The sequence below is a fragment of the Zingiber officinale genome, chromosome 6A (assembly GCF_018446385.1).
Source record: "Zingiber officinale cultivar Zhangliang chromosome 6A, Zo_v1.1, whole genome shotgun sequence".
NCBI classification, from domain to species: domain Eukaryota; kingdom Viridiplantae; phylum Streptophyta; class Magnoliopsida; order Zingiberales; family Zingiberaceae; genus Zingiber; species Zingiber officinale.
Genome location: NC_055997.1, coordinates 126,969,992 through 127,042,080, shown reverse-complemented (window position 1 = coordinate 127,042,080; position 72,089 = coordinate 126,969,992). Strand labels below are relative to the sequence as shown.

The 72,089-nt window shown below is 39.3% G+C and overlaps 2 pseudogenes; one reads left to right on the top strand and one right to left on the bottom strand.

Annotated features, from left to right (window-relative positions):
- LOC121997984 overlaps positions 1-2,616 on the bottom strand; it is a 3,816-nt pseudogene extending 1,200 nt beyond the window's left edge.
- A 36,893-nt stretch (positions 2,617-39,509) lies between these two features.
- LOC121997983 lies at positions 39,510-51,165 on the top strand (annotated as a pseudogene).
- The last annotated feature ends 20,924 nt before the right edge of the window (positions 51,166-72,089 follow it).

Sequence of the window (72,089 nt, the reverse complement as noted above, 5' to 3'; positions counted from 1 at the left end):
AGTTCAGGTGGTTCAACAAAAAAAGTAATAACCAGTAGGGTATTTAGTGGCACTCAGATGCATATTATATTGATGCTTCACGGTTCATGTTATTGTTAGCCTAGCTGATGCTCAACCTTTTGAATCAGACAATAATCCAACTTACCTAATTCCTTCACAATAGTAGCTAAAAAAAGAAACACAACCTACCATATGCAAATTGCAAATGCATCAACGTTGGTAAATGCTTCCTCATGCACTTAGCCTTGGTATTTAGAGTATTCTATCCCAAGTCAAAAGCAAGAGGGGTTCCAAGATGAACTATATAAAGTGTGGGGAAATAGTGATACTACTGTAATCTACGACATCAGTTAAGAGGGAAATAAATTAAACTCACACTGCGAGTGTTGCTTTGAACAATGTCAACAGCCTCTTGATTGCTGAAATGCTCCCAAAGCCCATCAGATGCAAATATAAGGAACTGATCTTGAGGTTGCAGTGGTTCCACAGTAATTGTTGGTTCTGCACTCAATATAGGTTTCTTAAATGGCTCCCGGAGTCTGAATTTTGTATGCAATGGTTCCCGATTGAATTCAGACTTTTTTAGGTACACATCACCAATTGACCTGGAAACCTGGAACAAAATAAAGTAAATTTCTTTAAGGGAAATCAAGCTCCAAATATATTATTCACTAATAATAAAAAAGCATACATTAGTGGTATCAGGAATGGGAAAGAGTATTGTCAAGTATGTCACTGTTAGATTTGTACCAGCTTAGGTCACATCCTAATTAGACCTACTCCAATTTTATCAGGATTCCAATCTGGAACTTACATCTCTCCTATGACCTAAATTGGTTCAAGTGATCTGGACCTTGCTTTCTTGAAATGACAAAGGTCTGAGCCAAGACTCCAAATAAAGTTCTTAGCAATAATTGGCAGGCTAATAAGGGGAAAGGTCTAACTCACTTCTTCATAAATAAAATTTGTGTTGAATGATTAATGAAATAAAACTTAATCTGATAGAGTGCATATGATCACAGTATGTAGCAGATATGACAGAAACCCATCAGACACATGGGCCACTCTTCCAACCAATAGAAGCCGTTGACCATCAAATCAAGCATGTATTTTTTTTAAGCATAATAATGTACCTAAGAAAACAAACATCAATCTACCTGGATTAGGCCCTTGACACGCCACACATTATGCTTCAAAACAACAATATGTTTATCATCAGGATGCATTGACTGCAGCTCCCGCCTCACAGATTCAATTGCTACATTGTGTTCTGCTAATAATTGCACGGCCAAAACTTCTCCAGTTGCTTTCACACCTCTTCCTAGAACAACACGAGAGTCACCAAGATTAGCTATATAGAGTGTACCACCGCAGATTACCCCAACTAGACAGCATGAGCCAACAGCTGCAATCTGAGGCTTCACAGACCATTGTTTGGTCACCAAGGAAATAAACCCCTCTTCTGTTGCTTGGTATGCCTTCCTTATTACATCAATGGACATGGATTCCTGCTCTGTCACAAATCCTTTCAAAACAATTTCTATGAGAATAGGCGATGAATATCACTATATTATGAAAGAAGTATCCTTTTGAATACATCATGCAGCACATCCTGTCTGATCCTGATTAAGAATTGAGATTCGTCTACAAAGTAGCAAACAGGAACTAGCCAAACAAATACAACGCCCAATGAAAAATAATCAGAAATGAATTAGTCACAAATAGCCTAATTAGTCGAAGATTTCAAGAGCAAAGCTGTGTCGACCTTCTCAGAGTTTCTTATCTCAATTAAAATAGCCACAAATAAGCTAACTACCAACAAACCAAATCATATGATAGTTCATAAGAATCCAAATACAAGATACCTTTCGGCACAACAACACGATCTACTCACAGATCCTTGTCGTCAATTATGTACCTGCATCAGATCCTCCATGTCCGTCAAAAACCTGCAAACACTAAGCAAGAATCCCCTCCGTGGTGGCAATCCTAATGCAGCCAAGGCGAACGTGGAACTGGAGATGGAGGCGGTGATGGATGAAGGAGAAGAGGAGGAGATGGATGAAGGAGGAATCGAGATCGAGATAGCGATCTGTCTACGGAATCGAGATGAAGACGAGACTAGAAAAAGAGAAGTGATCAAGCAACTCGGGCAAAAATCAAAAATCAATAAAAGTTTTGATTCAAAAAATCCAAAATCATACACGTCTTTACGAAAGAAAAGAAAAAGATTCCGTCTTCTTCACAGTCTTTACAGTCAACTTTCTTTCAATCCTCATTCTCAGAAAACCTGGTGTGCGTACCAGTGGATTCAGGTAGCCGAGAACCCACCGGACGGTCGTCGGTGGGATCGGAGGAGGGTCTGGCGGTGGAGGATCCGCCGGCGGAGGACACGGTGGACACCGCTTCACAGATAATTTTTGCCGCGGCATCCGAGGCTGCTGCCGCCGCAGCAGCAACTGAAGCTGCCACGACGGCAGCCTCAGCGGCGATTGTCAGCATCCTTCGGTGGGCGGCGAGTGATTTATCTCGCCGGCGGCGTCGGGCGGCGGAGGGGGGAGCCATAGGAGGAAGGTCGGTTGAGGGGAGGAGGGTCGGTTGAGGGAACGATGTGGGTGGGGCGTTATATAGGGTTTAGCTTTCTTTCTTGATTTTAAAAGCGAGTTTTTTTTTTGTTTCAGCGATATTAAAAGAATCATATTTAATATTCAAGAAAAAGAAAAAAAATTAATATTAAGAAAAAAATCATTTATGTTTTTTTAATATATATATATATATATATATATATATATATATATATATATATATATATATATAGTTATTTATTTATTTATTTAAAATATATATATATATTTATTTATTAAAGGATTAAGAAAAAATTACATTTTCAGTCCTATAACTTGCATCTTTTTCAATTTTAGTCCTGTTATGAGTTAATTTATATTCTTAGTCCTGTAACTTATAATATTTTTCAATTTCAGTCAATTTTCCTCCAAAATTGAAATTTTTCAACGAAAAATGTCTAGTTTATGGTTGGAATATAAAAAACACATGGGTCATAAAAAATCAAAATTCCCAAATTTAATTTACAACTCATCATTTTCCATTGAAAAATTTCAATTTTAGAGGAAAAATGACTGAAATTGAAAAATATTACAAGTTACAGGACTAAAAATATAAATTGACTCATAACAGGATTAAAATTGAAAAAAAAATAAATTACAGGATTAAAAATATAATTTTCTCAAGGATTAATTCCCAATTTAGTCCCTCATTATTTGACAATTGACCAAATTTAGTCCTTCAATTTTTGAACGTTTTCTCAAATCGATCTTTCTGTCTAAATCTCTATTAAAATACACAGTAAGACTTGTTTAATCGGTGGAAGTGACCTATGTGTTGCTTTTATTGTTGCGTTATTTCCTTAATTCTTGAGATGACATAGAAATTGCAAGAGTCACGCCTTGTTTAGCAATGTAAGGAGAGGTAGCATATTCTTGTCGCTGTTACCATTCTTTCTCCTCGTTATTTCCATTTCACCCAGCAACAGGTATCCCCTCCCCTCTCATCATTTTCTCTTTATTATTTTGATTTTAGCTTATCATTCATCTGTCATCGAGTTTCGTCAACGATTGATTGCTATAGACATTTGGTAGAATTTAATCTCACCTTGTTTCACATTCTTTCCTTTTCTAGAAAAGATTTACTCTTTCCAATGTTCCCACGAGGTTACATCGATTCAATACTTGTGTCCTACTTTGCAAAAGAAAAAAATATGCTATTTTTTTATGTTATTTTGTTTTCGAAGTGCAAAAGGGAAGCTTTAAAAGTTTGTAAAGTTGGAAGTTTGATCACGAGGCCATATACTCCCTCATTAAGCACTGTCAAGTAATTTTGGCTATTATTTTATTGTAGTATTATAGCTTTTGTGTGTACATTTAAAAATTGTAATCATGGAATATTGACTATATTATGCCGACATAGTTGGCCTTGTTAAGGTGACTTGTGTTAAAATGGTGAGCCTTTTGAAAATTTTAATCTTTTAATGCAATTTATACTTTTTCTCATTGGAAATAATGTTCTTTTAAATTTATTTTTAATGTAGGGCAAACCATATGTTGTATTTGTTGGACATAAACCTGATATTTATGATAGTTTGACAGAAACACATAATGAGTGAATAAATTTAGTGGTACTTTACACAAATCATATTGGAGCATAGAAGAAGCGGAGAAAAATTATGACACATTTTTAAAGACAGTCGAAATAGTCCGTAGCTGCTTTATTTGCTTTCAGTGACAACAATTCTTTGACTTCAACTTCAAATTTCAGTTCAAGTACAACACCTAACGAATCTGAAAAAAATTGTTAAGCTATAAGATGCTCAACCGGAGTTAGAACATGAGAATCATGATCACACAGCAAGAGTTGCGAAGATATATGAAAAGATGGATACAATATATGAATCCTTGCACTTGTGATGATGATGGAATTTGTTATTGTTACTACTCAATTGTGTGGTTGGTTAATTTTATTCTCAGATATTAATATTTGTATTATATCACTCATTACCAAACTGATGATCTATTAGTTATGATTTTAATATTTAATGTCCATTTTATCTTAAGAAATAAGCAAGTGATATGATTTTTTTAAAAACTTTTAATTACCATAGAAATGATTTTTTTTATATTTTAAACAAATGAACTAGAAGCCTATGTCATAGCACCTACAAAGTGAGATTATGCTTCTTGGTGCATTTAAATAAAATGGATTTGTATAAAGTTGATATGTTAGCATTTTATTGCTTGAATCAAGGAGCATAGTCTACGTGTATTAGAATATCCATTTTACCTTTATACAAAATAAGGTTGGAAGAAAGTTAATAATGAGCAAGTTCCCCATGCAAAAGCCAGTGCAAAGTACTCACCAAAACATATATCTATCATTCCAAACCATAAACTCCAACACAAAAACATCGAACCTAACTAAAACATAAGAACCATTAACACAAAAACAACCACTTGTACCAATACACAACCACCAGTACCAAAAGTAAAACATAAGACCCATCATCATCAAAACAACCACTAGTACCAATATATAACCACCAGTACCAAAAGTAAAAATTCAAAATTCACAAAACAAGCAATGATCATTTCTTGCTGACATAAGACTGTGATGAACTTATTCTCTTCTTCTTCGAGATATTTGGGCTAGACTCTAGCCTAGGCTTTGACACTGCTTGAGACATTGATTGAACTTGTTTGCTTGAATCACTTGATATCGATCGAAGGTTAGAGATTTCTGGTGTAATTTCTACCACCTTTGACAAACACTGGTGTTTGAATAATGGTAGATTGATCCACCTAAATTCATTTCAACAATATATTTAATAGTTTAATATTTGGAAGCAAAAGCATAAAATGTAATTAAGTAAATTTACATTCACATTAGATAAGGTGTTTGAGCTCCCTCCAATTTGTATCCCAATTATTCTTGGTCTCTTCACTTGTATTCAATTTTATGAATGCTAACAAAATTTTAAGAAACTATTTTCAGAGAATGTTTTAACTAACTTGTAATTTCTCCCTTGCGTTGAGTATCAAATCGATGTTTGTTGTTTGGACATTGCTTTGTTGTGAATTTGCCTCTTGTTTTGTGTTTCTGCCATATGTACAAGTCCTTTGATTATGTCCTAAATGACCACATCTCTTGCATTTGTTTTGTCTATGTGGAGCTTTCAATTTAGTATGACTTTTTGCTGGAGGTTCATCAAGTTCTCTTCTTCTCAATTTGGCCAGTCTTCCAGCTTTATTCTTGTCATAAATTAGAGGAAGTGGAGGTGGAAATAAACAATCATGCCACAAATCAGGCCCATTAATTGGCATTATTTATCTTGAATAACATGTCTTGTAAGCTTCAGTCTTGTAGTAGTGACTAACAAAAGCCTTAGAGTCTTCGTGTTTACACCAAAGTGCACATAATGCATGCTTGCATGGAACACTTGTTAAATCACATTGTCTATAACTGCAAGAATTTGTAGAAAGTTCCACCGTGTGCTGCTCCTAACTGCTTTTTGCCTTAATTTGGAAGTGCATATCATCTGATTTCATAGAATTAGTTTGGCAACCTCTAAATATTTTAGCTAAGATAACTCTTATCTATGGACAGTTTCTTGTATTCTATTTTTCAGCATTCTCACGATTTAACTAAAATCGTCACATCAACAAATTTCTGATTGCTTCAAACATTTCAATTTATTGACTTCTCTCTTGTATCCAAAATTAAACTATTGAAACACTCACATATATTATTTAACTATATGTCACATTTGGCAATAGTGTTGAAAAATGTCTTACTCCAATGATTCTCATGCTTTTTTGCTAACCACTCGTATGCATTACAGTCAATCTCCTTCGACTCCTGCATCCTTTTATGAAATTCATGGACAGTCATCACCTTCGCAACATCCCACAAAGCATTTTTAATGGCCACACTTTTATATCCATCATTTTTCATGTTGCTATGCATGTGTTGCACACAAAATATGTGCTTAGCATTCGGAAACAAACTATCCAAAGCAGGAATCAATCCTTTCTATTTGTCTGACATAAATATCCATGCATAATCATTTCCTAAGTTTATGTCAATAGCTAACAACTGCACAAATCACATCCAAGTATCTTTTGTTTCTCCCTCAAATAAGGCGAAACATATTGGAAATATGTTATTATTTGATCCAATCCAACAGCTGACAATAACTGCCCACCCGTTTTTGATTTAAGAAAACAACCATCAACAGTAATGATGCGTCTGCATGGATCTTGGAATCCTAACTTGCATGCAGAAAAGCAAATATACATTCTTTGAAACCTCGGTCTAACTTCATCCTCAGTCAACTTCAAAATAATGGTGGCATCTCTATCAGTCCGTTTCAACTTTCAACTGAGTACAATAATTTCTAATTTTACCAAATTGCTCCTCAACACTTCCCTCGACTAAACTCAATGCCTTTCTCTTCGCTAAGTAAGCCACTTTCCTAGAAATCTCTGCATTCATCGATTCGCGGATCTCATTCTTGAACTCAAGGCTTCCTAACTTGGGATTTGTCATAAATTTTTTTGAAAAATGTTTTCCTTAATCAACTTGAGATAATGTATTTATTTTCCAACCCTCCAAATGCAATTGTTGTGTTTCTTTTCAAGAGTTTTAACTTGCCAACACTTGTCATTGGTCATCATTGAAACATAAATTAACCATCCATAATCATTGTTTCTGCATTTTGCTCTAAGCCTCTTGCCATCATTCTTTACGAACATAACTGGCATTCCTTTTTTGCTGCAATGACTCTCAATTATAAATTTTTCTTCTTTCTTTGAATTAAAAATCAGCCCAAGTTTCAATTGTGGGTTTTCGGAATCAGTCTTCTTATCATAAATAGGAAAGTCTCATATTTCATCATCATCATCAAAAGTTAATGGATCCCCAAAATCATCATCATCCCCACAATCAACATCCCCTTCATGTTGTTGTATCTAGTGGCTAATGCATAGGGTGTTGCTACAATAAGGTCTGGGGGTCAAATTCCGGCTAGTAGCCGGGTTCCTACCCTCTCCTATGCACTAGTCATTGTCCTAGCTAGTAGCCCCCGTGATTTACCTCCTCCGTGTTGGCCTAGTGACAGGTTGGTGGAGGCGCTGAGGGCGAGCGAATCGCCTTTTGCCACAATCATATGAAGCAACTCGTCAGATATGTGTTTATCATCAGTCATGTCTTTCTCTTTACTGATTCCTGCATCATAATCCACAAAAGTTTCAAACAACCTATCATTTTCATCAAAATCATAATCACTTACTTTAAATTCATCAACATTTTCATCAGTATTATGTATCTCAGATTCCATGACACCTGTCTCCATCCTAATCAGTATGCTCCCCAACCCCATCTAACCATCATTCTATTCAATGTATATCTCAACCTTATAATTACTAGGAATAGGATGGATAATATCATAACATCTGTGTCATTTTCAAAATATCTTCCGTCTTTTAATGTTTCTTCAAATTTATGTCAAAATTTGATAGACTGCTTGTCTTTATAGCCTATATCTTCCACATTGCTTTATCAATATCTTTCAATTCAATCATCTCTAAAATATTTCTATCAATATAGTCAAAATAATTGAATTGTTTACCGATATATTTTTTATCATGAAAACCAAATTTCATCTCCCCATTATAATGTAGCTTAATTGTAAGGAAATCTGGTTGACCATAAAGTCTTAGAAAAATATGCACAATTTATAATTAATAACTCAATGCATTAATGAAAATTATAATATAGTAAATTAGCAAAACATTAAATACTTTATTTGTGTATATCTTACCATAATTTGGAGTGTAATTCAAGCAAGATTTACTACGTTGAGTCATTAAATAAAGGGGAGAGCCAACGTGATATTAACAAATTTACTTCACGAAGAATAAAATACTCTACCATGTACAGAAGCTTGAGTTCTTCACTAGATCTTTATCACTTTGCTTGGAAAAGAAAATAATGGAATTACATTACCCTTCATATCAATGAGCATGACTAAAATTATTTGCAAATTCAATTTCATTGAAATATAAAATGACAATCCATTTTTATGTCAAATAACTTTATACGAATTGAGTGAATGAAGTTTAGATTTTTCATAATCCCAACAAACGAAGTTCAGAAATATTATTGTTGGAAATCTTATGTTTTCTATGTTACAGGATTTAAGGAGGAGCATACCTGCTGATCCTGTCCGAGCGCTGAGTCGACGGACACTGAGGATGTGGCACGCTGCGCTGTCTCCGACTGGTGGTGTAGATCTCTGGCGAACCTGCGAAGAAGCCGAGCTGGGAGGGGTTTCCCGGTGACGGCCCTCCAACGCTCAAGTCAAGCAACGAGAAATAAGAGAGGCATCGTAACTGTGGCTACAGTGAGGATTGCGCATACCTTCGTCGACGTCTGGGGGTCCTTATATAGTACCCCGGGGAGGCGCGGACACGCTTCTCTATGTGTGCATGCTTCCCCAAATATACCTTAACGAGCCCCTGTCAGAAAAGTACTTCTGGCGCCATTCCGTAATCGTCCGAGCATATCCTGGATGTGACGGTGGAAGCTTCCACCGTATGATCTTGTGTACGGCTCAGCCGCCAACCCTGCTGCCTGTCGGCGGCAGATGTCTCGAGGATGATGTTATCCCCTGTCTCCTTTGTTCTCTTGCGCTTCCTGTCTGTTCCAGGGCCGAGTGGTTAGGCCGCTCGGTAGACATATCACTTCTGCCTCGGTCGTATGCTTGGATGAGATTGCTCCTGCTTGTCTTTGTTGCCTTGTGTTGGTGCGGGTAGCACTAACGGTCTAACCCAGGTTTTGATGAATGACAAATAGGTTAAGTTAGTTAACGCCTTTCCACGTAATAGTTTGTGGGCATCAATAGTGGATGCCTACAAAATTTCTAAGAATCTTTCCAACTTAAAATTAGATGAGCTGTTTTGTGAACAACTCGTCTATCGAATCGATATTCACTTTTCCGCTGCGTATTTATACTCTTGTTTTTCGAATCGATATTCACCCCCCTCTATCGAATCTAACGGTCCTACACCTTGTGCCTCGGCCGAACGGATAGCCCGCTCGGCCCTGAAACCTTTTTACCTTGAGCATCAGAAACCCGACCCCTAGTCGGGTTGTCTTTTATTCAGCTCGGGGGATTCCCGGCCGGTCGGCCATCTCAGTCCGGTTGGTTGGGTAGCCAGTCGACCCTCTCAGTCCGGTTGGTCGGGTCTCAGGGTTGAATCTCTTAACCTTTGCCCTCCACGTGTCATTGACCTTCCGCCAGTGAGGGTCCCCCGTCCTTACCACCGGATCACATGCCTCCCCCTCAAGTCTAGTCGAAGGAGAAGCTAAGTCCGACTGACTGGACTGCCGGTCGGGCGGAGTGACACCGCTCTGCCACTTTCTGAAATGTTCCTCCTCACGGTTGCTTGGCCTCTTACTGCCGTTGGCTTTGCTACCGTGTAGACGGTCAACGCTGACGCCCTTCAGATCTCCTCGGGATTCGTACAAATCATCTCCATTAAGACTGAGCACACACGCTGTGCGCCGTAATGGCGCTCATTAAATGTACCCTTATGGCATGGTGCCACGTGGCGCCTCCGCTGGCGTCATCGTACGGCTCGGCGATGTGTCCGATGGGACATCGGCGGTTTGAAATGAACGGCCCGATGTGGGCCTTGGTTCCTGTGACCTGTATCCGACGGTCGAGGCCGATCGGGCCCGACCTTATAAAGTCGTCACCTTCTTCCTCCGCCGCACCTTTGCCTTCGCGTGTCCTGCAGCCTTCTTCGGTGCTTCAACGTTCCGGTGACTCTGATTCTTCGTTTTCCGACGATTCCCCGTCACATTCCTTCGATCCCCAGCTTCTTTGTAAGGTTCCTCCACCTTTCCTCTCTATTTCCCTCGTGTTTTTTTGTCAAGTTCTTGTCTTCTGGTCGCTATCCCCTTCATCATCTTCTTCCTTCAGCCGTATGTCTTTTTCTTGCCTTTTGCTTTCTTTCTCGTTCGGACAATGGCCAGTTCTTCCCGACCCGCAGACGTCACTTTAGGCCCCTGGTATACCACCATGGAGTCTCGCTTCGATCAGCGCGACGCCGAGGCCTTGCTTGATGGTTATGATATTCCGTCCGACTTTGAACTCGTTCTACCCTCACCATCCGCTCGGCCTCACAAACCGCCGAGCGGAGCTATCTATTTTTTCCATGACCAGTTCACAGCCGATCTGCGGTTTCCTCTCCATCTCTTCTTCGCCGATGTTTGCAATTTCTTTGGTATTCCGCTCGCCCAATTAGTTCTCAACACTTTTCGCCTTTTGTGTGGAGTGGTGGTACTGTTCAAGATACACCGCATTCCTCTCTGCCTGGAAATTTTTTATTATTTTTATTATCCCAAGCAGTCCGAGCTGGGTACCTATCTCTTCCAGGCTCGGCCCGATCTAGTCTTCTTTGATAAACTTCCCTCCTCCAATAAACATTGGAATGAGTATTACTTTTATCTTCGTCTCCCCAAGCGGGCTCCCTTCCGAACCAAATGGCAGGTCGGACCGCCTACTTCTCCCGAGCTAAAAAGATTTAAGACCCGATCGGACTATCTCCAGGCCGCGAACATGCTTGTCGGTCTGAAGCTTGATATCAACAAGCTTTTGCCTGAAGGCGTGCTGTATATATTCGGCCTGAGTCCGAGCCGTACTCCACGCCCGAGCAGCTTCGGTAATAATTTCACTTGTGCATGTACTTTGAGTGCTAACTGATTTTCTTCTTTTTCCTTTGCAGCGAATATCGTCATGGAGTCCGTGATGCTCGGGATTTTGAAGAGGAAAGCTGAGGCGCTTGAGGCGGCAGCTGCCAAGGAGATGGAGCAACTAGGCATCACCCCGGTCGGCTCTCACGAGGGTGAGAGCGAGACAAACGCGGAGGAGTCGGCCGCTCAGGCCTCCCCCATGGAGGTGACGGGAGGCGCTACGTCAAACAGGGAACCGACCGTCTAAGAGGAAGGCTCTGATCGGGAAGGCGAGCGCCCGCTCAGACAAAAAAGGCGTCGGACGGAGACACCGTTGCGATCGGCTACTTCTGTTGTTCGTGTATCCGAGTGGGCGGGATCCAATTCTCGTGGGAAAACTCCAATGGTGGAGGCATTATCCTCCGATCGGACTCCTTCTCAACTAAACTCGCCTGCCAACCCTATTGAGGCTGTGCCGGTCAGCACTCTTCCACCTGCCTCCCTCCGGGTCCAGTGCTCGGCTATTTTATCCAAGTTCTCCGCCCCGACCTCTGCTCCCTCTGCATCTGCTCACACGACTCTCGGCCGGAGCCGCACCATCAGGGCCACCCTGCACCTTCCCACCGAGGAGCTTTTGCCCGAGTCTGATTGGCCGACCACGCCCGAGCATATGATCACCATGAAGGGGCCCCTCGCCGAGATGTGGGCCGATGCTCGAGCCCGTGTTGCGATGATTCCGCTCGGCAACCTAGCCAACAACCAAATGCAACAGGCCACTGGGGTAAGTGTGTTTTCTTCCGAAGTCCTTTACGCCATCTTTCCGATCGGCTATTAATACTCTTGTTTATGTCAGAGATGGGTGGAGGAGATCGTTGTCGCCAATCGACTGGCCATGGTGGATGAAGAGCTGAAGAGGCTGAAGAGTTCGGGCGGCCCATCCTCCCAGGGCCCCTCATATGCCGAGCTGCAGAAAGAACTCAAGAAGACCAAAGATTTGTTTAAGGCTGAGCGAAAGAAGACGGCCGACCAGACCTATACTCTGGCCGAACTCGAAAAACAGGTCAAAAGTCTTGACCGGAAAATAATCCTTGCCACCGATCGGAAGAAGTAGGCTGTCGTCGATCTGGATAAGAAAAATGTCGAGGCGCGGGGCCTGGAGCAACGAGTTAAGGAGTTGATGGAGCAGCTGGACGACGAGAAGAAGGGTCGCTCGGAGGAGGTGACCAAACACAAGGACGAACTGAAAACCTTGTAGGAGGCTCTTGATGCTTCCCAAGCTACCTTCAAGGAGTATCAAGAGGCCGAGCCAGGCCGGGTCGCAGCCCTGAGGCTGCAACACATCCGCTCGAACGAATTTTCATAGAAGGTCTGCGAGCGGATGTATACTGCCTTTGAGTTGGCCATTGCCGCCACGACGGACTATCTGAAGTCCAAGGGTCAGCTTCCTGACTCCGCTACCATCCCGACTGAGGACTACGCGGCGCTCCTTTCTTCCATCCCGAAGACCGTTTATGATTTTCTTGAATAATGTTTTTTGTAATCATTCCGACCGACTCTAATGACCTGAATTTTAATGAAGATATGTCGTCCTTTTGTTAGCTTACTCTCCTTTTTTTTTTTGTTAAATCGCCAATACCTGTGTCTTCCGATCGGATCGTGAACTACCGCCGTTCGTTCGCGTCCCCCACCTTTCCTTCTCGTTAATCGTCTCTCGTCCTGCCTTCCTCGCTCTCCAAAGGAATTTTTCACGAAGTATTTTTGATAACTGGGCTGCTCGTCTGAACACACCCACCCTCTTTAAATGGAGTTCCCGTTAAATGTTCGCGAAGTTCCTTTTGTAATCTTGACCTTTTGTAACTTGGCCAATCGGCCGCTCGGCTCATACGCTGACCTTTTTAGTATCTTCTTGCCGATCGACCCGGACGGAAGTACGTTATTATTTTCTTCTTGCCCCTAAGAACAAGGCTTGTCGATTGCTGGTGTTTATCACCGAGGCGAAGCCTGCATGACTTGTCCCGTCTAAGCAAGACGTCTTCCGGCCCGGCGGGTTTATAGTCGTCGGTTCGACTCTAAGATTTAACGTCGCTGCTCGACGGTCTTCAGGCCAGAGGGTTTATAGTCGCCGGTTCGACTCTAAGATTTAACGTCGCTGCTCGACGGTCTTCAGGCCGGAGGGTTTATAGTCGCCGGTTCGACTCTAAGATTTAACGTCGCTGCTCGACGGTCTTCAGGCCGGAGGGTTTATAGTCGCCGGTTCGACTCTAAGATTTAACGTCGCTGCTCAACGGTCTTCAGGTCGGAGGGTTTATAGTCGCCAGTTCGACTCTAAGATTTAACGTCGCTGCTCGACGGTCTTCAACAGTGAGCTTACAGCTCGGATAATATATGCCCGGCCGAACGGCATGGGATCTTCGCCATCAAGCCTGTGGCTCGGCTAATATATGCCTGGCCGAACGGCACGGGATCTTCGCCATTGAGCCTGTGACTCGGATAATATACGCCCTGCCGAACGACATGGGGTCTTCGCTATCGAGCTTGTGGCTCGGATAATATACGCCCGGTCGAACGACATGGGGTCTTCGCCATGCCTTCATACAGCTACCCGCTGGGCGCACAAGCTGGGCGCACAATGCTCATGTCTTTACTTTGTTCTTATAACTTTCATTCCTGCAGCCAAAATATACAGCCGAACGGAATATTCATGAAATATATTACATCAGTGCACCTTTCATCCAGCCCGATAGGGCTGGAGGTGGTTTGCACTCCATGGCCTATCAAGCCGCCGTCCATCCTCATCCTCCAAGTAGTAGGCTCCCGATCGGAGCTTTACGACGACTTTGAAGGGGCCTACCCAGGGAGCCTCCAGCTTGCCTATGTCCCCAACCGGCTTCACTTTCTTCCAGACCAAGTCACCCACCTGGAATGCTCGGGGGATCACGCGGCGGTTGTAGTTCTGCTTCATTCTCTGCCTGTATGCCATCAGCCGGACGGACACTTTGGCCCGCTCCTCGTCGATCAAGTCCAATTCTAGTTGCCTCTGCTCGGAATTACCCTCGTCGTAGTTCTGGATCCGGACGGACTCTACGCCGACTTCGACTGGGACGACCGCCTCGCCTCCATACAACAGGTGGAACGGTGTTACTCCAGTTCCCTCCTTAGGGGTCGTGCGGATGGCCCATAGGACTCCCGGTAGCTCATCCACCCAGCTTCCTCCCATGTAGTTGAGTCGAGCTCGAAGAATTCAGAGGATCTCCCGGTTGGCTACTTCGGCTTGACCGTTACTTTGGGGATACGCCACAGACGTGAAGTGCTGCTCAATACCATATCCCTCGCACCATTCCTCAAGCTGCTTCTCGACGAACTGTCGCCTGTTGTCCAACACGAGCCTACGTGGGATGCCGAATCGACAGATGATGTGTTGCCAGATGAATTTCTTGACCATCTGCTCAGTTATCTTGGCCAATGGCTCAACCTCCACTTACTTGGAGAAGTAATCGACTGCCACCAACAGGAATCTCCGTTGTCCGGTCGCCATAGGGAACGGTCCCACGATGTCCATGCCCCACTGGTCGAACGGGCAGGACACTGTGGACGCTTTCATTTCCTCCGTCGGCTTATGAGAGAAACTATGGTACTTCTGACAAGAAAGGCATGTTGCGACGGTCCGAGCGGCGTCCTCGTGTAGAGTTGGCCAGAAGTATCCGGCCAGCAGGATCTTCCTAGCCAAAGACCAGCCGCCCGGATGACCACCGCAAGATCCTTGGTGTACCTCTTGGAGAATGTACTCTACGTCTTCCGAGCTGACGCACTTTAGCAGCGGTCGGGAGAATGCCTTTTTGTAAAGCTGATCTCCGATGAGCATGAACCGACCGACTCTCCTCCTCAGTAGCTGGGCTTCATCTCGATCAGACGGCGTGCCACCTGAGCACAAAAACTCCATGATGTTTGTTCTCTAATCGCTCGGGAATGCGAGGCCTTCCATCCGATCCACGTGCGCTACCAAGGATACTTGCTCGATTGGTTGCTAGATGACGACCGGCGATATCGAGCTTACGAGCTTGGCTAATTCATCTGCTGCCTGGTTCTCCGTTCGGGGTATCTTTTGGACCACCACCTCGGTGAAGCCGGTCTTGAGTTTTTCAAAGGCTTCCGCGTACAGCCTGAGTCTTGCATTGTTGATCTCGAAGGCGCCCATGAGTTGTTGAGCGGCTAGCTGGGAATCCGAGTGGATCACCACCCGCTTGGCTCTAACATGACGCGCGGCCTGCAGTCCGGCTATGAGGGCTTCGTACTTTGCCTCATTATTTGTTGCCCGATAGTCCAGCCGGACGGACAAATGCATCCGATATTCCTGAGGCGAAAGTAGCAGGATCCCAATTCCGCTCCCGAGCCAAGTGGACGATCCGTCCACATATACTTTCCATGTAGTTTCAGGCTCGGGCTTTTGTACCTCAGTCACGAAATCTGCCAAGGACTGTGCCTTAATCGCCAAGCGGGGTTGGTATTGGATGTCGAATTCGCTTAACTCCGTCGTCCATTTGATGAGTCGTCCGGATGCTTCAGGGTTTAGGAGTACCCTTCCCAATGGGCTGTTCGTCATTACAATAATGGTGTGTGCCAAAAAATAAGGGCGCAACCTCCGAGCGGCAAGGACCAAGGCAAAGGCCAACTTCTCGAGACCGGTGTAGCGAGACTCAGCATCCTTTAAGATATGGCTTCAGAAGTACACAGACTGTTCTTCGCCGTTCGGCCTTACTAATGCCGAACCCACAACATGCTCGGTTGAAGATAAATAAATACGGAGTGGCTCGCCTACAACCGGTTTTGCCAACACGGGTAAGGAATTCAGGTAAGTCTTTAGTTCCTCGAATGCCCGATCGCACTCCTCGTCCCATTGAAACTTAGTAGCTTTACGCAGAATCTTGAAGAACGGCAGGCTCCGGTCGGCGGTCTTAGAGATAAACCTTGACAGCGTCGTTATCCGATCGGTGAGACACTGTACCTCTCGAAGATTTCTGGGAGGCGGCATGTCTTGCAATGCCTTTATCTTGCTAGGGTTCGCCTCTATGCCCCGCTCGATCACGATGTAACCTAGGAAGCACCCGCCTTTTGCTTCGAACAGGCACTTCTGAGGGTTAAGCTTGACTTCGTATCTTCTTAATGTTTGGAAGGTCTCCTTCATATCCGCGTAGAGATCTGCTGCCCGGAAGGACTTGATAAGTATGTCATCCACATACACTTCCAAGTTACGTCCGATCTGCTCCCTGAATACTTTATTCATCAGACGCTGGTAGGTAGCTCCTACATTCTTCAACCCGATTACCCGAACGGCATTACATTGTAGCAGTAGGTGTCGTCCGCCGTGACGAAGCTGACCTTCTCCTGGTCTTCTTGGACTAGCGGCACTTGATGGTAGCCTTGGTATGCATCCAGCATGCATATCAGCTTGCACCCGACCGTGGAATCTACCAGTTGTATGCAAAAGGAGCGTCAACCACGATGAAGCTGGTGTTGGTGCGGTTAGCACTAACGATTTAACACAGGTTTTGATGAATGACAAATAGGTTAAATTAGGTTTATTGTTGATCTAACACTCTGATCGAGTGTGCAGGATAAGTCCAGACTGTTGGAGTGTATACTAAAAGCCTAAGCTTTGTAAACATTCATTATGAATAAAGAATCACATTTGGTCAAATTGTCTACATTTGTTTGTAGTTGTTCATTTAATTTATATTATAGATAACATAGTATGTGGTGTCACATACAGAAGATGATGTTATCAGTACCTTATAAATTATAAACAGTAGCTCACGACTAAAATGGAAAGGAACAAACCATTAGAAGGTCGTAGTGTAATTAGGTATTAGTTTATCTTGACTATATAATTACACTAGTACACTCAGAGTGTATTGAGTAGGACCATTAGAGGTCGTTTCTTTTATACTGACTTTATAAAGGAACAAAGACCTCAGTTATTATAGAAGTGTGTGCTCTTAATCCTAATATAATAACAAGCACATATGTTTGATATTTATTTCTTTAATTTATCAATGGGTGAGATTTAGTTCGATGAATCAATAAACCCGATAAGTTGGGAAATTGTATCACTTATAGTGTGTGTTGTTGATTATAGAAGGAAACTGTGTCCTAGAGATACTAGGTTGATAATGTCCCCAAGAGGAGCTCATAAGGATTGTCATGTTAAACCCTGCAGGTGGACTTAGTCCGACATGACGATAAGGTTGAGTGGTACTACTCTTGGATTTAGATATTAATTAAAATGAGTTGTCAGTAACTCACTTAATTAATGGACATTCGATATCTTAAACACAGGGAGACTAACACACTCATAATAAGAAGGAGCCCAAAAATGTAATTTGGGATTGGTGCGGTAGTTCAATAATAGTTCTCTAGTGGAATGAATTATTATTGATAAAATTAAGTTGTGTGTTCGGGGCGAACACGGGATGCTTAATTTTATCGGGAGACCAAAACCAATTCCTCCTCTCGGTCCCTATCGTAGCCTCTTATTTATAGAGTACTATACCCACCTATACCCACCTTCTATACCCACCAATAGGGGGCCGGCCAAGCTAGCTTGGGAACCAAGATAGGGCCGGCCTAGGTTGGCCGGCCCTAGCTTGAACCCAAGCTAGTGGGGGCCGGCCAAATTAAATTAAAAAGGGATTTTAATTTTAATTTTTATTATGTGGAAGAAATAATTTATTAAAGAGAATTAAAATTAAAATATCTCTCTTGTAAAAGATCTACAAAAGATTAAAGAAAGAGATTAGATCTCTTTCCTAATTTGTAGATTGGTGAGATATTTTATTTTCTCTTTAAAATTATCCACATGTTGATGAAATTAAAATTATAGAAATTTCCTTTTATCAACCATGAAAAGATTTTTAAATAGAAATTTTATTTTTTAAAATTTCCGGAAACAAATTAGGAAGTTTTAATTTGTTGATTGAAACTCTCCTAATTTGCTCTTTTGATTGTGGCCGGCCATCACAAGGTTGATTGGGAAATTTTATTTTATTTTTCTCAATTAATTCATGTCAAGGAAAATTAAGGAAATTTTATTGTAATTAAATTTCCTAATTTTCCTAGGCCAAGGAATATAAAAGAAGGGGTAGGGGTGCCTTCATGAGACACAACCTCTATTATTTTCTCTCCCTCTTTTCCTTGGTATTGTGGCCGGCCATCATCTCTTCTCTACTTCCTCTTTGTGGTGGCCAAAACTCTCTATTGCTTGGAGCTCTTGTGGAGGCCGGATACTACTTGGAGAAGAAGAAGAAGAAGGAGAGGAAGCTTGCATCTCTTAGAGCTTGGTTGGTGGTTTTCTTCTTCCTTGGTGAAGCTTACTTGTTTTGGCCGAACCTAGCTAGGAGGAGAAGAAGGTGCTTGGTGGTTTCTCATCTTGGAAGATCGTTGCCCACACAATGTCCGAGGTTAGAAGAGGAATACGGTAGAAGATCAAGAGGTTTTCTACAAGGTATAAATAGTAATTTTTCTTTCCGCATCATGCTAGTTATTTATGGAAATAATACCAAATACAAGAGGCTTACGTTCTAGAATTTCGAATATGTTTTTCGAAGTTGTGTTCTTTTGTTTTTTCTTTTCCTTGTGATTTGATTGTTCTCTTTGGTTAACCTAAAGTTATTTTAGGAAATTAAATATTAGATTTCTATAAAAGGTTTTGTCTAGTCGGTGGTGGTTGCTCCCATATCCAAGAAGGTCATGTGCCTCGCCACGTTAGTACTGGGAACCAATTATGGAAATTAATATTTAATGGAATTAATAACTTAAGGAGACTTGGGTCGAACGTGTTAAGTTCCGCAGGAGATCCAAGTCAAAACCTAAAAGAACAAATAGATTATGTTTTGGATCAAACGTGTTAAGTTCCGCAGGCGATCCAAAATTTAATTTAAAAGAACACATGGTAGCTAGGAAAAGGTTCAGACCTTTGTACAAAATTTTTGTACAGTGGAACCTATAGGTTTTCCGAGTAGCAACCAACACAGACAGGTCGACGGGCTGACCGGATGTCTGGCACGAAGCCCAGCTAGGTCGACGGGCTGACCGAATAGCTGGCACGAAGTCCAAGCGGGTCGACGGGCTGACCGGACGCTTAGGCACGAAGCCCAGCTAGGTCGACGGGCTGACCGGATAGCTGGCACGAAGTCCAGACGGGTCGACGGGCTGACCGGATGTCTAGCAGGTAAGTGAGGTAAGTCACTGGAGGGGAGTGACTGCGAGGACGCGTTCTCAGGAAGGGAACATTAGGTGTCGATCCGGCTTAGATCCATTTCAGATATCTAAGTCGAGATCGTGACTAGATTCCGGTCTCGGAAAGACGGAATCTAAGTCATACTCTTTTCTTGTTAAATCATATTACTTTAGTTGTGCTAACAATCTGTTTTCCAGAATATATATTTGCCTCGGACTAACTCTGTTTTGCAGGAAAGGAAGTTTCTGGAAATAGGAGGTCCGGGCGCCCGAAAGGTAATCCGAGTCGTCGCCACATGGAGTTCGCTGATTAGACCTGCCACGTCGCACCAGGGCGCCTGGAAGGGATCCAGGCGCCCGGAGCAGCATATAAAAGAAGCCCCAGGGGTGGAGCTTCAAAAACAACTGAGAACTCTTCGACTGCTTGCTCTGCTGCTCTACGCTCCTGCGACGCTAACAAAGCTCCGACAAAGTGCTCCTTCTTCTTTGGTTAATTTTCTTGTCGGTATCACTTTATTTCCATTAGCATTTTTGTACCTTAATTTGTAATAGTATTTCGAATTACTAGTGAATTGCCCAACGAAAGTACTCAAGGAGTACGGGCCTTCGAGTAGGAGTCGTCACAGGCTCCGAACGAAGTAAAAAACACCTTGTTCAGTTTGCCTAAGTTTTTTATTATTCCGCTGCGCTTAACTCTTATTAACGCGATTTTTTCGAATCGATATTCACCCCCCCTTTATCGACGTTTCACGATCCAACAAGTAGTATCAGAGTAGGTACCGCTCTGATTTGGTGCAACCACCAATCAGACAGGGGGTGAAAAATTAATCTTTTTTTTTCGGTTTTCAGTTTTACGTTTAATTTCAAACTGGTATTATTACCTGTTTTGAATTTTTTTTCTCGTTGCAATTAAATCTAAATTGGTGCAACACCAATTTAGATACTTCTATTATTTTTCTTCTTCCGCACTACTAATCCAAGACCAAGTCTTGGGATTTTTGTTTTTCTTTTCTTTCTTCTGTGCGCAAGACTAAAATGTCTCAGACAGAAGGATTCAACACAGTACGACCTCCACTCTTCAACGGGGACGATTTTCCGTACTGGAAGAAGCGCATGGAGGTTTACCTCAAAACATAATTCGACCAGTGGATGAGCGTTACGAGACCCTATAAAATTCCAGCGGACAGCTCCGGGAATATACTGGATCCTGAAGACTGGACAACAGATTTGAAGAAAAAGGCGTCAACAGAAAATAAAGCGATCAACACTCTGATGCGGATTAACAAGAGAAGAACTGAGCAGTCGGTCCACAAAAACACTAAAGAGCCGTGGGACAAATTGATCGAGTTGCACGAGGGAGCGACGCCAAGGTAACAAAGCGAGACCGCTTGTAAATAAAATTTTAATATAAAAATGCAGGAAGGTGCAGCGAATCAGCTCCACGCGAGGATTAAGGACATCCTCAGCGGGCTTCATGCGATAGGCCACGGATGGAAAATAGAGACTTAATAAGGTACGCATTAAATGCTTTTCCACGTAATAGTTTGTGGGCATCAATCGTAGATGCCTACAAAATTTCTAAAAATCTTTCTAAGTTAAAATTAGACGAGCTTTTCTGTGAATTAGAATTACATGAACAAACTAATGCTGGAGCCGAGAAAGGTATAGCTTTATTTGCAGGTTCCTCCAAAGAAAAGAAGAGCAAGTCTGAATATGAAGAAGATTCCGACCAAGACTCCGAAGACGAAGAACACCTGGTGAACTTGGTAAGAAAAATGTTCACCAGGAGAAAAAGGAGCTTCAGCAAAAAGGACCTTCAAAAGATCAGTTCTCCCTCAGAACAAAAGAACGTGACTTGCTTCGGCTGCAATAAAAAGGGACACTACAAGAACGAATGCCCAAAACTGAAGTTCGACAAACCGAAGCCAACCAAAAAGAAGGCCCTCAAAGCAACGTGGGACGACTCCTCGGACGAATCGGAGGAAGAAGAGCAGAAACATCAGAGCCACCTCGCATTGATGGCCTGCGAAGCTGAAACAGAAGACGAGTCGGAAGATGAAGATGGGTCTGAACCCGAAACAAGCCACGAGTCCGTACTCGTTTCCGAAGGCCCAAATGAGGTATATTTTAATTTAAACAAAAAGTTTTTCAGAATTATTTCATGTTTAAATAGTAAATTAATTAAAATAGAAAATGAAAACAAATCACTTCTTGAGGAAAATCAATACCTCAAGGAACAAATCAAAAATTCAAATCCAACTCAAGATCTAACACTTGAGGAGGAGAATTTATCATTAAAAAATGATATTAACAATTTAAAAGAAATGCTAGAAAAATTTACAACAAGATCAAAAAATCTTGACTTAATCCTGAACAATCAAAAAGCATGTTATAATAAAACCGGACTCGGATACAAGTCGAACTCAAATAAAACTTTTAAGTCATTAATAACTCAATACAAATCAACTAATCAAGCTTGGGTTCCAAAAGCGTGTCTGACCACGCAAGTAGGACTTAATCAATATTATATACCTAAAGAAAAAGTATATTATATAAACTCGATTACCAAATAAAAAACCAAAATACAAACCTAAATCAAAAAATTCAAAATTTAAAACTCAACAAAATATAAACTATCACTAAGTTAATTATAACTATAAAAGAAACAGACACAAACCTAAAACGAAAATTTAAATTAAAGGTCAATAATTCAGGGGGGGCTCCAGAATAGCTGACACCTCCAAAATTAACTAACCCGGCAGGGTAATTAGGATTAGTTAAAAAGAGACCAAGTTTAACTTGAATCATGGTACTGGTGAAGTTTTTGGATGATAGTACGTTAGGGAAGCTTGGACATCGCATGTCTAGAAAGATATGGTTTCGATCTGATGCATTTGGCCAAGTGGAACTGACCGAAGCTACCCTTAAATGAATCCTAACCAGTTAGACCAAGATTTAGTACTAAGCTCCGTGGATAGGACTATTCGGAAAACCTCGAAAGGTTGGTTACTACTAATGACGTCCATGTGACTCACCAAGCTTAGAAGTTTATTCGAAGATTGCCTATTTGTGGAGACCAAAGCTAAATCTGAATCTAACACAAGTTAAACCAAAACTCCATAATTAAAAATCTAATTTCATCTCACAAAATCATAGGATTCCCTGATTGATAATATAGATCGGGTGAGATGAATAAGACTTAAATTTGTTTAATTAAAATTAATTTCAAAATTTTAATTTCAAACTTAAAAATTAATTTCAAAATTTCAATTTTAAACTTAAAAATTAATTTCAAAATTTTAACTTTAAATTTAAAAATTAATTTCAAAATTTTAACTTTAAACTTAAAAATTAATTTCAAATTTTTAATTTTAAACTTAAAAATTAATTTCAAAATTTTAATTTTAAACTTAACTTTAAACTTAAATATTAATTTCAAAATTTTAATTTCAAACTTAAAAATTAATTTCAAAATTTTAATTTCAAACTTAAAAATTAATTTCAAAATTTTAATTTTAAACTTAAAAATTAATTTCAAAATTTTAATTTTAAACTTAAAAATTAATTTCAAAATTTTAATTTTAAACTTAAAAATTAATCTCAAAATTTTAATTTTAAATTTAAAAATTAATCTCAAAATTTTAATTTTAAACTTAAAAATTAATTTCAAATTTTCAATTTCAAACTTAAACATTAATTTCAAAATTTTAATTTTAAACTTAAAAATTAATTTCAAAATTTCAATTTCAAACTTAAAAATTAATTTTAAACTTAAAATTAACTTAAATAATGTCTGCCCAAAAATAAAAAAACTAACTTTAAATCCTACTTACGGTAGGAAACCAAGTGGATTTTGGACAGTGGTTGCTCCAAACATATGACTGGAGATCACACCAAGTTCACTCAACTCACTTACAAAAGCTTATGAACAGTTGCATTTGCCTTTGGAAACAACGGCAAACTCAAGGTAATTGGTATAGGTAATATTGAATTAAAAATAGACTTTATAATTACAAATGTTTTACTTATTGAAAATTTTAAATATAATCTTCTGAGTATAAGTCAATTATGTGATACTAGGTATAAGGTTAAATTTCTATCCACAGAGTGTTTAATCAAACATCTAGTTAATCCTACCATAGGCCTAAAAGGTTTTAGAAAAGACAACATCTATGCCATCAACTTAACCACTTCTTCCATTAAGTGTTATTTAACACAAAAAGAAGAAACATGGTTATGACATAGAAGAATGTCTCACACCAACTTTAGAAATATAAGCAAATTAAATGGACTAGTGAGAGGTTTACCAAAATTACCTAACATAGATTCAACCATATGTAATGCTTGTCAACAAGGTAAACAAACTAAATCCACTCACAAACCAATAAATCAGCCACAAACCAACTCAATATTAGAACTTCTACACTTAGATCTTTTTGACTCCCATGGAGTCAAATCCATAAATGAAAACTTATACTGTTTAGTCATAATAGATGATTATTCTAGGTTTACTTGGGTAAAATTCTTAAAACATAAAGACGAAACTTTTGAAATCTTTACAAACTTTTGCAAACAAATTGAAAATGAAAAAGATCTTAAAATTAAAAGAATTAGGAGTGACAATGGGGGAGAATTTAAAAATCATAATTTTAACAAATTCTGTCTTGAAAATGGCTACCATCACGAATTTTCATGTCCTAAAACCCCCCAACAAAATGGAATTGTAGAAAGAAAAAATAGAACCTTACTAGAAGCCTCTAGAACTATGTTAAATGAATATAACCTACCTAAATATTTCTGGGCAGAAGCTGTTAGCACAGTCTGCTATGTGCAAAATAGAACAACATTAAATAAAAGACATAATAAAACCTTCTTTGAAATATTTTATAACAAATAACCTAACATAAAATATTTTAAAGTATTTGGGTGTCCAGCCTTCATCCTAAATACTAGAGAACATTTAGGAAAATTCACCTCTAAAGTAAAAAATGGAATTTTTGTAGGATATTCTCTAGACAGTAGGGGTTACAGAATATATAATAAAATTACGCTAAAAATCGAGGAAACCACAAATGTAAAATTTGAAGAAACCCAAGGACAAACTCAACTTCAACCTACTGAAATTAACAATTCTGAAGAAACCAATCAATCCCTAGACTATGAAGAAGATGAACACACTCAAGAAAATGAACCCCCCAGAACTATAAGAGTAAATCCTAACCATCCAATTGATCAAATAATTGGTGACCCAGACCTAAGGGTTCAAACCAGATCATCTTTTAGGAACCTGAGTCAAATCTCCCTGATTTTAAAAATTGAACCCAAAACTGTAGCTGAATCCCTACTTGATCCAGATTGGATCATCGCTATGCAAGAAGAACTAGCTCAATTTGAGCGTAATGAAGTTTGGGATCTAGTGCCACCACCTAAAGATAAGAAAGTAATAGAAACAAAATGGGTATTTAGAAACAAATTAAGTGAAACTGGGGAAATTACTAGGAATAAGGCTAGGCTATGTTGGTGCAATATCCCTCAGGTCAAGGTTGACCTGGGTAACCAAGCTGAGTCTTGGTTTGAGTTTAGATGTTTGACAATAAGATATTGATTGAAGAAGAGTCAAGTAGGTCAAGGTTGACCGGATACTTGACTGGGAAGTCCTAACTGGGATGTTAGGCAGATGAAAGACCTAGTGAGTGAAGCTAGGCAGTATGAAAGACCTAGTGAGTGAAGCTAGGCAGTATGAAAGTCCTGGTGAGTAAAGCCAGGCAGAAGAAAAGTCCTGGTGAGTGAAGTCAGGCAGAAGGAAGTCCTAGTGAGTGAAGCTAGGCAGATGGAAATCCTGGTGAGTGAAGCCAGGTGAAAGTCCTAGTGAGTGAAGCTAGGCAGATGGAAAACCCTAGTGAGTGAAGCTAGGTGAAAGTCCTGGTGAGTGAAGCCAGGCAAGGGAAAATCCAGATGGATCAAGGATGATAGAACATCTGGTGCTGGGAAGTCCAAGTAGGTCAAAGGATTGACTGGATACTTGGCATGAAAGAAAAGTCCAAGTAGGTCAAAGGGATTGATTGGATACTTGGCACAGAGAAAAGTCCAAGTAGGTCAAAGGGATTGACCGGATACTTGGCACAGAGAAAAGTCCAAGTGGGTCAAAGGGATTGACCGGACACTTGGTAAGGGAGTCCTAGCAGGTCAAGGGAGTGACTAGATGCTAGGCATGACATACCAACAGGTCAAGGTTGACCGGATGTTGGTTTGGGAGGTTTGGGACTTGGTTTTGGACAAAATCAAGGCGCTGGATCGATCGGTGGATCGATTGGCAGCTCAATCGATCGGTGGATCGATCCGCACTCCCTGCAACAGAGCCTCTCCATCGATCCGGAGATCGGATCGACAGAGTCCCAATCGATCGGTGGATCGATTGGGAGCCTCCAATCGATCGGCTGGATCGATTTTCCAAAGCACAGAGGCGCTCTGGATCGATCCGTGGATCGATCCAAAGTCTCCCCGATCGATTGGGAATATTCGAATCGATCGGGATCCGACCGTTGCGTCGTATTTGAGCTGCAGGCGTGCGTTGGCTGCGGCAATCGTTTTCTCCGATTCACTCTAGATTACTCGCCAGCTCCTCCACAGCGCTCTCAAAGATCAGATCGCCAGTTCTTGAAGGATCTTGGAAGCTTTCCAAGTCAAGAGGCGGATCAAAGGCAAGAAGAGAAGCTAGGGTTAGGGTTTTCTGCATTCATTGTAAGCTTTGCGCTTGTATTTTGTTTCCCTTTCCTTCTTCTTGTACCGAGAGTCTTGTAGGGCTTCTCCGCCCTTGGTAGTTACCATAAAGGAGAGTTTTATTTAGTGGAGGGTGTGTGTGTTGGTGTGGATCCTTGGATTAGTCACCTCTTGTGAGGTGGATACCAAGTAAACCAACCGTGTTAGCGTTGTTGTATTTGTTTCTGTATTTTCCGCTGCACATCTTTGAAGGAACAAGCAACGCCGAGCACCGAGCGAACGCGACGAGCTATTCACCCCCCCCCCTCTAGCTACTTTTGGTCCTAACAAGTGGTATCAGAGCAAGGTTGCTCTTCACTGGAATCACCGCCGGAAGGGGCAAACATATCAAGAAAAGCTAGAGGGTGAAGAAGTTGGAGCAAATTCTTCAAGTTCAAGATTCTATCAAGCTCAACTTCAAGATGCAATTCCAAGATGGACTTGGATTTGACACAAGGGTGGCTCCACCATATTCATCTACAAGCTTCGATTCTTGGAAATCAAGAATCGAAAATTTTCTTATGATGGAGATAGAGCAATGGTTTGCTCTCATGGAAGGTTTTGAAGCTCCCACAAATTCCAAGGGCAAAGTACTCAAAAGGAGTAAGTGGAGCAAAAACCAAATCCAAAGATGTGAGGCCAATGACAAAGTGACCAAGCTTTTGGTCAATTTATTGCCAAGCAACATCTTGGAACAAATTGGAGAGTTTGAAGATGCCAAGGAGCTTTGGAGCAAATTGGCAAGAATTCATGAGATCCCCTCCACTGTATCAAATCAAGGAGAATCCAAAGAGGGCGACTCATTGGATTAAGACCAAGAGGAGGACTCCGAGGTTGAGAGATGCTCAACCTCCGAAGAAGAGGAAATCCAAGAAGCTTCATCCTCAAGGGAATGCAACGAAGGGAACAAGGAGGGAGCATACTCCTTGTTTCATATTCAAGATGATGAAGCCTCCACCTCTAGGATTGAGGGGGAGCAATCCTTGGTGACACCGGATCAAGAAGAAGGAGAACCTTCTACATCCGGGTCAAGAGATAAAGAGGATGAAGAAGCTTCCACCTCCACAAGTCAAGAAAAATCAAATGGAGGAGAATCAAGATCGGATCAAGAGAAAGCTTCTACCTCCGGATCCAAAGGGAAAGATGCCACCCCTACAAGCAAAGGTATAAATATTTCAATTAAAAATAAAAATCATATTATATGCTTTGAGTGTAGGGAACATGGGCACTACAAGAGCAAGTGCCCTAAATTGGCCAAGAAGAAGGGCCAAGTGGCACAAAAGGGCAAGGCGAAGCCCAAGGAGATCATCCCCAACACAAAGAAGAGCAAGGAGCATATTATATGTTTCTCTTACAATCAAAAGGGGCATTACCGAAGTCAATGCCCCAAGGGGAAGAAGGTGGTCAAGGCTCAAGGAGGCACTAGGCAAGGGGGAGCCTCCAAGGTAAAGAAGAAGGTAACATTTATTGAGCCTACCCCTTTACATTATGGTAAAAAGCATGATAGTTCTAACTTTTATCATTTTAATGCAATTTACCATAAGAATAGAAAGCATGAGGGCTTTAAGGAAAAACATGTGGCCCTACATGCCAAAACTACCCAACCTAAGGTTAGGAAGGTAGATAGACACTTGGGCAATAACTCTAAAGATTTTAGATACAAGCCCAAGAACAAATATGCTCATGAATTAAATGAAAAATCTAAAACTAAGGACTTAGTGATAGAAAATCAAGTCTTGAGGTCAAGGCTTGATGAAATGGAAAGGACCCTAAAAAGGATGGAAAATATCCTATTAGGGCAAAATGAGCATAACCTAGGTTTAGGGGTACAAAAGTCATCCAATGGCCATAGAGGTTTGGGATACAAACCAAAGGCTAAGAAGGATGTGCCCTCTTACCATAGAGTTCCATATAGTTATGGAACAAACCCTAGGTCTAGTGGTCAAGCCAAGAATACTAGGGAAGTCATCCCTAAGAGTATTTTTGCAATAAATGTGACTAAGACTTCTAAGAAGTCTAAGAAAGTCACAAACAAGGTCACAAGGGAGGTTATCCCTAGAGTTGACCTAGAAAATGTGACCAAGGCTTCTAAGAAGCCCAACAAGGTCACTAGGAAGGTATCTAGGGAAGTTATCCCTAGTGAGTACCTAGAGCATCCAAGGAGCACCAATAGGTGTTGGGTTCCTAGGAGTATCTTCTCTACCCCATAGATGGGTTAGAGAGTGTCAACTCCGATTAGAAGGGTAGTTAACCCAACTTTGAGGAAATTGACACTCAAGGAGCATTTTCAAGGTTTTAGTTAACCCTTGAAAATGAAATGGAATTATTATTTACTCCTTGAAAGAGTAAAATGTGCCTAATGGTGGAAGAATTGATTTTAATCTTAAATGACACATATTGGGAAATTCATAAGAACTATCAAGTTGGGATTTTGGTATGTTCTTAGGCAATTTAAGACAATCCGGGCCTTAAATTTAAAAGTGCTACTCTTGAGGAAAAATGGAATATGCCAACATTTGAGGAAATGTTTATTTTCAATTGGCATACATTAAATCAAGGAAATTAGAAATGCCAATTTAGGTTTTGGCATTCTCTTGTAGCACTTTAGGGCAATCTAGGTTTAAGGTGTAAGTTTAGCTAAGACTTTAAAGATACTTAGATAGTTAATCTAGGTATATTTTATTTATGCTAAATCTTGCCATGATTGTTTGCCCATCATATGCCATGACATCATGTCTAGTTTTGCATTCATGTTTTATTATGAAAAATCCAAAAATACCATGTCATGACATTCATACATCATGTTGTAATAGGATATTTTCTTTTGAAAATTATTTTCTTTTGATGTATGCCATAACATAATCATGCATTAAGTTTAAATTCCTTGAAATTAAGGACGAATGGCATTTAACGACACTTATTAACAAGTGACATCCTGGGTGGATGTCTAATATCTCTAAAATGCCTAGATAGATATGCATGATCCCTTGAATAGGGCAAAACCAAATTTTACATCTCACAAAGACCTCTAAGATGACTTGTATGTGTTTTGTCCACAATAGATACAAGTGAGATGTTAGGAAGATGAACAAAACTCAAGATGTTGATTTAGTGCATTCTTTTGAGTTTTAGGTTCATCAAAACACATAGTTATGTGTTTTCCCATCATTGGGAAAGCTAATGTACAAGTCATGTGCATTATGCCCAAGGAACATGATGGGATATTGGTTTTGAAAATGTTTTTAAAATATTTTTGGAAAACCTTGGTGAAGGCTATCTTTTGATAGTAATCACCATTGAATAGTTAGACACAAACTTGAAGAAAAACACTAAAGTTTTTGCAAGTTTTCAAGTTTGTGTCAATCTTTGAAAATATGAAGTATTTTCATAGAAAACTATTTTTCTTTGATAGTATATGCCCTAAATAATGTCTACACGAAATTTCATGATTTTTGGATTTTTGTAGAATTTTCTAGGGGTTTCTGAAGTTGACTGAAATGGAATTTCAGCAACTATCAGAGCTCCGATCGATCCATGGATCGATTGGAGTTCCTGAATCGATTCAAACGGCAATTCCCGCGAGCAGAAGCTCGCTGGATCGATCAGCCGATCGATCCAGGGAGTCTGAATCGATCAGTGGATCGATTCAGCAAGGTTCAATCGATTGGAACCCAACTTCAATCGATCCAAGTTGCTGGTTTTGGCTGGGAAGGCCTGATTTCAGCATCTTTGAACCTATTTTAGTCTAGGTAACTATTCCAAACCCCTTAAATACATTTGTATACATACAAAGGGTGTTTTCATGTTGAAAACAAGGATGGATTGGTTAACGAAGACTAAGTAGAAGTTTAGGTTGAGGTTGTTTCAAATTTTGAATATTTGAACCTCAAAACTTCTAAATTTGGGTTTCCTAATGTTTTAAGGATTCCAAGTCATTGTTGGTGCAATGACAGAAGTTACCACCATGTCTTTAGGGGGAGGGACTCTTTAAAGACATGAAAATTATTTTTCATGAACCTTGGAAGGTGGTTAACCTTCTGTTGTGAACTTGCTCAAGGTTGAGCATTTAAACTTGAAATGGGGAGAAATGGGGAGTGGATATCCTCATTATTTCAAGTGGACACTCAAGTGGTAGATAATGCTCAAGGTTGGGTAGTTGTCTACATTGAGGGAGAAGTTAAGGATAAATAAAGGGTATGGGACCTTCATTATCGTGTTGATCACAACGAGTGATGTTGTGAACAACGATGAGCAACTCTTCAGGGGGAGAGTCTTCAACAAATGGATTTGTTGAAGTGTGCCCAGAATTGGAGCATAGGTTGATGTGTGTCCAACGATGGGTTGATGTGTGCCAATAGGGGGAGAATGTATGGTTAAGCGTAGGCCTTCATTACCTATCGGAAGGTCATAGGGGGAGAATGAAAGGACTCATGAAAGGGAGTAAGTTAGGCTTTCATTACCTAGAGGGAGTTTGCCCTCTTAGGGGGAGAATGAAGAGCTTAATTTATGCTTTCATTACCTAGTGGCATGAAGAAGGAGGCTATGGGACTAGCCTAACTTACATATGGGATTGTAAGTGTTATTGTGGTATTGTCAAACATCAAAAAGGGGGAGATTGTTGGTGCAATATCCCTCAGGTCAAGGTTGACCTGGGTAACCAAGCTGAGTCTTGGTTTGGGTTTAGATGTTTGACAATAAGATATTGATTGAAGAAGAGTCAAGTAGGTCAAGGTTGACCGGATACTTGACTGGGAAGTCCTAACTGGGATGTTAGGCAGATGAAAGACCTAGTGAGTGAAGCTAGGCAGTATGAAAGTCCTGGTGAGTGAAGCCAGGCAGAAGAAAAGTCCTGGTGAGTGAAGCCAGGCAGAAGGAAGTCCTAGTGAGTGAAGCTAGGCAGATGGAAATCCTAGTGAGTGAAGCCAGGTGAAAGTCCTAGTGAGTGAAGCTAGGCAGATGGAAAACCCTAGTGAGTGAAGCTAGGTGAAAGTCCTGGTGAGTGAAGCCAGGCAAGGGAAAATCCAGATGGATCAAGGATGATCGGACATCTGGTGCTGGGAAGTCCAAGTAGGTCAAAGGATTGACCGGATACTTGGCATGAAAGAAAAGTCCAAGTAGGTCAAAGGGATTGATCGGATACTTGGCACAGAGAAAAGTCCAAGTAGGTCAAAGGGATTGATCGGACACTTGGTAAGGGAGTCCTAGCAGGTCAAGGGAGTGACTAGATGCTAGGCATGACATACCAACAGGTCAAGGTTGACCGGATGTTGGTTTGGGAGGTTTGGGACTTGGTTTTGGACAAAAATCAAGTGCTGGATCGATCAGTGGATCCATCCAGACCTGTCCCAGCGAACAGAGAGCCTCTGGATCGATCCGTGGATCGATCCAGAGGTCCCAATCGATCAGTGGATCGATTGGGACGCGGCTACTTCGCGCGATCCAGGCGCTTTTCCAGAGCACAGAGGCGCTCTGGATCGATCCGTGGATCGATCCAAAGCCTCCCCGATCGATTGGGAATATTCGAATCGATCGGGATCCGACCGTTGCGTCGTATTTGAGCTGCAGGCGTGCGTTGGCTGCGGCAATCGTTTTCTCCGATTCACTCCAGATTACTCGCCAGCTCCTCCACAGCACTCTCAAAGATCAGATCGCTAGTTCTTGAAGGATCTTGGAAGCTTTCCAAGTCAAGAGGCGGATCAAAGGCAAGAAGAGAAGCTAGGGTTAGGGTTTTCTGCATTCATTGTAAGCTTTGCGCTTGTATTTTGTTTCCCTTTCCTTCTTCTTGTACCGAGAGTCTTGTAGGGTTTCTCTGCCCTTGGTAGTTACCATAAAGGAGAGTTTTATTTAGTGGAGGGTGTGTGTGTTGGTGTGGATCCTTGGATTAGTCACCTCTTGTGAGGTGGATACTAAGTAAACCAACCGTGTTAGCGTTGTTGTATTTGTTTCTGTATTTTCCGCTGCACATCTTTGAAGGAACAAGCAACGCCGAGCACCGAGCGAACGCGACGAGCTATTGACCCCCCCCTCTAGCTACTTTTGGTCCTAACAGGCTAGTTGCCAAAGGGTTCAGTCAAGTTGAAGGACTTGACTACGATGAGACCTATGCCCCAGTAGCCAGACTAGAATCCATTAGAATGTTACTAAGTTTTGTAGCCTATAAGGGATTCAGACTATATCAAATGGATGTTAAGTCAGTCTTTCTCAATGGACTAATAAAAGAAGGAGTGTATGTAAGTCAACCTCCTGGGTTTGAAAATATAGAACACCCTGATTATGTCTTTAAGTTGAAGAAAGCATTATATGGACTTAAACAAGCACCCAGGGCATGGTATGAAAGGCTAACATCTTACTTAACATCCAAAGGATTCAACCAAGGTCAAATTGATCCAACCTTGTTTGTTAAATTACTAAATAACGACATATTTACAGCACAAATATATGTAGATGATATAATATTTGGTTCAACTAACTCAGACTTTTTAGAAGAATTTATTAATCTAATGGAACAAGAATTTGAAATGAGCTTAGTAGGAAAATTGACCTATTTCCTAGGATTACAAATCAAACAAACAAATGAAGGAAATTACATTTATCAATACAAATACACTAAAGAATTACTTAAAAAATTCAGAATGGAAAATACAAAAGAAATAAAAACACCCATGGCAGTAAACACAATCTTAGACAATGACCCAAATGGAAAACCAGTAGATCTAAAGTACTATAGAAGTGCAATAGGCAGTCTACTCTACCTAACTGCAAGCCGACCTAATATCTTATTTGCAGTTAGTATGTGTGCAAGATACCAAATTTGTGCTAAAGAATCCCATTTGACTCAAGTCAAAAGGATTTTTAGATATCTTAAGGGAACAACAAATGTAGGAATCTGGTATCCTAGGACCAGTGAGTTTGAATTAATAGGATATTCTGACTCAGATTATGCTGGGTGTAAATTAGACCGCAAAAGCATAAGTGGTGGATGTCAACTACTAGGCCCATCACTTATTAGCTGGTTTAGTAGAAAGCAACATTGCGTTGCACTATCTACAACTGAGTCAGAATACATAGCCATAGGAGAATGTGTAGCCCAATTATTATGGATGATGCACACCTTAAAAGATTTTAACTTAAAAATCACAAATGTAAAAGTCTTAATTGACAATATTAGCTCAATAAATTTAACAAAAAGTCCAGTGCATCATTCAAGAACCAAACGCATTGAAATCAGGCACCACTTTATCAGGGATCATGTTACTAAGGGTGACATTGAGCTCAAATACGTTGAGTCCAAGTCAAACTTAGCTGACATATTCACTAAACCACTCCCTGAAAATGAATTTAGCCATTTACGTAGAAAACTAGGAATGTGCCTAATAGACTAGGAATTTCGAATTTCAAAATACTTTCAAAATTATTGCTTTCAACTTATAGGTTCAAACATGTGTCAGTTTTTAAAACCTTCCTATTTTTAGATTTTTAAATAAACTTTTAGCCTTAGACTAGTTCAAAATCCTTAGAGAACATGCACCCATAGGACTAGTTTTGAGCATCTCACCAAAACCCTAGGCTTACCTTGTTTGTGTTTGCCGAACAATAGAAAGGGGTGAGATGCATAGGCCACTTGCCTAAGACTTAAGATGCTTATTTCAGTGCATCGACATAAGTCTGGGCGTTAAAAATAAAATATATATTAATCAAGTTAAGATTGACCTTAACTTGACTACCCAAGTGAAAGTTGCTATCTTTTGATAAGTCAGTCAGTAACTAACTGGTTAGACATTTGATTTGATGTCAGGTCTAGGGGGAGGAATCAATTAAAATTTTTCGGTTTTTCAAAACATTTTTATTAAAAATTTCTTAAACCTATTTTTAAAAACTAAGTTATTGAATCTCACAATTAGATTTAACGTAGTTTTGAAAATTGAATTTAAAAATCTAGTTATGAGAATTTGACTTTACTTAATTCTATTTAATTCTACAAAAATTAATTTTTGTAAACTAAGCGTAAGTTTATAAACTAAGTCTTTTTAAAATTTTTAATCTTTTACAAACTTAGTGTTGAAAATTAAACTTCAATCAATCTTGAAATATATTTTAAAACTTAGTTTTGAAATTTTACTTATGTTTGAAAAGAGTTGAAACCTGTTTTTATACACCTACTTTTGAAAACTAGCTTTAAAAAAAAAAATCAAGTCTTTTATGTACTTAAGTCTTGAAAGTTGAATCCTTTACCAACTCAGTTTTAGAAAATCAATTTTACCTAGTTTTGAAAAATAGATCTTTTAAACTTGTCTCAAAACTTAGCTCTTTTACAAAAGATAAATTACTAAGTTTAACTCCCCCAGATTAACTTGACATGATTCCTTACTTTGTCTGAAGTCTGTATTTTTAATTACTTTAAACATGCTTATTTTTGATGAATGCCAAAGGGGGAGGGTTAGGTGGGTTAAGTTAGCCAAACCAATTGAAAATACAAACTAACTTAAAAACCTCCACATAATGATGTTATCTGTTTTTTCTTGCAAATGTCTTCACTAACTTAACCAGGTTGTCATTCCATCAAAAAGGGGGAGATTGTTGGTGCGGTTAGCACTAACGATTTAACCCAGGTTTTGATGAATGACAAATAGGTTAAGTTAGGTTTATTGTTGATCTAACACTCTGATCGAGTGTGCAGGATAAGTCCAGACAGGTCGACGGGCTGACCGGATAGCTGGCACGAAGTCCAAGCGGGTCGACGGGCTGACCGGACGCTTAGGCACGAAGCCCAGCTAGGTCGACGGGCTGACCGGATAGCTGGCACGAAGTCCAGACGGGTCGACGGGCTGACCGGACGTCTGGCAGGTAAGTGAGGTAAGTCACTGGAGGGGAGTGACTGCGAGGACGCGTTCCCAGGAAGGGAACATTAGGCGTCGATCCGGCTTAGATCCATTTCGGATATCTAAGTCGAGATCGTGACTAGATTCCGGTCTCGGAAAGACGGAATCTAAGTCATACTCTTTTCTTGTTAAATCATATTACTTTAGTTGTGCTAACAATCTGTTTTGCAGAATATATATTTGCCTCGGACTAACTCTGTTTTGCAGGAAAGGAAGTTTCTGGAAATAGGAGGTCCGGGCGCCCGGAGGTGAATTTTATCCAGGCCGAGTCGTCGCCAAGTGGAGTTCGCTGATTAGACCTGCCACGTCGCACCAGGGCACCCGGAAGGGATCCAGGCGCCCGGAGCAGCATATAAAAGAAGCCCCAGGGGTGGAGCTTCAAAAACAACTGAGAACTCTTCGACTGCTTGCTCTGCTGCTTTACGCTCCTGCGACGCTAACAAAGCTCCGACAAAGTGCTCCTTCTTCTTTGGTTAATTTTCTTGTCGGTATCACTTTATTTCCATTACATTTCTGTACCTTAATTTGTAATAGTATTTCGAATTGTTAGTGAATTGCCCAACAAAAGTACTCAAGGAGTACGGACCTTCGAGTAGGAGTCGTCACAGGCTCCGAACGAAGTAAAAAACACCTTGTTTAGTTTGCCTAAGTTTTTTATTATTCCGCTGCGCTTAACTCTTATTAACACGATTTTTTCGAATCGATATTTACCCCCCCTCTATCGACGTTTCACGATCCAACAGCTGGTGGTTCTTGTCCTTCTGAGCGGCTCCTCTCCCAACGAGATGGCCAGCCAGACCTGACCGACCTGCAAGACTTCGTTCCCAGTGAACCCGTAGAGGGGGGTTGTCATTGATAGTATTTCAGCTCGGTCGATTTGCAGTTGGTCGAAGGCCTTCTTGAATATTATGTTGACCGAGCTATCTGTGTCAATGAAAATGCGATGAATAGTATAGTTAGCTATTACCGCTCGAATGATCAGGGCGTCATCGTGCGGGACTTCGACTCCCTCGAGGTCCCTGGGCCCGAAGCTGATCTCGAGTCCGCTCGCCCTCTCCTGGCTGCAGCCGATCGCGTGTATCCTCAGCTGCCTTGCGTGTGCCTTTCTGGCTCTATTGGAGTCTACTCCGGTCAGGCCTCCGGCGATGATGTTGATCTCGCCTCGAGACGCGTTGCCCCTATTCTCCTCCTCTCGAGCGGATGGTCGAGGGCGTTCATGCGACGCCCGATGGTGGGCTCCGAGCTGCTGACGATGCTACCGCTCGGGGGATCTCCTTTCTATTCTTTGAACGGGGCTCCGTTGTCGATGTCGCCGGTCTGGTAAAGGTGATCGGCGGCGGTAGCCCCTTGGCACAGGATGAGTGATGGGGGGGAGGCTCCGACAGTCGCGGGTGTTGTGAGTAGCTGACTGATGGAGTGAACAAAACATCGGGGTCCATACCTTCCCCTTGTGCTTGGGCCGATCAGCCGCAACTTGCTGGACGGCGTGCGACCGAGTGTGCTGATGAGGACGGGCGGCTTCGTCTCGCGGTCCTCTGGGGGGCTAGTGGCTGACGGGTTGCTTCCGCTCGGCGGAAGCTGGTTGGTCACTCAGGGCTTCCTTTCTTCTCACCGCCTGGGCTTCCTCCACATTGATGTACTCGTTGGCCTTATGCAGCATGTGGTCGTAATCCCGAGGCGGCTTCCGGATCAGCAAGCGGAAGAAATCACCGTCCACGAGCCCTTGCGTGAACGCGTTCATCATTGTTTCCGAGGTGACCGTCAGAATGTCCATGGCCACCTGGTTGAAGCGCTGGATGTACGCTCAGAGCGACTCCCTCGTGCCATGCTTGATGGCGAATAGATTGACGCTGGTTTTTTGGTGGCGCCTGCTGCTCGCAAAATGATGGAGGAACGCCGTTCGGAATTCCTTGAAACTTATGATAGACCCGTCCGGCAGCCTCCGGAACCACCGATGCGTCGATCCCTAGAGGGTGGTGAGGAATACTCGGCACTTCACACCATCCGTGTATTGATGCAGAGTGGCAGTACTGTCGAACTTACCCAGATGTTCGTCTGGGTCGGTTGTCCCGTTGTATTCCCTGATCACAGGAGCACATAATGTTTCGGCAGTGGATCCCGCAGGATGACATCTGAGAACTACCGGTTGATCCGCTCGGGTGACGCGTCCGTTCGGGGTGTTTTTCCTTTTCTGACGTCCTGACGGGTGCTTCGTCCGATGAAGATACTTTGTCTTGATTAGCTTGCGCTACCTCCGAGGGCGTCTGGAACAGAGCCCGATGAAAAGGTATCGGGGCGGGCGGCGCCCCCATCTGAGTGCCGGTTGGTCCCTTATTTTGCCCCCATATGGAGAGCTGCTTCGGCCGCTCTTCGGGTGGCGCTCGGCCCCCCGATGCTGATGTCGCCTATTGCGCTGCTGATAACTAGTATTTTGATGTATTATTTTGGCTCTTATACTTAGCGTTTTTACTCTCTCGTATACTTAATTCCGCATTTATATCATGTTTTATGAGTTGAGATTTATTTGGAGCATTGATCTAATTTTTTCTATATTTTCTGGTATTTTATCTAAAAGATACATCTTGTTTTATAGGGGAGTAATTTGGGACGTTGATCGGGATCAAATAATCCAAGGGCTCATGTTATTCCAAATTGAATCAAGAAGAGCCAAATCCAATCAAACCCAATCCAAAAGCTTCAATTCAAACCCAATCTTAAAGCTCACTTTTAAAAGCCCAATTCCACTTATCTTATTGGATCCGGATCTTCTCATTAATCCAAACCCAAAAATCTCATTCCTTCCAAAACCCGATCCACTAAGAAACTTCCCTTACCTCACGCACGGCACAGATTCCTCTGCATCCCGTTTCGCGTCTCTTCCTCGCGCAAAGGCTAGGGCATCGGCTTTTCCCACCGCCGGCCACTTCTCTTTTCTTTCTCCGGCCGGCGGCCTCTCTTCCTCTCTTTCTCGCCGCCGGCCGGCCATCCACAGCCCATCACCTCATCTTCTTGATTTTCAGCGGCAAGCGGCAGCAGCACAGTGGCGGGAGCAGCAGGTTTTGGCAGCGACTATCTTCACCTCGCCGGAGAGGGTTTCTCCGGAGAGATCTCCACCTTCCAGCAACCTTCCGACAGTCTCTTCCGGTTGGGGTTCAAGCGGCAGCGGCAGAGGAGGTCTGGCAGTACACCACCATTTCCAGTCACTTCCAGCAGAGGGGTTCTCGCTGGAGGATTCGTTCATCATCCTGTTCGTTGTCGAAGTGTGCAGATTCCGGCAGTGAGCTATGTCCACCGGCTTTCGGGGTTCGGAGTCGGGTCTTCGTGTGACGGCGGAGATAGTCGTTGGTATTTGAGAATTGAAGTGTGGATTGTGGTTGGATTAGCTTAGTTTCTCTTATGTTTATTGTCAATTTGCTTGTGTTGATGCTTATTGTTGAATGCTTGTAGCTAATTTGATCTTTCATGTTTAAATTGCATTAATTACGTTTAATTAGTTTCACGCCTACAACGTGTTCGATGAATTGCTTCAACCAAGAGTTAGGGTTATTTTAATACATTTTAGTTTAGTTAATTCTTGCTTTGTTTTGTTCGTTCATTTCGTTAAGTGCTAGTTTTGATTAAATACAATTAGATTAGGTTAGATTAGATTTCTTTAATGTTTTAGTTTTTGTTACATGCTTTAGGTTTCATTACATTCTTAGTTTCGCTAATGTTTTACTTCATGTTATGCCCATTGATAGATAATCTTATATCGTAGTGTGACAATGCGATGTAGGAAAATCTTCAATGGTTAGTTAGGGTAAATATAGTTTTCATTACTTGCATTGTCTTTCATTATTTAGATTAGATTTCATTTGATGCTTCGCTATTTCGATCCTTAGTTTAATTGCGTTGATAGTTAACTCATAGCGTAGAGTGACAATGCGTTGTGAATTAATTATTGACACCTAGTTAAATTTCATTCCAGCATTAGATTAGTTTCTTTCTTGTTCTGCTTTTCATTTCTTAAATTTAGAATCAAAAACCCAAACCCCAATTCTATATTAAAAATCCCAAAAAATAGAAATAATATACGATCCTAAGTTTACCATCCTATCGTTACTTTCGTTGGCGGACGACCCGAGTCATTCCTATGCTACATTAGTATAGGAGGGGTTTGGTACTTCATCATTTGATGCCCAATTCATGACAAAATTGGGCTATAATCAGCTGCCCGCTCGGCCTGAGCTTTCTGCTGCTGCTCCACGATTTTTGCTGCTCGCGCTTGGATGAGTGCTTTGAGCTCCTCAGGAGAGAGTGCTACCAGAAGTTGACGTCCAGCTTCTTCCATCTTCTAGGTTCGGATTCATGTGCGTTCCCACAGATGATGCCAATTTGATCCTGTCCGAGTGCTGAGTCGACGGACGCTGGGGACGTGGCACGCTCCTCTGTCTCCGACTAGTGGTGTAGATCTCCGGTGAACCTACGAAGAAGCCGAGTCGGGAGGAGTTTCCCGGCGACGGCCGCCGACGCTCAAGTCAAGCAACGAGAAATAAGAGAGGCAGCGTAACTGTGGCTACAGTGAGGATTGCGCATACCTTCGTTGACGTCTGGGGATCCTTATATAGGACTCGGGGGAGGCGCGAGTACGCTTCTCTATGCGTGCACGCTTCCCCAAACATACGTTAACGAGCCCCTGTCAGAAAAGTACCTTTGGCGCTATTCCACAATCGTCTGAGCATATCCCGGATGTGACGGTGGAAGCTTCCACCGTATGATCCTGTGTACGGCTCAGCCGCCAACCCTGCTGCCTGTCGGTGGCAGACGTCTCGAGGATGATGTTATCCCCTGTCTCTTTTGTCCTCTTGCGCGTCCTGTCTGTTTCAGGGCCGAGCGGTTAGGCCGCTCGGCAGGCATATCACTTCTGCCTCGGTCGTATGCTCGGATGAGATTGCTCCTGTCTGTCTTTGTTGCATTGTGCCCCGGCCGAACGGACAACCCGCTCAGCCCTGAAACCTTTTTACCTTGAGCATCGGAAACCCGACCTCTAGTCGGGTTGTCTTTTATTCGGCTCGGGGGATTCCCGGCCAGTCGGCCATCTCAATCCGGTCGATTGGGTAGTCGGTCGGCCCTCTCAGTCTGGTCGGCCCTCTCAATCAGGTTGGTCGGGTCTCAGGGTTGAATCTCTTAACCTTTGCCCTCCACGTGTCGTTGACCTTCCGCCAGCGAGGGTCCCCCGTTCTTACCACCGGATCACCTGCTATGAAGAGCAAACACACAATAAAAGTTGACCTAACTTGCCAGAGTTGCTCCAAAATCTCCAATAGGTATGTACTAAAGGAGGGGTTTTTTATTTAGCTGTACTTGCGTAGTTGTATATGTGATAGATGAATGATAAGCTACAATCAAAATAACAAAGAGAAAATGGTGGAAGAGGAGGGGAGGGGAGACATATTGGAGGGTGAAATGAAAGTAGAGAGGAGAAAGAATGACAACGACACTAAGAATATGCTACCTCTCCTTACATCAATGAACAAGGTGTGAGTCTTGCGATTTCTAGGTCATCTCCAGAATTAGAGAAATAGTGCAAGAATAAAAGCAACCAGTCATTTTTACTAGTTAAACAAGTGTTCATGTCTATTTTAAGAAAGATTTTGATGGAAGTATTGATTTAAGAACATGTTTAAAAATTGAAGGGCTAAATTTGATGAGGAATGAAATTAGGACCATGTAAAATACTGAGGGACTACATTAGGGATTATCCCATTCATTTATTAAACGTGGCTCAAGGCCCAAGGCCTAAGGCCCAATTTCATGGTATAAAACTTGAGTCGGACTCCGCACTATGTGCTAATCGGTTCCGGGAGATTGAGGGCTCCGGCGAAAACAATCGCCCGGTCGCCGTCGACTGCAGATTTGCTGGGCAAGGCGGTACCGCGCCTTCGACGCGAACAAACCCTTCCTCGTCGTTAGCAAGAGATCCGGCGACGGACTCTTCCGTTCGCCTCCCTCTTCCTCCTCCAAGTAATCAACTCCTTCTGTTCGATTCTACTCCTTTTATTGGATTGGTTTGCCTGCTGAGCTAGCATTTTTTCACTGCGTATTCGACAGATGCCGCCAAAGGGTTCCGCTTTCTGACATCACAAACGGCTGCTTGCAGTGACACTTCAGTCCCATTGATGATTATTGCTGGTTCAGGAAGTGGAAAGGTATATCTCTTAGCTCCGTTTTCACTGAACTATACTTATTATTCTCCTGGTTTTGATGGATGCAATGGTTCAGACATCCACAATGGTTTGGCGCGTGCTGACATTGCTCAAATAGGTATGTGGATCCTAATCATACTAATATTAAATGATTGATATTATTTGTAAGGGTATTCATTTGCTTAGCTCCTTATTTGAATTTTATTCTCTCAGGGAATTGATCCATCCAACATCCTAGCAATGACTTTCACAATTGCTGCTGCATCAGAGATGAGGGATCAAATTGGAATAGTAGCTGGAAAAGCAGTTGCAAAAGAAATTGAAATCAGCACATTTCACTCATTTTGTTTACAGCTTTGCAGGAAACATGCAGAAAAGTGTGTAAGCCTGCGTACCTTTATTGTTTGCAAATTAATGCCTATATATCTATTGTTACTATCTTCTGCAATCCACCCAAAAATAAGTAGAAAAGCAAAACCACAATAACAATAGATAATTAACAACATAATTTTCATAGTTTGGCTTATAAAAAATATGTTAAAGAGAGGGAATCCATAGTTTATCTTAGAAGACATGTCCAAAAGAGGCTTGATTGAAGAGACGGAGTCATGTAGTTTTCTCTGATTTACATTCTATCATAAGTTTTTTGGTCAAATGTCCTCTGAATTAGTCAAAACTAGACGAGGCTTGATTGATTCCAAATTCCAATTCAACTCCAACAATCCGGATTGGAATTGATCCAGTTTTTAGACTATGCTTGTGCAAGACATGTCCCTTTGATCATTTCATTGTTTTTCTTAATGTTTTTGTAGTTCATATTGACACATTCTTGATTGGATTTCAAATTAGATTATCTTAATGTGTTTTTTCCTGATGTTTTGTCTACCAAAGATCTATATGCAACCTCCATGAAGTTGGCATTACCTTATGTTCCTTAGGACATTATTACATATTTTGTAGGGAATCAAATCCTTGCTGTGCACCATTGTGGCGCAAGAACTTATGTGCAAATGAAGATAAAGCCAATTCTTCGTTCCCCATCTTATTTTTGTTTTGTTTACGTTCTTCATCAACATGTAAATCAGTTGAGATTTTATTGATGCATCACCTAGTACAACTACAATTCCTTTGTTCAAAGCTTAACTACTGCTTTCCGACCTCCCAAATAACTTGTTTACAAGCGATTGATGAATATCCCCTGACCTTTCAATGTTTTTTCTTCTTTTCATCTAATCTGCCTTCAAACTGGTTTCTTTGTTCAAACAATGCATGAAGTGCAATTTTTGCAAACACAGGTTTTATTTTAATTTTCCACATCTTGAAGATATAATATAATAAAGATTTATAGCTTATTATAATTTCCAATTCTCTTGTCCCACCTTTGACTCAACCCTAACTCGTACTTGTTGGGGTTCATCATAGTGAAATAAACTTGATCTGTCCTTGAGTAAAAAGAGTACAAGTAGAACAAAAACATGCCACTAAAAATTAAAAAATGCATGAGCATGTATGGTGACATGAAGCTAAGTTTGTAGGATATATGTAAAGAGTTTCAATGGGATTAATCTAATCCCATGTGTACAAATAATGGACTGAGGGTGGATGCTTCCCACAGTCATTAATAGTGTGAGCAACACTTTAATCACCTGAAGCAGTTCAGGATGGTGTCGACAACTTCTCTGAACTTAGCGACACAACACCATCAAGTAGACTTTACAACACCTGCAAGACCAGGTACAATAAGCCTGCAACATTCTAAGCCAACAGCCAACCCACTTCAATGTAAAAAAGCTACTCTTATTGTGATTTCATCCTGAGCAATATCTTATGAATGAAGCTATAATTAATTTGGAAATTGAGGCATGTAGAGTTATGTCTGTGGCGCCTTTTTGTTCAACATAGTGTTTACTATCATTTATTGCTAATACATATTTACTTATTCTATTAAACTTTTGGTTTGAATTTCTATCATCTGTTATCTAAGTACATATTCACCTCTTTTAGTAATATTTTGGATTGAATTTCTTGGACATGGATGCTTGCAACAAATTTACCTTACTGATTCTAATTGTTATTGTCTAACCTTATCGTCTAGGGCCAAATTAAATTTTCCCAATATAGTCGATGATGAGATTTTACTGCTCAATGCATGATGATTGTAATTGTATATTCATTTCAGTCATGTCATGTATTAAGAATCTTTAAACTGTACTAAAGTTTACTCCCATTATTGTTTTGGATGACCTCTTGATGCTTCCAATGTTAATCAATTATAAAACTTAATCCCGATAGATCTGCTGTTGTGTCTTAGATTGGGACGTACACCTGATTTCCTAATATATGGACCTGGGCAACAAAGACGGGCTATCATTGAGCCATTGCATTTGATAATGACTGCCAAAAAAATGCATCCGAAACAGAATCCAGAAGCTTGAAGAAGTTCATGGTACTAATGTTGCTAACTCTTTGAAGGAAAAACTGAAGAAGTGGCTAAAGTTTGTTGTACAGACAAGCACCATATACATGCCTTATCCTATGTAAATTAATTTAACATTCTTGAGAATCAAATGTGGTTAATTGTCTTGTTTTTGGAACTTTGTTCTTAAATTTCTTGTTTAAAATTATAGGATAGAGTTAGTTTTAATTTACCGAAAATTCTTTGTGTTAGGTCATAGCTTTTGTTTATATATATTCACATGTTTTTCTAGATTTTCTATTTGTTTATCTGAATCTAAAGGCAAGTATTCAGATGATTCAATTATATGACTAATTCTTTAGCTGGGATTATCATTCCCCCTATATTTATTCTTTTTCTTTAGAAAACATTAATATCTCGATGGATGAAACCTAACATTGAGAAAAAAAGTACATGATCAGCATATCATAAGTGACCTATTTTGAATGTTCATATAAGCGAAGATTAAATTTTAATTGGTCTGGTATATACAAATTAGTCTGATGGAGTGCTGGTACTAGAAAAGGTTTTGCGCGAACTGGTACCTATATATTTTTACCACAGGTTCATACAGATTGGTATAATGGATGATATCCCAGTACATATTCTATGAATTACTTGTAGTGACTGTGGATTCAAATTTCAAAAATTCCTTGCAAGTTATTGCTGCTTTCTGTTTTAGTGACTAGTTAGGATAGGTGATTCATGCCAGTTGTGTGTCCAGTGTACAGACAGAGAAAAGCACATCTCAGACTGTGCAATGAACTTTAGTCATCATATTTGACTGGCATTTAAAACTCTGTTCTGAAGTTGTTTAACTTTTTGTTGTCTCTTTCAACATGGACAGCTAATGTGTTTTCTAACGCTTAGTTTGTTGTAGGCCATGATCTACTGAAAAGTTGCTACTTGTACTCCAGAATCTGCAAATTTGACATACACCAGTACTTACATGTCTTTTAATCTTTGTTATTGTTAAGCATTTTGATTTGGTTGTTATATATTTTCTTGTTTAAGCATAATCATTGCACACACAAGATTTTGCTGGTCTGCTCAGTTATATTTGCAAATGCGTAATGACATTTACAATACATTGGCAGGCTAAGGCCTCTGGCAGAACAGCTGAAGACTGGTATAAATGGTGATGAAACTGGTGTATGTGATTTTTCTCATTATAAATCCATCCCTCCATCTCTGTTAAGAATGACATGACCTAACCTCTTTTGTTTAAAATCAGGCTTTGATCCTTGAAAACTATGACAAGATTCTTAGCTCTTGCAACGCTTTGGATTTTCATGATTTCATTAGCTCATCTGTGAAGTTACTTACTGATTTCCCTGAAGGTCATTATGCGCACTTAATGCTAATAGTATTCAAGCATACTCTGGTTAATGTTATATGAAATTAACTTAATATTTGTGAATATTCAGTGTACAATGAGTGTTTGAGCACTTGGAAGGCAATTGTTATAGATGAATTTCAGGATACAAGTTCATTGCAGTATGGCCTCTTAAGTATTTTAGCTTCTCATAATCGTGTAACAATTATTGGTGATGAAGATCAGGTTTGCTTATTTTCTTCTGGTTTTCTTTACTTCTACTCTTATTTTTGAGATACATGTTTCTGATATGATCAAAGCTGTTATTCTCTTTCAAAGCCAGATATTGTATTTCTTCATGTTTCTTACTATTACTGTTTTTAACTGCATCCAGTCGATATTCAATTTTAATGGTGCTGTCGAAGAAACTTTCCTACTGTCAAAGAGGTTCTGTGCCTTTGATTTTGCTATTTCTAGTCTTAAAAATATTTGACTCTTCATGAATGCTAGCATTTGACTTCCGTGTGAAGGTCCTAATTTCTTATTTGTACTGTAACTGATTACAGGTTAGATTGAAGAAGAATTACCGCTCTACCAAGTGCATTGGTGAGGTAGTTTCTGCTCTCATACTGAACAATAATAAACGTTGCTGTATTAAACAAATTGAGACTGATAATTCCTGTGGAAGCAAGGTATACTTATTATGTAATAAGCATATTGATGAAGATATACTTAATAAGCTGTAGAATGAGTGATCAAAATGGAGTGAAGCATTTGGAGTCGTTTGTGATAATCATGTCCTCAAACACTGAAATTAAAGTTTTATAAGATTGTGATTTGACTTGCCATACTCTGTTGAGGAGTGTTGGGAACTTGGGATGTGGAAAAACAACATATTCAACAAGCTATTATAGCAGAGACGAGAAGGTTGAAATGGATGTGAGGAGTTCTTAAAAAGAATAAATAAAGAGATGATATATACATGTTCAAAGATGATCGATGAATTGTGTTGTTGGAAGAGTGAAATTATTAGAGTGAAAGATGTAAGTGGTGGTGGGAGACCAACAACAATATTAGTTAATGTAGAAAAATAATTTAATTAATTAGAATATTGCCTTGCATGGATTTCAATGGAGTGATAAGATTCATGCAATGTACTCCCAAAGAGGAAATGATTATGATGATATCTGATATACATTTTAAGTGTTGATGTCAGTGTTTGAAGTATGCTGCTTAACAGTATTCAGGTTTCTATTAAGGAATGGCACAACGAAGATGCACAATGTGCATTTGTCATTGACAAAATTTTAGAGATGACATCACATGACTCAATGCTGACGTCTCCTTTGGCAATGTTGCGATTCTTTACCGGAGACAAGTTATTGCATATGATGGTATAACCGATTTGTTTATTCTGCTTACTCATGTGACATCAAATAATGCAGGTCTCTGGAAAAGCATCCCAAGCATGTTTGCAAGACAGGAGAATACCTTTTAATACTCATGGGGTTGCCTTTTATCGGAAAAAGGTTGGCTTTCTGTTTTCGTGCAGAATTTTAGCTTGCGCCTTAATTATATTTGCATCTTGTAATTGCTTGTTAGGTCACGGGAGCTGTGAGTGCTGGTCTCTTTAACTTGCTCTACTATTGAGTTTTGTTATTTCATGAGGACAATCTAGTTTGTGCTGTTACATCTTCATGCTGTTACATCTTCATTTTAGTGATAGGCTTTTACTTCTTATCGAATGCTTGTTGGTTATTGCAACACATGATGAAGCTTCTTCAAGCAGTTATTAACTATAAGTAGGCTCATCAGCTAGTAACATCATCTTATTTTGCAGAAATTAGCTAAGATTGACAAGTTGTGTCAGTTGTAATGCTAGAATAAGAATAGTATTCACTTTTCCATTACATTCCCTGCTAAAAGAAACAACACATGAATCAAGTTGACCATAAAAATTTATTACTAGTTTCGAAATATCTTTGAGTTTTCTCTTCATACTGCAAATATATGCATCCTGACTGCATCTTAGAGTAAGTTGATCTCTTATCTCATTATTGGAAGCTTTCTTCTTGGGCCATGGCGTGTGTAATATTGCCATTGCAAGTGAATTAGTAGGTAAACTTCAGAATCCTAGGCTCTCTTGAATGGGATGAACTTAATTATTTTGCCTTTTATGTTTATTATTATAATTTTTGTGCTACTCCGAAATTTAGTTAATGAAGACATTGTACATCAGGTAACAAAAGCTATTATGGCATTACTGAGAACAACATTGCCTGATTGTGATGTTAGTCCATTTCTGACTTTCCTTTAAGGCACTTTTTCCTGGTGATTTGCAGTTATCTTCAGTTTAGGCACTCAACTTTTCAATTGAGCAACCTGAGTGACTAACATGGTGACATACATGTTGTTGATTATGTTGAAAGGATTTCCTCAGCAAGAAAATGTAGCTTTTCGGCAGCTGCAAAAGACATTTTTCATGCAAAAGTTTCTTGTACTTTCAAAAGGTTTTTTGTTCTCGGACTCCTTTATATTCTTTAGACTTAATTATATGATTTGTATAGTACATGCTATATTTATGATCTTGTCATTTTTAGTTGAGCTGATAGCATTTTTTTGCAATGTAGTCTGGGGAAGGAGGTATCTTCACTTCACTAGCAAGTTCCTTTGGCTGATTTGGCAAGCTCTTATTTTTTATATCTCTGCATTTTTTTCAATCACGTTGCTGTGCTAATGGTTTATGAGGATCTGTACCACAATCATTGAAAGGAATGCATTGTGAAATCATAGTTATGACATCATTCTCGTGAAGTCTTAGTTCCTCTTCCATAGGATTCTGTTGGTCTTAAGGTTAACTTCATCATGGGTTGATAACTTGGAACTTTCAGCTGAGGTCTTTTTTAACTTGATTAGTAGTATAATAATATTTAGGTTGTTACATAGTCCCTGTTGTTCCAATTAACTTTGTGATGAAATTTGCTAATTCCATCGACATCACATGGAAGACCTTCAGATTCATACCTCTGCTCATCTACTAATTATTATGTTAATAGTTTTACTTACGTTGAACATTCTATGATTCCAATTCTTCCTGTGTTTTCGTTTACAAGGTCTCAACTTACTCAAGGATGCAAAGTATTATTTTCACTTGATATGATCTCCACGCTTGTAAGAAGAGTAAGAAATAATGAATATTGATACTACTGCTTTGTTATCTTGGTGTTTACTTTTACAATGTTTTTAATATTTGTTCCTAGATAAAATTTCTATCTTGGTTCTTAGCTGTATGCGCCAACAGGAGCGTTTGGTTTGTAAATAACCTTGGTAGGTATTGCCGTTGATGTATTTCTATTAAAAGGACTTGATAAGAACATCTTGAGAAGAGCCATTTATAAAATTTTAGCTTAAATATCATTCTTTCAGTCATATCAAACAAGGCAAAACAGGTAATCAAAGAGCTAAGAGTGGGGTGTTTCATCACAAGCTTCTGTTCTATTCACTCATTTTTATCATCGAGCCATGTTAGTTTCAACTGTTTGGGTTTTAGCTACATGGATCTTATCTCCATTGAATACATTATATCACTAGTAACTTTGAGATCTGTTATTTGATTTTTTAGTTCCTTAACTATAGTCTTAGTCCGTGGTTTTCCTCTACTCCTTAAACCTTAACTCTGATTGAGGAACCTGAAGAATTTTATATGTAATTGTGTGCCTTAGAAGCAGCGCCCGTACCATAGCCTATTTCAGCCACGCCTAGTAGCTTTCAAATCATCATACTATTCACTTGCTATGTTATTCTTAATTAGGGTGACATTATAATTTGTTAGGAGTTCTTGTTTGATGTATCAACTTTTCTATTTTAATTCATTTATGTTAAGAGGTAGGTTAATTTTTATTCATCAAATAAGACTACAACCAATGACTATCTAACTTTTAGGCCTAACTAATTAATGGGAAAAAACTATAGTTTTCATAACAATAAAAAATCCTCTTATTTTCTCATTTTCTCTTCTCTCTTTCGATCGCGTGATTGCTTTCCAAGGCACATCACCCCATACTCCATTATCCTTCTCTTATAGTTCTTTGCCAACAGTTTTGTAGGTTTCTACCAAATTTTCCTTTAGAATGATCAGTCTCTTTTATTTTTAGTATTGTTACTAGAATATTTATTTATTTATTTATTTATTTATTTTTGCGATACCAAAAGGAAACATCTTCATGTTCCAAGGAACATTACAATTTGTCCTTTCTATCTGAGATGGTTCTCTTTAGTCAGTTTGGATAGAGGATTACTCATTTCAGTTGAAACTTAGTAGTTTATATTTTATATAATTCTTTTTCTTTGATTAATTTATAATTTGATGCTATCTTCATCCTGTTTGGAAAGTTCTATCTCAATGGTCATCTCTTCTGTAGCAAATATGTTACCTCAGGTTCAGTTTAATATCGTTTCCAAGATTACTTTAGTTTTATTTTTCTTGTAATTCCTTTTCACTTAATTATTGGTAGGAACTGCTTTCTTTCTCAGGCAGTCTGTCCCCTTTGGAACTTGTGGCTAAAATCTTGTCACATTGCATTGTAGTTTTTTCATCACTGAATACCATATAACTTGGAGGCCAAATCCTCTGGTCCAGAATTTTCTGGACCAGAAGAGGCCCTGTTCATTTATTAGTTGGGTGGGCTGGACCTAACCTGATAAGCAGGTGGGATCATGCCCACCCAACCAATGAATGGACAGGGGACTAGGATTGGTCCAGGGATTCTGGACTAGAGGATCCGTGCCCTGTAATTTGACATATATGTGACTCTGAATTTGTTATCATGACCATTACTGGAATCTTTGTTTGATTGGTCATCAATGTATTTCTCACACTATTGATAGGACTTGGAGCCAACATAAGGTTGTTCTTTTGTGATTTTTGGTGTTTAGGTTCTGTTAAATAAATTCCACTTTGCTTGCAAGGTTAATGGCACGATATGTACAAATATTAAACAGATATGAAAACAAGAACCTCAAACTTCAAACAGATGTAGGTAGTTTTGCACACTTCGAATATGTTAATTTGTATGTTTCTTACTAATATAACTTGAGTGTCATTTGTTCAAATATTACATATCCATAGATGTTTTTGTTTTATTTGTGATGAAAATATATGAAGCAAGTGTTGTAATTGTAATATGGTAAACTTGACAAGCTTTTGCCAATCTCTTTTTGATGCATGGTTTGAAATTTGTACAGGGCGATAGTCAAAACTTATTGTTTTGATAAATTTCTAAAACTACGCAAAACTACTTGGCACAGGTAATTTATCTTGTGTTGTTGTATCAATTATATTGACTTGTTTAATGTTATACTAACATTCAACACCTCTTGACATGTGACAAACTACATCAAGTTGAAGTGATGTTCGTATGTTTTTTTAGCATTTGTTCATGCAATAAAATGTTAAAATCGTACAATTTTATAGAGTTAGGAATATAGATGTGTTATTTTCTTATTTTTCTTTTTCATCTTCTTCCTCCCAATTCTCCACCTACGTCTAAACATAAATACGGCCGAATCACTATCATTCTAGTCAAAGTCTAAAACTCTAGTATGATTCTCGAGATTTTGAACCTTGATTGAAATAAATCTTGGAGTCATCATGTTAACATTCATATAAAAAGCTGTCATTTAAGTTTCTTTTTACGTGATTTTGCCTATCGTTACACTGATATTTTATGTTCTTCAGAAATGTCTTCTTGAAAAACGAGATATTTTATGTTTTTCAGAAATGTCTTCTTCAAAAACGTGCGATAGTTGATGCAGGTGGTGGGTAGTTCTTGAATGACCTAAGATCAGTAAGTGATTTTGTTGCATGTTAATCTCTTGGCATACATTAAGGCTTTAGCTATACATTATGCGACAGCTAAACCTTCCCAATGATTCTGCTATTCATTGATTAGTGCATTATGGCATTTACCATAATCCAATATGTTGTAACTTGACTATTTAGAAAGATCTTGTTTATCTAGTGATTTTACATGACGCATGATAATCTTGACTGTTTGCAATATATGATCTTTGTCAAGTAAAATTGACAATTAAGCCTCAGTGAACATATAATTGCATCTCGATTCTCGAACATGCTGCATATGTAGCTTATGTACTGATTCTAATCTAAGAACGCAACTTTGTGGAACTAAATATTTCAAGTTGATTTTCAAATAAAATGGTAGTGGTGATGCTGATAATCATTCCTTGAAATTGATAAACCCTAAATGGTTGTAAATTCTGGTTATTTTCTTTTATTAGAAATTTGTTAAAACAAATTGTTCACATAATGGGAACTATGTAGCGATGAATCTACAAATGTTTTCTTTTGTTGCAACCTTTGTTCTATTCCCCCTTAGGCCAAGAAAATTGAGGGCACCATTTGTTAGTTGTGAATGAAAGATTTTCTTGCGACTTAAATCTGCAAGGTTTTCAAACTAACTAATCTGTAAGGTATTACACAAAATTCTCTGCATGGATTTTAAAGCTTATGCGAGCAATATGCCGTTGAGTCATAACATAACAGGTGATCCATTATTATTATTTTAAAAAATAATTATATTGCTAATAATATCATGGCATGAAAAAATAAGTTCACATGTACTATATACTGCATCCAATTAGTCAACTTCGTCAACTTATAAACAAAAATTTAAACCGCCATAAATAATTCTCAACATCATGTAAATATGTTGTAAAAGAATCTAAGCGATATAGATAATACACAAAAAAAAAAAAAACATAACTCAATGATTCATGTCAATGAACCATGACTTAGAATCTATCCATCTAGATTGTTCTAGCCTGAATGATTCTTGTGCGATTGGAATATTTTCAAAACAATGCCTCTATGTCACCTTTGTTTTTTAATCCTTAGTTTATCTCTAAAATTATGAATTATGCTTGAATATCTTTGTGGCTATTCTCCTAGGATACAGATACAGATAAACAAAGTGCATACTTACACTGTTAAACCTGGAGATAAAGAATGCATGCAAAGGAACTAGAATCATGCACAACTCAATTTATATCATACTTTTCTTGTGTTTATCTAATATGTGCTTACAGTTTGTTTGCTTTTACTGAAAATTAGTCATTAGCAGGTAGTTCAATATTTCATGGATGTTGTGTCAGTTTGATTTCTTGTTCATGTATTTTACTAATTCAGTGCAAGGTTCTAAAATTCGATTCGCTAGATGTTAGTTGGGCGTTGGACCAATGCCTAGCACTTAGACCACCAAGACAGGGACTAGGTACTTTTAGATGGATTTTACGATATCAACATAAATTATATAATAAATTATATTTTATAACTTCAACACAATAATATCTAATTAAAATGAGTTTAAAATTATACAATTGATAAAATATTATAAATTTATTTTACTTCTTTTTTATAATTTTTAACAACTTTTTCTTTATCGAATACAAACTCAATATATCATTGTGATCCTTCTCTTCTTCTTTGAATGTAAAATAATTCTCGTGAAGTTGTCACTCCATAGCTTTTTTAGAGTTGTAGAATTTCATCTACTCCAGTTGCTTCATAACCATTTATCAAGTGTCCTGAAACCTAGTTCAACCTCATCATCTTCGCAATCCTCCACAATCCACCCTTTTGTATTTGAAACATCTTTTACAAGAAGGACATCAACATTTTTTTTTTTTTCAACAATCTAATATTAAAATAAATAAATACTAGATTGTTCACCTGTTGACATCCAATCTGTTTCTTTTCTTGTTGGATCAGAAAGGTTATATTTTATTTTTTTTTAATTGGGCTTTAAATTTAAATGGCTAATCTAAAAAAAAAATAAAAACCCTATACTATTTCCGCAGTGCCTAGATGATTCAATTGATTAGTCGGCACCTAAGGCCACCTAATCCTGTCTAGGCGCCAAGGCCACCTAGATTGGTCGACTAGCATATTTTCGATGCAGTTGGCTGACGTCTAGCGCCTAGGTGACTGCTTAAGTCGATTTTTAGAACATTGTTTCAGAGGATCAAAACATTAGCAAAGAAAAAGGTAGAAGAGGAAAGAAGTTTCATTGTGAATAAGATTTTAGTCCCATATTGGGAGTTTCAAGGCATATTGGTTAGTTTATATTGTTTCATATGCATTGGTGTTGCGAACAAATGCAGCGGGAGAGATTCTCTCTCACACGTGGGTGCACAGAGGGTGCAAATACAAGACTCGGATTGCACTGAATCAAGTTGATTAGTGTGCGAACACGACCTACGCGCGTCAAATGCCGGACAGGTCGGGACAAAATTTGTCCTAGTGGAACAACTAATATTTTGTCACATAAATCTTTTGTTGCGTGTGTAACGGATGCATTAAATTAAAGATTAATGCAGAATGAAACATTGGCGTTTCATATCTCGACAAATAATGATCATTAATCGATTATTAACGTTGTTGTTGATCTGAACTCCTATATAAGGAGGTTGCGATCATATGGTAAAAGATTACACACATGAAAAGTTGAAGCTCTCCACTTACATTTCCCTCCAACTCTATCGTGCATCTTTTACTCGGTGGAGTGCTCGTGATAGCAGTCCGGTACCACTTAGTTCGTCGTGACCGCCAGTGCTTGGTGCACACCATGGTTAATCGTTGTATCCAAGGAAACAGACGATCCAAGGAAGCCTCGAAGTACAACTGGAGGTGGGGTGAATCTGTTTCAAGGAAATTGTGTTCATTGCAGGCCTCAGTTCATTCAGCTCACTTGTCCAGTCGCTTTCTATGCTTCGCTCGGCTGATCGCTTCACTTAGTTGTTCGCCCACCCGGTCGCTCGGTAGAATTCTTCGACGCTCGGTAGCAACTCGTTCGGTAGAAGCCTTCGACTCGCTTGGCAGCAACTCGATTGGTAAAAGCCTTTGGCTCACTTTGTAGAAGCTCGCTCAGCCTCTGCCCGGTCGGCCTCAAGCTCACTCAATCTCTTCGTCCGTTCGACCTTCAACCCGCTCGACCTCTCGTCCGATTGCCACAAGCTCCCTCGACTTATCTTCCTGGCCGACCTTCTGCTTGCTCGACCTCTAGTTCGACCGACGTCCAACTTGCTCGGACTATCTACTCGGTCAACCTTCTGCTTGCTCGGCCTCTAGTCCGACTGACGTCCAGCTTGCTCGGCCTATCTGCCATGCCAACCTTCCATTCGCTTGGCCGCCCATCCTCTCGCTTGATCGCTCGGTTTTTTTGCTCACCCAACCGGCAGTAAGTCTACTCGGCCTCTCCGCTGCATGCTTGTCCGGCTGCACACTCGCTCGGCCACTACGCTCGGCCAGCCTCAATCTCGCTCGGGAGCTAGCCCTGTGCAACCTTCGTTCGACACTTTGAGATACTAACCCCTGCTGGTAGTCTGAGATTATCAGCTCAGGTCGTCTCGAAAGATAAGTTGAATTTAAATTTGTACAATTAAATTTGGCTAAACACCCAAAAATTTCTAGCAACATATTGTTTTGTCTATTAATCTTGAAACAAACTCAATTCTGTTGAGATGACCATAGAACAAAATGTTGAGGTGCAACAAACTGAACACATGAGCTTCCCAATTGGAACTGTGTCAATTTATCATGGGGAAAAAACTAGAGAAATTTAGTGGATTGAACTTCAAGAGGTGGTAACAATAGTTGCTCTTCTACCTAACCACGCTCAATCTGACTTGGTTCTTGACCGAGGATCCTTCCAAGCGTGCAGAGGATGCTGATGTACAGACCATCAATGCATTGGAAGCATGAACTCATTTTGAGTTCTTTTGTCGAAACTACATCCTCAATTGTTTTGCCGACTCGCTGTACGTTGTGTATAGCACGAAGAGAACGGCTAAGAAGCTATGAGAGTCCTTGGACAAGAAGTATAAGACGGAGGATGCAGAGATCAAGAAGTTCATCGTAGGTCGATTCTTGAACTACAAGATTGTTGACTCCAAGATAGTGGTCAGTCAAGTCCAGGAGTTTCAGGTGATCTTGCACGAGATTCATTCAGAAGGGATGATTCTAAGTAAAACCTTTCAGGTGTCTGCTATCAATGAGAAGTTGTTTCTCGGCTGGAAGGATTTCAAGAACTATCTGAAGCACAAGCGGAAGGAGATGAATGTGGAGGAACTCATCGTTAGACTTCGTTTCGAAAAAGACAACAAGAGTTCTGAGAGAAAGTTGTTCTCTCAGGCTACTATGAAAGTCAACGTGGTCGAGCATGGTCAAAGCTCGAAACCAAAGAATCCCAAGTCTTCCAAGATGGGACCCAGAGGAGGCATCAGTAAGAAGAAATTCTCTGGAAAATGCTTCAACTATGACCGAGTGGGTCACAAATCTTCGGAGTACAGAAAGTCGAAGAAGAAGCATGACGTCAACCTAAACGAGAGACCAGAAATGGACGACCTCTGCGCTGTGGTCTTTGAGTTGAACCTAGTGGGTTCAAACCTGCGGCAATGGTGGATTGATACTGGAGCCACCAAACACATCTGCTGCAATAAGGAACTGCTCCATAACTTTGAAGAAGTCAGTAGAGACTAGTTTTTTTATGGGGAAATCAACAACCTCGGACATCATGGGCCAAGAAAATGTGGTGCTGAAGATGACTTCAGGCAAGAACCTAATTCTGAACGTGTTATATGTTCCGGAGATGTGAAAGAATCTAGTGTTCGGATCAATGTTAAGCAAGAATGACTTTCGCATTATTTTTAAGTCAGACAGAGTTATACTGTCTAAGAATGGAATGTTTATAGAGAGAGGTTATTATCTAATTTGCTGTTTAAGCTCAATGTAATGACGATTAGACCTAAGATAAATTAAAATGAAAGTTCTTCCACTTATATGCTTCAGTCTTCGTGTTTGTGACATGGTAGACTAGGATATGTTAACTACGATGTATTGCGTAGATTAATAAACATGCAAAGTATACTTACATTTCACCTTGACCTAAAACATAAGTGTGAGATTTATGTTGAAGTGAAAATGACAAGGTCATCTTTTTAACATGTTGAGAGAAGCAATGAACCACTCGGACTAATCCATATCGACGTGTGTGACCTTAAAGGTATACCAACACGTGGTGGGAATAAATACTTCATCACTTTTGTAGATGATAACATAAAATATTGTTATGTGTATTTTCTCAAAAGTAACAATGAAGCTATTGATAAATTTGTTTTCTATAAAAATGAAGTTGAAAACCAAATTAAGGTGGTTCGAAGTGATCAAGATGGTGAATATATATATCAATGTTCACTGAGTTGTGTGCTGAACATGGGATCAGACATGAAATAACAGCTCTGTATACTCCTTAGCAAAATGGAGTTGATGAGTAGAAAAAGCGGACTCTAAAGAAGATGATGAATGTTCTTCTATCGAGCTCTGGACTGTCAGAGTTCATGTAGGGAGAAGTTGTGTTAACAGCTAATTACCTTTTAAATAAGGTGTTCCGAAAGAAAATAGATAAGAGCTCTTATGAGTTGTGGAATGGAAGACAACCGTCCTATAAATATTACGAATTTGGAGGTGTCTTGCCAAAGTTTTGATACCTGATCCGAAAAGGATTAAGATAGGACCAAAGACTATGATTGCATATTTATTGGATATGTACATAACAACAGTGTGTATCGATTTTGTGTGTATGAGTCACATATACTTTAGATACTCAAGAAACAGTAAGCTCAGATTTTATCAGATTTTATGTTGGAAAGTGAGCTCCGGAGTTACTCAGAAACAGTAAGCTCGTCTGATGGATCACACTGGAGAGAGACAATTGCATTTAAGATAAAATCTATCTTACAAAATCACACTTGGAAACTTGTGGATTTTCCTTCGAGAAGTAAATCACTAGGTTGCAAGTGAATCTTCAAGAAGAAAATAAAGTCGATACACAATTGACAAGTATAAACTCAGATTAGTAATCAAAGGATACTGATAACGAGAATACCTCGATTATTTTGATATGTATTCTCCGGTGTCGAGAATAACTTCCATTAGAGTATTGTTGACTATCGTCACTCTATGGAATCTCGAAATATATCAAATAAATGCAAAAAGAGCCTTTTTAAATGGGGATTTAGAAGAGGAAATCTATATGGATCAACCTGAGGGGTTTCTGTGCTTGGACAGGAAAATAAGGTTTGTAGATTGGTGAACTCATTATATGGCTTGAAACAAGCACTAAAATAGTGACATGAGAAATTTGATAATGCCATGAAGGTTTGTGGATTCAAAAATAATGAATGCGATAAATCTGTCTACATGAAAGCTAAATGACTATGTCATCTTATGCCTCTATGTAAACAACATATTTATTATTGAGAGTAATGATAAGATAATCTAATCCACTAGAGATAAGTGGAACTCAAGATTTGACATGAAAAACATTGGCCTAGCTGATATGATTCTAGTAATCAAAATTTTTAGAAAAACAGAAAGACTTGTTCTTAATCAATCCCGTTACTTGGACAAAATTCTTGAGAGATTCACTAAGGGTGATGCTGTGTTGGTACGAATGCTGATAGATACGAGTCAACATTTATCGAAAAATCGAGGTGAAAGTATCTCTCAGATAGAGTACTCACGAGTGATACACAAGTAATCTCAGTGTTGAGCACTGAAGGAGATAATAAGACTACTGAGGTATTTGAGGTATACTCATGAATATGGACTGCACTATACTAGATAAGAGCTCTTATCTAGTATAACATTCGTAAATATTTATAGGATGGTTGTCTTCCATTTCACAACTCATAAGGACTCTTATTTATTTTCTTTCAGGGCATATTTTTTTAAAAGGTAATTAGCTGTTAACACAACTTCCCCCTACATGAACTCTGGCATCCCAGAGCTCTATAGAAGAGTATTTATCATCTCCTTTCGAGTTTGATTTTTTCGCAAAACAACTCTATTTTGCTAAGTATAAGGGGTTGTTGTTTCGTGTCTGATCTCACATGTAACAGAAGCATTAATGTGAAATTGATGGTGACCCCATAACGTCTCGACATTAATGAGGATATTAAACTCATTAATGGTAAATTCGTAACGTCTCAGTATTAATAGCGACATTAAACCCATTAATAATGATTTTGCAACGTCTCGACATTAAATCCATTAATGACGACATTAAACATAATATTAAATGACCATAATTTGATCATTTATTACAGGCAAGGTGAGAGCTCCTATATAAGGTGGTTGGATCTTGAACAAAAAGTAAAGCGGAAGATAAGCGAAAGAGAAAGTGAGAGGATGAGCAGAAAGTGAACGTCTGTCCACCCATGTTCTCTCACAAAACTCTCTCAGTCATGCATCCGCTCGACTGAACTACTCGTGATAGCACTCAGGTGCATTTTCAGTTCACCATGAACAACTAGTGCTTGGTTGTGTTCATGGTTTTGTTGTTATATCCTGGGAAACAGACGACCCGAGAGAACCTCGAAGCACAGCTGGAGGTGTGGCGAATCTGTTTTAAGAAAATTGCGTTGAGCGTAGGCCTCGACATCTTACTTGGTGAATTCTCTTTCTGACTCGATGATCGATTCCTGATTCTGCTACGCACCGCGTCGACTCCGCGACTCGGACCACCAGAAGCTTGGCAAAACCAGTCCCGTTGACAGTCTGAGATTATCAGCTCAGGTCATCTCGACAGATAAGTGAATTTAAATTTGTTGTATTTAAATTTAGCTAAGTTCCGAAAAATCTCCGGTGACAGGTTATTTTGCGCAACACTAAGCACAACAACGAGCATCGGAAAGTGTAACTAGCCCATAATCTATTCATCTACTTCAAACTTGTAGTAGGCATGCTACATAATTTTTTTAATGTATCGTCACAATTTCCTTTGATTTTGTTTCGGCATTCTTGTGCAAGGAAGTTTGAAGCTGAGCAGAATATGTATATTATTCTGGGGTGTGAAGTTATAGAGAGATTAAGAAGAAAATAAGAGAGAAGTAATATATATATCTATAAAAGAATAGTCGAAATTAGGTTTAAACCTATTATGAAATAAAGAACGCAAAGAAAAAGAGATATAGCCTTAACGTGGTTTAAGTGAAATCAATTGATTCAATATCAAAATAACTTGTCTTAAACATCATTTAAGTATATGTTTATATAACTCTCAAAATCCTAAAAAAAACTAAATAGAAAAATAACTAAATTCCCTAAGATTTAGGAAAAAAAGATATCCAACTAGACTTATTTCCTAATATTTAGGATAAATTAACTATTAAAACTTGATTCCTAAGATTTAGGACAAAATTAAATATAATTAAGAAAAATTTTAAAAAAATTAAACTTAATTAACGGATAACTACTTTAAAAAAAAATCTAATTTGGATTTCCTCATGCATCAATCGCCTGGAGTTAAAGAAAACTCGTCCTCGTGTTTAGGGTGGGTATATATGGCTCCAGAGCATAATGACTTAGGTGTTTTATGTTAAAAATATCAGAAGTTTTTAAATGACTAGAAAATCTATAGGTATTGTCATTAATCTTTCCTAGTATCTTGTACGGTTCAATCTTTTGATCTTTGAGCTTGTTGTATTCACCAACAGGGAAACGGTCACAAGTTAATACATCCCAAACTATATAACCAATGTCAAAAAGAACTTAACGTCGATGTCGATCTGCTTTTATCTTGTATTCGGTGTTGCTTTCTTGAATATCTTACTTAACCTACTCATGAATAACCTGAAAAATGCTCAATCATCTCCTCAGTCTTGGGGTTAGCTTGTCCAGGACGCGAAATATGGACTAAATCCAGTACTCCAGACGGGTTTCGTCCATAAACAACTTCAATAGGACTCAAACTAGTTGTTATGTTCCTTTAATTTGTTATATGTGAATTCTGCTTGAAGTAAAACCATGTCCCATTGCTTCAGTTTGGTTCCTTTGAGACATCTCAGAAGATTTCTTAAGCTCCGATTCATTACCTCGGTCTGACCATCCGTCTGAGGGTGATAGGTGCTACTGAAGTTTAGTTTTGTCCCTAGCTTTGTCCATAAAATCTTCCAAAATTGACTGATAAATTTAGTATCACGATCTGAAGTAATAGTTTCAGGAATACCGTGTAAACGCACAATCTCTTTGAAGAAGAGGGTGACAATCTGAATAACATCCATGATTTTTCTGCATGCCACAAAGTGAGCCATCTTGGAGAATCGGTCCACCACAACTAGAATAGAATCTGCTATCCGTTGGGTGCAGAGTAAACCCAATACGAAATCCATGTTAACTTCGTACTAAGGGGCTTCAGGAATTAGTAAGGGAGTATACCAACTAACATTGGTGAGGGTTCCCTTACATTGCTGGCAGACAAAGCTACGGTCCACGAAATGAAAGTCATTGGTTAGCTAGGGCCAGTAAAAGCCGAAAGAGATGAGAGCTAATGTCTTTTCTCGGCCTAAATGTCCTTCGTTACGCAATTCACTGATAATTTGCTGCCTTAAGAAACAGTCTGGAATACAAAATTCTAGTCCATGAAATAGAAACCATTGTGTAAAATAAAGTCGTTGCGAAGCTCATTAGTTACCTCCTGAAATATCTTGTTAAAGGAGGGATCAACAACATACATATTTGTGAAAGATCCAAAGTCGACAACCTTAATGCTCATGGTAGTAAGCAGGGAAGAGCGACGGCTTAGAGCATTTACTATTGGTGCGGTTAGCACTAACGGTCTAACTCAAGTTTTGATGAATGATAAAATATGTTAAGTTAGTTTCATTGTTATCTAACACTGTGATCGAGTGTGCAGGCGAAGCCCAGACAGGTCGACGGGCTGACCGGATGTCTAGCACGAAGCCCAGCTAGGTCGACGGGCCGACCGGATAGCTGGCACGAAGTCCAAACAGGTCGACGGGTTGACTGGATAGTTGGCACGAAGTCTAGACGGGTTGACCGGCTGATCGGACGTCTGGCAGGTAGGTAAAGGTAAGTCACTGGAGGGGAGTGACTGTAAGGACGCGTTCCCAGGAAGAAAACTTAGGCGCCGATCCGACTTAGGACCATTTCGGAACTCTAAGTCGAGATCTTAACTAGATTTCAATCTCGGAGAGACGGAATCTAATTAATATTCCGCTTATCTATAAATTGTACTAACACTCTGTTTTGCAGGATATATATTGTATGTTTACCTCCGGACTAACGTTTTCTTGCAGGAAGAATGTTGTTGGAAAACCAGGGTTCGGGCGCTAGGAGGTAAATTTTATCCCCAACATCGCCTCGCCACGTGGAGTTCGTTGATTGGTTCGGCTACGTCACATTCAGGGCGCCTCGAAGGGATCCGGGTGCCCCGAACCTCCTATATAAGGAGGGTGAAGGTTGGAGTAACTCAACAACTTACAATCTGCTCTCCTGTGCTCCTGTGACGTTGCGAAAGCTCTCCGACAAGTGCTAGTTTGTTTTATCTTTCTTTTCTTATTGTCGGTTTTTCTTCGCTAATTAATTCCCGTGCTTAGTTTGTAAAAATCTTTCGAATTATTAGTGATTGCCTATCGAAAACACCCTTGCGTACGGACCTTAGAGTAGGAGTCGCCAAAGGTTACGAACCAAGTAAATCTGTGTTTGCTTTGGCTTGTTTATTTTTCGCTGCGTACTCCACGAAAATTTTAAATCGCTATTCACCCCCTCTAGCGAAACTCATCGATCCAACAAGTAGTATCAGAGCAGGTATCGCTCTGATTTGGTGCAACCACCAATCAGATAAAGGGGGGTCTTTTTAAAAGAAAAATTAGGTATCATTTTTGCTTAAAATATATTCTTACGCCTTTCGTTTTTTCCTCCAAAAATATTTTTGAAAAATTCATTTTCATTTTTTCACCGTTGGTTAGTATTAGTAAAATATAACATTTATCAAAATTTGAAATAATATTTTTTATTAATATTTTATTTTTTTATTTAGTGAAATATTATATTTTTCTCCAGCACTACTAATCCAAGACTAAGTCTTGGAATTTTTTTGTTTGTTTCCTTGTGTGATAGATCAATGTCTCTTCAAGAAGGACGGAGTATTCACGAACCACCTCCATATAAGATGTACGAGAGACATGAATTCAATTTGTGGATGATGCAGATGGAAAGCTTCATCTTCATGAACGACTTTGATAGTGGCTTGGCACTGAGAAGATCAACATAAAACTCAAAAGCAAACAAAAAAGTAATTAAGTTAGTTTCAGATTTATTACCTAACAAAATTAATTGCAGGATAGGAAAAGTCAAGGATGCCCATGAGTTTTGGACATGTTTGACCAAGCTTCACGAGGAGCCGTTGGAGTTAGACAATCAAGTCAAAATTGAATCTGGACTCGAGTTAGATCCAACGGAAAAACCTACTGAATTAGAAGTTGCGCTCAAGGTTAGTAATATTTATCAAAATACCTCTGCTAATAGTAGTTTAAATAATATGCATATTAATTTGGATATTTCTGAAAATTTATGTGAAAATAGTATAGTTGACAATAATTGTAAAAATACCCTTAGGATATTTTCTGATAAAACAAATCTAATTAATTTAGAAAATACAGAAAATATGGAAATAATTTATAAACATAAAAATTCAAATTTAAAACTAAACAAATCTAAAAATTCAAATGATAAAGATAACAAGGTATGTAGATAAAATTAATAAATTTCTTAATAAATTATTTAATCTAGACAATATCTATCAAAAAAAATCCTATCTAAATTCAAGATAATTTAATTAATAAAAAATTAAATTTTAATGATAAAGTTAATCTAATAAATTTCACTAATCATATCAACTTAAATGGAAAAGAAAATATAAGGATAAAATAAAACACTTTGATAAAATCAAAATTAAATTTAACAAATTTAAAATTAAATGTTAAAAATAACATATTAAATAAAGATAATTTAGAAAATTTAAAATTAACAATTAATAAAAGGGTAAAAGATAAATTTTTAAAAAAATATAATTCAAACAATTTAATTAATTCAAATTTAAAAAATAATAAAAACTTAAACATTAAAAATAAGTTATTAGAGAAAGATAATTCAATTAACTTAATAAAATTAAAATTAAATGACTCATCTAATTAATTTAAAATTAAAAACTTACAAATTAAATAAAAATATATAAAAATCTTAAAAAGAAAATCAATAATTTAGGGGAGACTCCAAACTAATTAGTACTTCCAAAAATAATCTACCCGACAGGATAATCGAAACTAACATACCCGGTAGAGTAATTAGGATTAAAATAAAGTGACAAAGTTTACTTGGCATACGGTACTGGTGAAGTTTTGGATAATAGTACGTTAGAGAAGTATAGTCTATGCATGTCTAGGAAGATATGGCTTCGACCTGGTGCATTTGACTAAGTGGAACTAACTGAAGTTACCATTTACGGATCCTAACTAGTTAGACCAAGGTTTTGTATTAAGTTTGGTGGATAGGACTATTTGAAAAATCTCGATGACATGGTTACTCTAATGATGTCCAGGTGACTCACTATAGCCCAGAAGTTTATCCAAAGAATGTCTGTTTGTTGAGTCCAAAGTTAAATTTAAATCTAACACAAAGTTAAATCAAACTCTAAAAATTGAATCTAACTAATCTCACAAAATTATAAGATTCCCTAATTAAAAATTTAAATCGGGTGAGATAACTAAGGAATAAAAAAAATTAAATTAAATTAAATTAAAATTAAGTTAAAGTTAAAGTAAAGTTAAGTAAAATAAATTTAAAAAATTTAAAATTAAAATTAAAATTAAATTTAAATTAAAATTAAATTAAATTAAATTAAATTAAGTTAAATTAAATTAAATTTAAAATTAAATTAAGTAATGTTTTTTTTACTTAAAAATTTATTCTATTAAATTTAAAATTAAATTAAGTAATGTTTTTTTTACTTAAAAATTTATTCTAAAATTTTTTAACTTAAAAATTTATTTTAAAATTTTTTAACTTAAAAATTAACTTTAAAAAACTCTTTTTTAAAAAAAAATTAAAAAAATATTTTTAAAAAAAATCTTTTAAAAACTTTAAAAATCTTTTTAAAAATCATTTTAAAAGATTCTTTTAAAAAATATTTAAAAACAATATTTAAAAAAAATCTTTTAAAAACTCTTTTAAAAATTTTAAAAATCTTTTTAAAATCATTTAATTTTTTTTAAACTCTTTTAAAAATTTTAAAAATCTTTTTAAAAATCATTTAAAAATTCTTTTAAAAAATCATTTAAAAAAATTCTCTAAAAAACTCTTTTAAAAACTTTAAAAACCTTTTTAAAAATTCATTTAAAATAAATCTTTAAAAACTTTAAAAATCTTTTTTAAAATCATTTTAAAAATTCTTAATTTTTTTTAAATTTATTTTTAAAAATTATTTTAAAAAATTCTTTAAAAATTATTTTTAAGTCTTTAAAAATTTTTTAAAAATTATTTTTAGAATTCTTTAAAAAATATTTTAAGAGTTAAAAAATAGTAACGGAGGTTGATTTTTGGCTCTTTGCATTTAAAAATTTATAGGACATAATATGATTAGTGAATTTTGAGATCTAGAAATCTCAAATTACAGCTATTTCCGGTGAATTTAATTATTTTCTACAAATGATGCAAAGGTTGGAACCGCCAACCCAGTGGCCCCCTCATCCCGGCCCCACAAGTATGAGAGGGAGTAAATCACGGTGAATACGGGCCCAGCTATGACATGGCGGTCTTAGGTGTTTAGCACGGACAGATATTGATGTTATCGCAATTGCTGTCGCAGACCTTCGACCTCCCGACTCATGATGCAAGAATACCATGTCATAACCGGCTGATCCCGCCCGTGGGGGCAATTATTATTATTATTATTATTATTATTATTTTCTACAAATGAAATGAAAAGAGAGGGAGAGAGATTACACGCAAACATAATTGTCAGATTAAATATTAGTGCATTCGATAATTATCAAATGTGATATACATTTTGGTCAATTCAAAAAATTAAGTACTCCAACTGCCTTAAATCAATGGGGCCATTTCGAGAAACAAGAAAACAGAGTTTCCTCAATAATTCTTCTTTGGTTTCATTAAACAGTTTAGTTAACACTTTCACTCAATGAACACTTTTGAATCATTAGGACTTTTTCAATACAAGCTTTGTTAAAGATTTATAAGATTAAAAAATCTCACCAAAAAAAACTTTTATAATTGTATAGGTAAGGTTTGAGATTTTTAATTTGAGAGCAGGTTTAAGTTTTTAAACATATTTTTTGCTTTTGAAGATTGAGTCAGTAATTAATGTGCATGATTGGTCATTTTCAAACAATTAAAAAATAAATTATTTGATGAAACAATTAATTATAATGTTTCATTTTATAAATAATTAGTAATAATTAAAATGATTTTTTTCTTTTAAAAATAAATATATTTGAGATACATTAAAAAAATATACAAATGACTATAATTAAATTAAATTTATAACTTAATTAAATATTAAATAAAAATGATAAATTATATTAAATTAAAATTCATAAATTAATTAATTTATTAATTTTTAATTATAAGCAAATTAAATTAAAATTTATAATTAATTAAAATATCAAATGAAAAAATTGTATGAAGATTTCGTTTTATTGTAGAGAGAATAGTAGATTTGTATCGAAATTGATGTAATATGCATGGAGTTATGTAACTACATGTAGAGAGAATTATAAAAAAATTTATTTAGAGATAAAATCATGAGAAATGTTTTAAAGAATTTTAATAATATTGACGTGACATATTAAATTTTTTTTAAAAAATTTATTTAGAGCTTTAACAATTAGAGACGTCCTTACGGTCTCATAAATAATACGTAATTCTTTCTGTTTGTGGATGATAAACAATAATTCATCTTTCGGTAAATATTTGTTACGGAGTTCATCTTTGATAAATATGTGTCACATTTACTTCATAAGAATTGATGTCCTTTCGTGTGTTACAGTAATTCATGAATGGAGAAAATTGTTACTATAGTACTTACTGTAACTTTGACAATAAAGTATATGAACAATTAACCAGATTAAGTCCTAGGATTATGTTTGAACAATAAAAATGTTTTCATCAGCCGGTGGTCAATTCAGATTATTTCTCTTAATTTTTAATATTTTTAAAATAATTTTCTAAATTTTTTATTTTAATTTTTTTTTTTTGTGAAAATTAAATTTAAATAAGGGAGCGTGGTTGTGGAGGGAGAGTTGGTGCTGGGCAGCAACAATACTGCGGTCATCGAGCGAGAGTCGATGGTGATCGGTGGACGGGCGCGTTCGAAAATCACCGCACTAGCGAGGCCCACATAAACGACCTCCTCTTCAGGGCCTGACGCCAAAGCACGCCAAACCCAGCTCCTTTCTTATCTAGGTTTTAATTGATTTTTTTATTACATTTAATTTATGTTTTTATTTGATTTTCTTGGATGGTATGTCAGTTGTATGAATAAAATAAATCGGTGTTGTAATAATTATAAAATTGTAATTACTAGAAATATTGTAATGGTTTCAAGAGACATGGTTAGAATCATTACAAACTGAACTAAACACTGCTAAGTCAGAGCTGACGTTCTACAAGGCTGAGAAGGGCGAGTGCTTCGAGGTTAGGCAAAAAGGCTAAATTGAATCCCAAGAATTTGGTGAGATTTTTGAGGACTGGTCTCGGAGCTGAAGGGGTCGTTCAACGTTGAAGAGGGTGACTACCTTTTAGTGGAACCTCCCAAGGGATTTATAATTCGACAACAATTGCTAAGAGGACTCCCTAAGAATATTTTAAACAAGTTTGACTAAATGTGAGGCATACTTATATGTTTGTACCATGCAATTATTGCTGCATTGTTTTCGTGTTGGATCAAAATCCAAATGTATTAGTATCATAATTTGTTTTTTTAGTTCAGAACTTTGGCTCTATATTTTTTTTTTTTTTTGAAATACTATAGACTATCTTACAGAAAGAAGATAAAGAGGTGTTCATTATCTTTTTTTTTTTTATTTGTATTTTGTATGTCATCCTTTGTTTTATGAAATGTTTCCAACAATTTATACAACACAATGTTTAAATTAAACTAGTTTTAGAAAATTTAGCTTCTTTTTCCCTTCTCACTGTGCCTCCCTCCCTCCAAAATTCTCCTGCTCAAAGCAAATCTTAGCAGCATACATTTTTATTCATCTCCAATTGATCTTTTTGTTTATCCAAAAAAAAGAAGTATCTTTTTTCCTGTTTTCATGACGGGTAATTATTTTTCATAGATAACTTGATGTCAATTATTAATTTAGGTTGCAATCCATCTTCCGGTTTTGAATATCATGCATTACCTCATCCTTTAACAGAAGCAGCGATATGATGAGGAACCTGGTGCTGAATTTCTTGAGAACCAGAAGGCCTACTTCATGGAAGTCGATGCTTTTGAACTCCCTGTAGAGTTCGTAAAAGAAAAATATCTTGAATAAGATTAACAAAATCAGCATACCAGTTTAACCTTGACACTTTGTATAGTTACTGTACCCATCTCTTTTTTTTGACATGCCAATATTTTCAACTCCCATACAGCTAGCGGATGTAAGTTTGACAAAGCTAATGTTACAATGATACTCCTGTAAACCATGAGCATCTTCCCTAATAAAATGATTCAGCTTTTTCTGAATTAGGAAAACTTATAGGCAAGATCTGGATGGATGTAATTGCAATTTGTAATTGCTCTACATGCAGCTCCAAATGGGAAACATTCACGTCTGATGCATGTTTGTTTCTCGAAGCATACTGTTAAAGGAGTTCAGACCCATGTTTGTTTCTCTGATAGCCGTTAGCTAGGTATAACACAATTATAGACCTTTTCAGTCAAACATAGGATTGACAGTTGCAATAATAACAGTGCAGATAACACAAATTGTTTACAGCTTAGAATGGAAAGATCTTGTGTAAGAAAATGTACATCAGTAGAGTTTTGGAACCATGCTGTTGTTGATATGGTCCCTAACCTTTGGGGCGGTTGTTGGGAGCACTTGGTTCATATCTGGTGTGATCCTGTCCAGAAGCTGAGTAAGACGGACCGTCGGGTGAGGTGGCAAGAATGTTGACTGAATCGCGACATCCCGGAGGGGGGTGTGCTGAGATGGCTCCCGTGTTGACCAAGTCTTCGGAAGTCCACTGGTCAACGCTACCTGCAGCCAGCGACCGGGTTGACCCGGCCCCCGGTACCCCGATGCTCGAGGAAGATCCAACGAATACATGAGTACAAGACTAAGCTATAAAATAATAAAATGCGTATGAAATATGAGCGGAAAACGTACCCTGGCCCAGGGGGGTGCCCTCCGATGGGACGTGGTTCGAGTTGTCGCGACCCGAAAGAGTGGATGACTCCGATCAGGATGGAGAGCTGGATCTGACGACCAGACGCTGAACGATGCACTGACCCGGAAGACGAGCTACAGATCGGGATATAATATCGGTACGTAGACCGGGACACGAGATCGGTACACAGACCGGGATAAGACATCGGTACGCAAACCGAGAACTAATATCGGCGCGCAGGCCGAGAACTAATATCGACACGCAGGCCGGGAACTGACGACAGGAGCGGAATATGGTCAAATCAGTGACACTCAACAATAACCAAGGCACAAAGGCTACACCACCACAACACATGAAACTGGAACGAGATAATGGCATGAAGGCCAGCACATAGCGAAATGAAATCGGAGCCGAGACGAAATCGACGTAAGGACGGCCGGCACGTGGACTGTTGGGCGCGTGGGGGCTGCTGGTTAGGGAAGGCATAGCACACGAAGGCGTGAAGAGTCGAAAGCAGCGTCGGCGAGCAGGACCGCAGTGCCCGATGACTGCCGGCGGGAGAAGCTGCTGCGTATGGATCGGGAAAGAGGAGATGGTTCTGTCTCGGCCTCGGCAGCGGCATGCATGAGCACGGGAAAGGTGGTAGCTCGGCTGCAGCTCCGGCCAGAGGAGAGGAGGAGGCAGGAATGCTGCCGACGAGAGGAAGGAGAGAGAGAGAGGGGCGGCTCCGTTGCTGCTCCTGCTCCGGCGAGTCAATCCCGTGGGTTGAGGCGCGAGGGGGAGGGGGAGAGACTTGAGAGCGAGAGAGAAAGCGAGGGAGCAGTGGCCGGCGGCGACATCGCGAGGAGGAAGAAGAGGTGCGGCGGCTTGATGAAAATGAGGCGTCCAATGCTTGGCGGGAAGGAGAGTCAGGGGCATGCCTCGCCGGCGGTGATGGTCGGCCGCTGCGACGAGGAGGCAAGTAGGAGCGTGGTCGGAGCGCAACTGTGGCTGCTGGTGTCAGTCCTTCGCGCCATCGACACGCTCCCGTGCGGCGGCCGCTACACAGGAGGTGGAGAGAAAGAGAAGGAGAGGGAGGAGTGGTGGAGGCCGGCGGTCGGCGTCGGCGCCGGCGAGGAGCAAGAGAGGGAAGCAGCAGGAGTTGGTGGCGGCGAAAACACGAACGTAACTAAAAAACCCTCTCTCTCCTCGCATGCTACAGTACCCTCTTAAAACCCTATCTCCTCATTTTCCCAAACTGCCCCTCCCTTTCGTCCTATTTCCTCACCTGCCCTAAACCATATCCACGTCACAAGCCTCCCCTTAAGTCTAGTCGAAGGAGGCGCCAGTCCGACTGACTAGACCCAGCCAAATGAAACACGGAATCGCTACTGAATGCAAAATCATATCGCGAGGTTGTCACATAACGTCGAACGAGTAGCTGTGGACGACGGGTACCTGGCAGAGCGACGAAAAGAATAAGCGTTGACCGAGCGACAAAAGACATATCGAGCGAGTGTCGAAAGAGCGATATGGCGAATGTCGAGCGATAGTGAATCGCGACCTGGCGATAAAGAGTGTGATTGAGCGAGTGCCGATCGAGTGACAACGAATCGCGACCTGACAATAAAGAGAAATGACAGATGCACAAAATCATGATCGTGATCGAGCATGTGCCGACCTAGCGATAATAAGTCACGGCCGGGCTATAGAGAGAGACGGACCGACGAGCAAGGCCATGAGTGCGACCTGAAAAATGACGATCGAGTGACCAAAAAGGTCAAGCGAGTCGAAAGATGATGGACGAGCGAGGTCGAGCACGTGCTCGGATGACAATAAATCACGACCGGGTGACCGAAAAGTGTCAACCGAGAAACCGAGAGAATGCCTATATGGAGGAATAAGACCGAGCGAGCGATGTCAAGTGCGTAACCGAGAAAAAACATTAAGTGATAGGCCGACCGGCGTAAAACGAGTAGCCGAGTGGTATCATCGAGTGATCGAGCAAACGGCCAAGCAACAGCGACGAGAAAAATACGAATGGCGAGCGTCGGGCAGAGCGACGAGCGGGGCGAGTATGTCGAGCAGAGCGACAAGTAAGCGATGAGTGTCGACCCAGCCATAGCGGTAAGCGAAGCGCTAAGGATGAGTGCCGAGCAGAGCGGCGAAACGTGCACGATGAGTGCTGAGCAGAGCGGCGAGTGAAGCGATGAATGCCAACCGAGCAACAGCAATGAGCAGAACGTGGGAGCTGAGTGCCGGGCAGAGCGGCGAGTAAAGCGAGTGTGATGAGTGTCATGCAGAACTGCGAGTGAGTGATGAGCGCCGACCGAGAGGTCGTTGGGCGTGAGAGCATGCTCACTTATAACTCGCACTGGGATGGGAGTCTTGGACCCGACCTGCCGGTCGTTGGGCGTGAGAGCATGCTCACTTATAACTCGCACTGGGGTGAGAGTCTGGGACAGCCGATCGAGCAGCTCGGTCATTAGGCGTGAGAGCATGCTCACTTATAACTCGCACTGGGACGAAAGTCTGGGACAGCCGACCGAGCAGCTCGGTAGTTGGGCATGAAAATTTGGTGTTAGTCATTTTCATGTCACGTGGCACATCAAATTAATTAAAATTGAAACTCATTAAAATTAATACAAGCGTTGTAGCAACTAGTCACAAGTCGTATTTTTTTTCCAAGGGTTACTAGCAAAATATGTGAGAGTGTTCTAGAATTGATTCTCATCAAAATATAATTTCAACTAAGCCAAGAATAGCATCAAAGAAAGTTCATTTTCATCTAACCACATTACATTCAAAATCTTATTGCAATTTCAAGAACCAAACCTAACATTCCATCACCATCATATTCAAAGTTAAAACTCAACTCTATCACCAAATCTTCTATACTCAATCACAATCAACAATTAATCTCAAGAAATTCGTTCTCAATAACAAAGAATAGAGGTAAACAATCCAAACATCAGAATAAGCAACCAACACTAAACAAGATCATAGCCTCAAAGATTGATTGTCTTAATTACTAAATTGCTAACTAAATAACCTAAAACCTACATACTAACAGTAAACAATTTTACAAAGTCTAAATCGAAAAGAAATCAATTGCAAAAGTTCATCAAGGTCGGGGTTGCAAACAGAAATTGAAATTGGAATTACAAAAACTCAAACAAGAATGAAATTGCAATGTAAGGATTCAGATCTGAAGATCTGAGAAGGTCGAGCACAATTCAAAGACTAAAAAATAAAGAAATCTAAACCCTAAAGCATTCCACATTCAAATCCAGAACTCAAAATTCTTCACTCTGCTGTGAAAACAAAGGTGCATCGGAAACCTCCCCTCAACACCCAACAACTATCACCAAACTTCCAACTATTACCAGTAGATGCTCATCGTCCTTGGAAACCTCCCCTCAAACTCCTAATCGCCTGATAATCCCAACAACTGAAGAAACAGAGCTTGACTCTGTGAATGTGCAAACCGGATCAAATGGCCAATTCATCGAAGTTTTGCTGCGGAATGGAGAACGGAAACGGATCTAAGACTCAAAGAAACCTCCCTTTGAGCTCAGTTAGATGCGAAAATCGTTGTCCGAGAAACCTCCCTCAAACAAGATCGCGGCGGTGGAACAGAGCCGAGACGCACCGAGAAACCTCCCTCAACACTCTCTGATCGCCGAAAGATGGACGC